The sequence below is a fragment of the Uranotaenia lowii genome, chromosome 3, assembly GCF_029784155.1.
Source record: "Uranotaenia lowii strain MFRU-FL chromosome 3, ASM2978415v1, whole genome shotgun sequence".
Taxonomy (NCBI): domain Eukaryota; kingdom Metazoa; phylum Arthropoda; class Insecta; order Diptera; family Culicidae; genus Uranotaenia; species Uranotaenia lowii.
In genome coordinates, this window is record NC_073693.1 from 10,592,946 (window position 1) to 10,664,498 (window position 71,553).

At 33.6% G+C, this 71,553-nt stretch overlaps 1 protein-coding gene across 1 annotated transcript; it reads right to left on the reverse strand.

Moving 5' to 3' along the window:
• Positions 1-7,614: 7,614 nt before the first annotated feature.
• LOC129751793 (uncharacterized peptidase C1-like protein F26E4.3) lies at positions 7,615-36,409 on the reverse strand. The gene is made up of 8 exons (XM_055747521.1): positions 35,747-36,409; positions 16,115-16,285; positions 15,870-16,044; positions 15,516-15,808; positions 15,266-15,449; positions 8,978-9,177; positions 8,697-8,854; positions 7,615-8,626 (listed from the first exon to the last, which is right to left on the reverse strand). The coding sequence occupies exons 2-8, from the start codon at positions 16,260-16,262 to the stop codon at positions 8,396-8,398; spliced, it is 1,389 nt and encodes a 462-aa protein (XP_055603496.1). The 5' UTR covers positions 16,263-16,285; positions 35,747-36,409; the 3' UTR covers positions 7,615-8,395.
• Between the last annotated feature and the right edge of the window lie 35,144 nt (positions 36,410-71,553).

Consider the following 71,553-nt stretch of genomic DNA (forward strand, 5'->3'; position numbering starts at 1 on the left):
AATGACAAAAATGACAAAAATGACAAAAATGACAAAAATGACAAAAATGACAAAAATGACAAAAATGACAAAAATGACAAAAATGACAAAAATGACAAAAATGACAAAAATGACAAAAATGACAAAAATGACAAAAATGACAAAAATGACAAAAATGACAAAAATGACAAAAATGACAAAAATGACAAAAATGACAAAAATGACAAAAATGACAAAAATGACAAAAATGACAAAAATGACAAAAATGACAAAAATGACAAAAATGACAAAAATGACAAAAATGACAAAAAAGACAAAAAAGACAAAGATGACAAAAATGACAAAATGACAAAATGACAAAAATGACAAAAATGACAAAAATGACAAAGATGACAAAAATGACAAAATGACAAAAATCCCGTTTGTCTTTTATGTCATTTTTGCTATTTTCCCATCTCGTTTGTCATTTTTGTCATTTTTGTCAGTTTTGTCATTTTTGTCATTTTTGTCATTTTTGTCTTTTTTGTCTTTTTTTTTCATTTTTGTCATTTTTGTCATTTTTGTCATTTTTGTCATTTTTGTCATTTTTATCATTTTTGTCATTTTTGTCATTTTTGTCATTTTTGTCATTTTTGTCATTTTTATCATTTTTGGTCATTTTTGTCATTTTTGTCTTTTTTGTCATTTTTGTCATTTTTGTCATTTTTGTCATTTTTGTCATTTTTGTCATTTTTGTCATTTTTGTCATTTTTGTCATTTTTGTCATTTTTGTCATTTTTATCATTTTTGTCATTTTTGTCATTTTTGTCATTTTTGTCTTTTTTGTCTTTTTTGTCATTTTTGTCATTTTTGTCATTTTTGTCATTTTTGTCATTTTTGTCATTTTTGTCATTTTTGTCATTTTTGTCATTTTTGTCATTTTTGTCATTTTTGTCATTTTTGTCATTTTTGACATTGTTGTAATTTTTTTTTCAAATTTTTACCATCAATTTTGAAATATCATCAGATTGACCCAGTTTATAATTTTTGTAGTTTTTGTTTAATTTATTATTTTGTTTTGGGTTTTAAATTTTTTCAACCACGTCAATGTTTTCATTTATGTCATTTAGGTTATTTTTGTCTTTTTTCAATATTTTTTCATTCTTTCAATTTTGTTATTTTCGAAGGTTTGGTAGATAATTTTATCAATTTTGTCAATTTGATATTTTTTTTACATATTTGCACTTCTGAAATGTTTGGTCTTATGTGAAAACTTTTTGCAAATTTTTCGAAAATTTTGTTTGTTTTTTTTTTGAAAATTAAGTGTTTTTACATCGGTTGTCTGTATGCACCTTTTCATAAGAAAATTTTTCCCAACAATTACATTAGGAGCTTGATCTCTTTTAACATATGCTAGTCCTTTTGAGCTTCCCAAATGTTCTAAACTCTTCTATGGAAGAGTTGGGGGCGCTACTGTTTGGTTTTAATCTTCCATCGGCTTCAACAAGTTACAGTTCGGATTGACTCCCATCGTTTACGCGATACCAAGATCTCATTTCTAGACCAAAATCACCCAGCATATTTCAATTAACACCGGGTAGTCGAAAATGGGTCTCAATTTTGTTTAACAGCAACAAAGTGCTGCCATCTACGACTTCAAACTGAAAAAATAGTGTTTGGCTGATTAAAATAATTAATAATTTTAAATAAGTAGACTGTTTTTTGGATTCATATTCAGCCTAAATTCTTCATCAGCCTAGAATTTTCATCATTTCTCATCATGTTAATGAAGAAATTAAGCAGTTTGATAAATAACTATAGCTCAAATGTCAATTTCCTTAGTGCTTGAGGAAGATAGCTTAAAGACCCCTATAAAACCTTTGAAATACTAGATAACACCTAAAATGCAGTTCGTTCTCTTTTACAGAATAAATTCCAAGAAATAGTTTTGATTTTTGTAGAAAACACAAGTGGTACAATTCTTATTTCGCACCTTCTTTTTTCCATATATTTGTTCCTCAACGCGAACTGCTTCATAGAAAAAAAGTAAACTCAGGCTTGATTTCTCCGTTGAATATTTTAAAGAAAAATGGAAGAAATTTTGACATATTTTATCAAGCAAAACACATTGTAGTTCTATTCTTGTTTCTCTCACTGTACATTGTTTGTTTATCAATTTGGGAGAAAAGTTAAACATTCGTAAAACAAATATGAAAATTCCCTATCTGTACCGAAATAATTACACAATTTTCAAATGGTTTTTATTTTCCTCATCTTACTATGACAAGTCAGACATGAACTCTTAGTTTATTTGTATGCAATAAATTGAGCGCAACATCCCATCCTCCAGACTCGGCAGCTTCACGAAAGCTCTTGAACAAGATCGTTACAGAATAAACAGCCACAAGCAGTGCGGAGTCAATTTCCACCGGTAAGTGGAGGTTCATTGTTTCTCGGTAGCTTGGAATGGATGGAAAATGCATTCTTTATTTTCTTGGTTCTGTGATTGCAGGCAGACTATCGGGTTCTGGCACTTGTTGCGAGTGATTCTTCCCCCCATTCAAAACGTGGCGGAGGCGAGGAAGGTTTCTTCTTTTGCAACCCCCTGTGTATTTTCCAGGCGTTTTATTTTCCTCGCCTCGCGAAAACAGCTAAGTCGGTGGGTGGAGGAAAACTACCACAATTCTATACTTGAACCTCACAATATTCGTGTTTATCCCGTCGTAGTTTCAGTTTCAATGTGGTTGCAATGCGGAAGAAAGCACCGGTTTGAGGTTAAGTGGTTGAAAAAGGATTGCTCCAGCTAGGGATGCACTTTTGTTTTAACCAACCAACCAACATTCACTTATTCAAAACCGGATCAGACAGTCAGTGTTGAGCAGTGTAGTGCACGGAAATACATTTTCTTGTTTCGGGTTTTGAGAACCCCAGCTGGGAGTTTCCTGTCACTCGCCAAATTGTTCCGATCGGATTCACAAGTTCTGTGCAAGAGTAACGAATCATGAACTGTTAATCCTGCAACAAAAACTGAGAAGGGACTTCTTATTTGCGATAATTTTTTTTTGTTATCAGCTCACTAAAAATAAAGAAAATCTGTTAAAAAAAATTTATGCATGGATAATAATAGAAGATTTTCGAGCGATACGGTCAAAATTTGGTCAATATCAACTTGACGTATTTCTTTCAATTTTGCATTAAAAAAACCTGAACACCCCTCATTTTGAAGGTGTGTGTGTGTAGAATGTTGCTCCTATTTTGATTTTGGAATTCACTCTTCAGTTGTCAAAATGTCGTCCAAGGAAGAAGAGCAGCGTAGCAAAATTTTGCTCGCGCATCGCGATAATCCGAGCTTCTCGCACGCAAAGCTGGAAAAATCGCTAAAAGTTGCCAAATCCACCGTTACAAATGTAATTAAAGTCTTTGGGGAACGTTTGTCGTCAGCCAGGAAGTCTGGCTCGGGGAGAAATCGAAAACCGGAAACCGCTGAGACGACAGAGAGAGCTGCCGGTAGTTTCAAGCGAAACCCTACCTAACCTCTCTCTCCGAGATGCCGCAAATAAGCTGGGTGTATCGTCTACGAGCCGGACTATCGACTTACAAGAAGGTAGTGACTCCAAATCGCGATGATAAACAAAATACGACGGCCAAAGCGCGATCCCGGAGGCTGTACACGACGATGCTGACGAAGTTTGACTGCGTGGTAATGGACGACGAAATCTACGTCAAAGCCGACTTCAAGCAGCTTCCGGGGCAGGAGTTTTATACGGCAAAAGGAAGGGGAAAGCAGATATTTTCAAGCACATGAAACTGTCAAAGTTCGCGAAGAAATATCTGGTTTGGCAAGCCATCTGTACCTGTGGCTTGAAAAGCAGCATTTTCATAGCTTCCGGGACTATCAACCAAGAAATTTACGTGAAAGAGTGTTTGAATAAACGTCTGCTGCCTTTCCTGAAGAAACACGGTTGTTCCGTACTGTTTTGAACTCGTAGATGAACTAGAAGCATTTCCGTGGGAGTAAAAAAACTGCGATATTTTTGAAGTTAAGGGAGACTTGATCCTCTATTGAAGGAGACTTGATCCTTTTATTCAGGAAGCCCTAATCCTTGGAAAGAAATCAAACCGATCCTCAATATAGAATGTCAATTGACTATTTTGGTCATGTTTGGTCTCATTTAACAGTTTATAACTGTTAGAGGAAGAAAATTCTATAACTTTGTCTCAACGCTAAATACAATGCATACTTGCAGGCGCTATTTTCTATAACTATGAGAAAATTAATAATATTAGCCCTTTTCTTCAGACAATTATTTGATAAATATTAGTTATTGGATAAATATTAGTAATTTCGTAATCAGCTATGAACACGATCCATTCAGAAGAAGAATATACCGTTTTTAACTCTAGGGATCAATTGTACTCATAAACAATATTTGAGAAAACTTTTTCTGAAAAATGTTTAGAGTTTTCCATTGCTTTGAAAATATGGTATTATTAAGTTCATATTACGCTCAAACGTTTGATATATTGGAACAAAAATTTTGATTATAATTTTTCCATGCAACGAACATTTTAAAGTGATCATAAACGATCTTCAAATCACATTTCGTGAAAGTTTTCAAACAAAGTTGAATTACTCAAACAATTATTTTGTTAAAAAATTTTGAGCTTTTAGCATAGTTGTTTTGTTCTATTTGGCACATTTTTCTAGAACATTTGATCTTTGTAGGACATTCCATTTTCGAGATATAGCTAAGGAATCAAGTATCCCCAGGGATCAAGTATCATCACTCTCCCCTACTAATTAAACTTGAAAAAGAAACTTAATTTGATTTTTTAAATAAACGATTTCACCGATTTACACGCGTTTTCCCTTGACCAAATTTTGACCGTATCACCCTTTATTTGCTACCACGTAGAAATCTTCAAAAACAAAAGTTGTTCCAGAGCCCTCGATGATTTTTTTTCGTGAATAGTGCGTTGGATAGGGAAAAGTCTCCTTTATAATGTGGCAAATTTTCAGAGACGCTTATTTTTTCTCCTTAAAGTTTTTTACTGACACCGTGTCCTATTTTATTAAATAGAAAATAAAATTTTTGAGAATCCTCTAAGGTTTTCTTACAAACGTCGCATATCGATTCATCTCAATTTAGATTTTGCTTTATATTTCTGGATTTAATCGATTTAATCGATCATTCTATCGTGTTTACGATTTCTATGAATCTCAATTCAGATATTCACTCAGACACGTCTTTCACTCACAAGAATAGATCAATGACTGACTTTGTTTTGTTTGTTTTGCCTAGTGTTGCCAAAATAACAAACATTGTCATAGAAAGTTATTTTATTTTATATATCTTCAGTGTTGCCGAGTAAAACTTTTATTTTATTTTATTTTTAATCAAATTTAATCTATTTTCTGCATATCTTTCATCTCATCCCTACACTTTCGTCTCTCTAAAGGAATATGTCCCACTTTTTCGTGGAATGTCGGCCGTCCCACTTTTTTCTCAAAATGTCCTGTTTGTTTCTGAGAAAATTATCCGGAAGTTTCACTGATTTTTAATGGTTTAAACTAAACCTAGCTTCTATTTAAACTCAATTTCAATTTAAAATCTTTCAGAAGTGTTGTTTTTTTTTTGATTATTTTCCTAAATTTAATACCTAGTATTTTTTTAACTTTTATATAACACGAGATTAGACGACTCATGCTTATCTTAGATTTCGGTTCAGTGATACTTTTTTTGAGCTCTTCAACCGATTATTTTCGTTTGATGAAATTATTTGTTAAATTGCTTCCAGATGATTAAAATTGCCAATTTTAAGCCGGAATCCTAAAATTATCACATAAAATTTGACACTACATTTTAAATTTTCTCAAATTTAAATTTAAGGAAAGAGTAAAAATCTGGATGAGATTAGGCCAGTTAGAATATTCTTTTTAGACGAACAATAAACATATGTTTAATTAGATGAAAGTTATTCTGTTTCGTTTGTATGAAGGAATTAACAAGTTTATTTCAAAAAGTTTATCCTACCTGGTAGATTATCAAAAATGGTTGTTGAAAATCATTCAGAAAATTGGTTCTTCTCTTTACAATTGCTCTCAACTACAACAATTGCGACTTCAGAGCATAAAGTAAACGGAGATGGAAGTTTTATTGAGTGTATTCAAGTTTTCAAACAAATTTTGATAAATCCAGTTTTTATAACTTGAGCTGAAAAACTTTGGTTGAAGGTGTAGTGTACAGTAATTTTTTTAATAAATTAGGAATAAAACTTTAACTTTTAACACTTGTGATGTTCTTAATTTAAATTTAGATCAACGATCATATTATTATCTTACAAAAATAAAAATTTATTTTTGACCTGAGGTACAGATATTCTACAAAAATCCAAACGTATTCGTCTTTCACTGTTTTAACTATTTTATTTCATAAATAACGTAACGCTTATTTCTGAAATAAATCTAACATGAGATAAGTTCTTGGACTGTTCTATCGGTTGAATCAAAACTGTTACTTCGCGTAACTTTTGATCGAGCCGACCTTATTTTCAAAAACTTTACTTAGGTATGTTTTATTTTCCAAAATCTTCCCACACTTTTAATATTATGCTAGGAATATATCCAGAGATAATGTGGTTTGATTGGTAAAAGTCGGGCGCAAATATTTTAGAAGCTTAAAATTTTCTTGTGATCTATCGTTAGAAGAATAATTGAACAAAAAATGTCATCATAGTATGAAGTCATGGAAGGTCAAAAGATGATGTAAAGTACACTTGCATCTTAATTCTATGAAGGGTACTGAACGTATTTGGCTTTTTTAATAAGGAGTTTTCAAAGTCTCTAAAATGTCCCGATTTTTCTGCTGTGTCCCGCTTTTTTTTTTGTTCGTGTAAAACTTCACTTTTTCGAAAGTATCTTGCAAGCCTATGATAATGATAAAAGGTTCAATTTATTTCATTTTTGAGACGGTGACAAATCGATCTCGGAACGGTTATTACCAAATAAGAAATATTTGAATTTGTTTTCCTAGAAATTTCTAATTCTAGCACATTCTCTAGCAGTCTCCTTTACATGAATCACCATTATCGACCAATTATAAATTCTGAACCATTTTTTTTTTCAATAACATTTTTTATAAGTTAACGTCATGAGTTCTGGCCCACAAAAATACTTTTAGTGCCAGAATGGTTCGTGATATTCAGATAAATAGCACTATCTTGTGCAGTAAGAAAAATAAAATAAATTTTTGGTTGTTTCATCAGTCAACTGTAAAATCCAAACGATTATCGCGTTCCAAAGGTTATAGGGCATGGCGACCGTGACCAGTCCTAAGCTTTCTATGTTTGTAGGTGAAAATTTGCTGTTGGTTTGGTGTTAACATTCTTAAAATTTTACAGTTTTTTTTTCAATTTAAAAATCTTGCTATGTTAAGTAAAACTTTCAATACCTACCTTAAAAGCAGCATATTATATGGACTAATGTTTTCGACCAACCGAAAATCCAACTTCAGCTTTTATTATTCCAGAATATATGTATAAATTTTACTTCTAACAGATGTCAGATCGCTTCTCTTCATATTCATAAAGGCCCAACTTCCTCAAAAATGTATCCATCTGCTTTTTCAAAAATTGAAAAATTATGTCAAGTTCGGTTTCTGAACACATTTTATTCTCTATATCGTCAATAAACATACAATAATTACAACAATGGCTCTGCTTTAACCTAACACATGTAGCGTTTTATTCATGGTTTTCTTGCAATAGTTTGCAATTAAATATCATATTCATTCATATGTCTAGGCTCTTTCTTTGTATACCTTTTATATTTCCACTGTTAATGTGTGTTTTTCACTTTGTTTTCTGTTCGAAATATGTTGTCAGAGACGTTGTGCAACATTCAACAAAAATTGAACCTATCTGAAATTTGGCACCATCGAAATTTTTGTTTTAACATAGATACATTTCCGTTTTTCCAAAACGACGTCGTACTACACTGATAAGGGTAACTTTAACTTAAACAATAAAGTGTTGTTTTTTAACCTAGAGTTTATCGATAAAACACCCCGCTGCTGAGGGGTTGTGTTTTTTTTTTAATTTGAGAGATTTGAACACTTTAAGATGTTTTGCATTGTCAGCGACTAGTGTTCCGGAGAAGTTGTCGAAAGTGTTTGTTTAAATTAAAATTGAACATTAAATCAGGCAGTTTACAAGTTCGAAACTATAGAAATTTTGCGCGCTGAGTAACTTTTACACCACAGGCAGATTCTTTTCCGGGGGTTTGGAGATGGGCTAGGCCACAGGCGGAGGATTCGTTGATTCCTGTAAGAGTGTCCCTCGGCCATTTGCATTGACCTCAAACCGTTCATCATTTTTTATTTTCGATTCCTAATGGTAATACTGTACAGTTCTTACAACTCTTTCCGGTTTTGGAATTTCAACCTGACCGCCGCCCGTAAGGTGGATATCTCCGGCTTGGATGAGGAACGTATCCGGTTCCGACGATCATTTCCTGCAACTCTCCGACTTGTCGCATGGGTTTGACCTGCTGATGAACGTATGGAAGCGATGCTAGGACGTAGCTTTCGATTTCACATTCGTTGGAACCACGCAGAATACGGAAGCGACCTTCTTCGCCCCACCATTTGCCCCAAGAATTAACGGCAACCTAAAAAAGAAAGCGCCTTTCGTTATGCAACGCTCTTTTCAAATTTTTTAACTACGTTCTCTCGACTTACCCAGTACTTGGTCACCTCGTAGCCATTTCGTTCCTCACCCCAGCCAATAATCCGGACAGAATGGTATCCAGCCCGTTGATCCGCCGACGTCGAGGCCGATGAATGACGATAGATGCCACTCTTGTAGGAGAAGAAGTCGCGGTGAACTCGCATGATAGCTGCACGTGCAAATTAAACGAATTTTAAACAAAAAGAGACACAAAGTTAAGCGCAAATTGGAATCAATTATCACCGATTAACTGGACAAAAAAATTAGAACTGAGAGGAGTCAATCTACAAACCTTGCACCGGACCGTGCTTCTTGATTTCGATCATGATGTCGGTTTCGTTGTTGAGGCTAAAGGCGGGTCCCATCTTGTACATGTTGGTGCGATCGACTTTGGTAGGCAGTTCGCAGTTTGCCGTTACCAGATCATCCGAAGGGCGGATCTTGCACACGTTCTGCGCCGAAATGTACGGGTAGCACTCCTCGTTGACGGTTCTGCAATTATAAGGAACGCATGTTTGGTTTTGACTAACAAAGTTGCAGGCTAATACTTGATGAATCGAAGTGCCGATTTTAAATAAAAGAAATAATACCTCATAAACCTAAGAAAAAATTGTTGATTCAAAATCTATCACCCTAGAACTTAAAAATCTTATATTTCAAATTTCAAATGACCGTTTTATATAACAGACTTTAAACTATTTCATAAAATCAGGATTAACTTTCAACATCGACAATCAGAATGTAGAAAAAAAAATTCAAAAAATTAAAAACAAGATATTTCAATTGAAAAAATATGGAATAATTTATGGAAAGTTTTTCTTGTTTTCTTTCTAAAATTTCAAAAAAAAAATAACTTTGAGGGAAAAAAATTAATTTAACAAGGCATAACACAAGGAAACAAAATTTAAATTTTTTTAAGAGTATAATTTGGGAGCGCTAGCTCAAGGATTTCAAGACTTCAGGATTGACTTTTGAAAGTTGGCGACAAATAATTATAAAACTTGAGCAAATATTTGACAAAAATGACAAAAATAACAAAAATGACAAAAATGACAAAAATGACAAAAATGACAAAAATGACAAAAATGACAAAAATGACAAAAATGACAAAAATGACAAAAATGACAAAAATGACAAAAATGACAAAAATGACAAAAATGACAAAAATGACAAAAATGACAAAAATGACAAAAATGACAAAAATGACAAAAATGACAAAAATGACAAAAATGACAAAAATGACAAAAATGACAAAAATGACAAAAATGACAAAAATGACAAAAATGACAAAAATGACAAAAATGACAAAAATGACAAAAATGACAAAAATGACAAAAATGACAAAAATGACAAAAATGACAAAAATGACAAAAATGACAAAAATGACAAAAATGACAAAAATGACAAAAATGACAAAAATGACAAAAATGACAAAAATGACAAAAATGACAAAAATGACAAAAATGACAAAAATGACAAAAATGACAAAAATGACAAAAATGACAAAAATGACAAAAATGACAAAAATGACAAAAATGACAAAAATGACAAAAATGACAAAAATGACAAAAATGACAAAAATGACAAAAATGACAAAAATGACAAAAATGACAAAAATGACAAAAATGACAAAAATGACAAAAATGACAAAAATGACAAAAATGACAAAAATGACAAAAATGACAAAAATGACAAAAATGACAAAAATGACAAAAATGACAAAAATGACAAAAATGACAAAAATGACAAAAATGACAAAAATGACAAAAATGACAAAAATGACAAAAATGACAAAAATGACAAAAATGACAAAAATGACAAAAATGACAAAAATGACAAAAATGACAAAAATGACAAAAATGACAAAAATGACAAAAATGACAAAAATGACAAAAATGACAAAAATGACAAAAATGACAAAAATGACAAAAATGACAAAAATGACAAAAATGACAAAAATGACAAAAATGACAAAAATGACAAAAATGACAAAAATGACAAAAATGACAAAAATGACAAAAATGACAAAAATGACAAAAATGACAAAAATGACAAAAATGACAAAAATGACAAAAATGACAAAAATGACAAAAATGACAAAAATGACAAAAATGACAAAAATGACAAAAATGACAAAAATGACAAAAATGACAAAAATGACAAAAATGACAAAAATGACAAAAATGACAAAAATGACAAAAATGACAAAAATGACAAAAATGACAAAAATGACAAAAATGACAAAAATGACAAAAATGACAAAAATGACAAAAATGACAAAAATGACAAAAATGACAAAAATGACAAAAATGACAAAAATGACAAAAATGACAAAAATGACAAAAATGACAAAAATGACAAAAATGACAAAAATGACAAAAATGACAAAAAAAACAAAAATGACAAAAATGACAAAAATGAAAAAATGGCAAAAATGACAAAAATGACAAAAATGACAAAAATGACAAAAAGGACAAAAATGACAAAAATGACAAAAATGACAAAAATGACAAAAATGACAAAAATGACAAAAATGACAAAAATGACAAAAATGACAAAAATGACAAAAATGACAAAAATGACAAAAATGACAAAAATGACAAAAATGACAAAAATGACAAAAATGACAAAAATGACAAAAATGACAAAAATGACAAAATAATTTAATTTTCATTTTCAAACCGCCACTTTTTTGATCGCGTTGCCGAATACCATATAAATCATTTTCACATCTTTGGACAAATTTCAAGACTTTTGGAAGAAAATTACTAAAGTTATAGCAAATTTAGTGAAGCAATTCCAAATTTTCCTTTTTACGGAAATAGGCTGTAACTTTGTTTTCAGACATTTAAGAATTTTTTTACTTTGTGGAGTGTTAGTTGGATAGTTGAACTAAACTATGTGAAAATTTCATGAAAATAAAATCAACTGAGAGAGAAATGGCAGCTTGTCAAAATTGGAAAAGAGTGCGCAGCTTCACGAGATTTCATTCTTTTTATTAACTCAACTGTATGTTCCACAGGGTTGAAAAATGGAACATAGATCTTACATATTACGTTTGAGAGCGAAATATTCGAACTCGGCTATAAAATTTGTTTATCAGACACAAAAAGATATATTCAGGCGCTAAAAGTTATAATAACAACTCAGATTATGAGAATTGCAATCGCAATACAGTAATCAATATCAAATTCAATTCGAATACCGAATATTGACCTTTTCAACTATTCGGCCAAACGAATATTCGGTCGAATGTTCTGATGAGTTTTTATAGAAATAACAAAGCCATTATCCATTTTTCTTTTATTTCTTTTTTAATAATGCTCCTTTTGTTTTTGAGTCGATTATTTTCAACCAGATGTATAATATATCGGATCTTCTTTAAGTAAGGGTCTCTTTTATTTTCAAAACTGCACCAATAGCTAGAAGGACATCAGCTTACTTTTCGCTTCTAGGACGTTTTTCACTGAAGAGATTGGGTGCTCCTATGAAATCTAGAACAAAACATGTCAAAAAAGCTATTTAAATTTGCCTACTTTATTTTGAATCAAAAGAATTTTGATTTTTAGCTAGATGTCTTCAAGATAATTGCCAAAGAGAACGGTGATCTTTAACCTCTCCTCAAGCATACCATACTTCCTACCACACGTACCCAAATGGCCGGGTCTGGACGATTTTATGGAAAATTTGTAAAAAAAAGCAAATCTGAACAAAATATTGGCATTATTTTCAAACAGACAAGAGGAAAAGAAAGAAAATTATTAAAATTTCATGTTTTCATCGAATCACATCAGCAGCGTTTAAATCGTTTCTAAGATTAAACAAAAATTGATGATTATTTTTGAATTTACTCTAAAAAATCGTTTTTGAACACAAAATCCAAAATATTGCAAAGAGAAATTCGAGTTTGTAAGATTAAGCAAATAATCTGAATAAATCCGTTTAAAACCCAGAAAGTTTACAAACAATATCTGGCCATCCTGGTCAGATTTGACTTATTTCGAATTAGGCAAGCCTAAATTTAAATTTACATTAAAAAAATACATGAAGGAAATCTGGAATAAACGATAATCAATGTGTAAAGCTATCTAAAGTGGAATATACACGGATACGCCTTAAATGTTCTACTGAAATCATAAATTTTGGATGATTTTGTACCTTTTTCAACATTCCTTTTGGATATTTTATAAATTATTTAACATCAGTTGAAAAATTTCACAAGTATGTTATTGTTTAAAATCTAATAAAACAAATATTCGACCTTTTCGGTCTATTTGGCCGAATACTTAGCTCAACTATTCGATGAGCCGAATATTCGGCTTATCGGTTTTTTGGAGGTATTCGACGCCGAATATTCGGCCGATCGAATATTCGGTACATGTCTAATTAAAATGGTAATTACAGTAATCGCTTGTTAACCGGACACTGTTTGGACCGAAGGATGCGTCCGACTGCCGAAAACCCCAGAGAAAGAATATATATTATAGAACACCATTTTCACGATTTTTTTTAGAGCTATCGTTCAAACGAATGTATTCAAATTTTTCGCATTACACAAAGCATTGTTGAAACAACATTTAGTAATTTTTTCGTTGAAAAATATTGGAAAATGAGCTGGTAACGGAGCACTTTCGAGGATGCCTTTTAGAAAACAGGATTTGCGATGGACACTGTATCTCAGCACAGAATCATCTGAAGTCAAAAAATCAGAGCAAAATATTTTTAATAGATGTTTAACGCCAACGATTTTATTTAATTAAAAAAAAAATTTTATGAAATTTTGGGGCTGTTTGAAGTAAAAACTACGATTTTTCACGAAAAAATACGCCGTTTTTTATCTGTAAAATCTCCCCAAAGTAAAAAAAAAGAAAATCGTTGGGGTTTGGCATTTTATATGCAGAAAATATGTTCCAAATTTGAAAAGAATCGGTGAAGTAGTTTTCAAATGACGATGTCCACCGACTTTAAAAATGTGCTTTCGAGAAAAACGCATTTGAAGTTTCTGCTCTAGAATTCTTGCAGTATTAGATAAGAGGAGATAAAGGCTTATAATTTCTACAGTTTTACTTCCCATGACTTGAAAATTTGACACAACATTCTTGAAATGTTTTACAATAAGAAAATAAAAAATAAAAAAAATCGATTTTTTGAAAGTGTTAGACCCTACTCCCCCCTTTAGAAGTCCAAGAGAATCTTAAAGTTTGCTTATTCGTTGTAATTTTCTCTACTCATGAAGTGAAGATGATGAATTCCGTAATGGTAGGGAAAATTAGAGGTTTCATCAAGCGCAAATCAAATACTTTGACTCATTTTAGTGGGTTGTGCCAACGTTCTTACTAACTGCCGTTACTAAGAACGTTATGTGTCGTGTCCTGTAATACGTCGTGTGTTATTTGTGTAGTTACAAAAACTTTGAAGCGACAAAAAAAATGGTTCTACTAGTTCATCAAGCTGACTAATAAGTACGCCTGACTTCATTTCTGCAAGAAAAAAAAACAACTGTACTCTGTACAAATAAACAAAATACGGTGGTCATATCGTGCACAAAATATTGGAATCGCTAGCTGGGAAATATTTTAAAATATAGGACAGCAAAACAAAATCTATCGTGGGCACCTGGCAGGTTTCCAGCCAAAAACTTTTCGTTGACAAGTGTCGCCTTAATGTTCCGGATTTGAACAAAGAGAAAAAAAGAGATAAATTAGAGGTTTAGCACTTGAGGTGGGTGACGATCTGTGAAAACTGCAAATCAGTCAGTGTTACATAAATATTGACAAAATAAATGGCTATTTAATATGCAAAAAAGATGCCTCCAAATAAACCATTTTTCCCAGAAAAACACTTTCATAGATCCTACAAAGTTGAAACATGCTATGTTTTGGTTGGATCTGGAATAGTGCAATTACTCGATCGACTAAAATTGTCATAACTTCGATCAAATTAAAAGTTTTGAGTAGCTTCTGGAAACCAAAAAAGTAATAAAAAAGCCTTGATTTGGAAAAAGATGGTTTGAAGTCGATGAACTTCTTCATTCGATGCTATCTAAAAAAAACACTTGACAGAACGTCAATTTGCACATGTAAACATTATATTAGGGCAGAGGCGAGCAATATGCGCATATTAAGGAAAATACTCAGTTTCTCCCATATTCCAATAGAAAGGAGTCTAAAAACTACATGCACATGAGCGGACATATGTTTGATATACGTTAGAGCAATTTTCATGATAAAATCTCTTTCAGTTTTTGTGAGAAAAATTTTATAGTTAAGGAAGTCAAAATATCCGATTTCTGAAACCGTCGGGCTAAATACGCATATTTGTATTTTTAGCTATAATTCAGTTCCATTTGCAATATTTTCGTCAAATTCAATTGAAGAAATTGGTGTTTAGAATACGTCAAAGCTAAAATTTTGGTGAAATTTTTAATATCAGTGGTTCTTTTGCATTAGACATAGTTAGGGATATAACCGTATTTCATGGTAATATTTTGTTTTTATCATATTTCTATCAGATTAGTATTAAGCTCTTATTTTTTCACTGTAAGGTTGTAATTTAAGCGTAGAATTTATGTTTCACTTACCCTACTTTCCGCACATAGTTCCAGGCCGTATCCAGATGACCACCGCTACAACCCTGGGTCCTCCTCACACAGGAAATAATCTGCTGCGGAGCCATCTGAACGATTTCACGTCCCTTCGACAGAATAGCGAACCGATCCGAAGCCACCGAAGCCGTCGACACCGCCCACGATGATCCACACCAACCTGTTTGTAATTGTTTTATACATGAGATCTTTGATTTTTCCTAAGATTTTGCACAGTAGGACTCACCTTGATCCCTCACATCCCCAATAAAACCGGGCCAGTAGGTGGTAGCGTCGAAGTGCGTCGGCAGATGTTCCTGTCCGTTGGTCAATCGGCTCATCGACTTAACCTTGAACTTCGGATAGAACGTTCCCAGTCGGAAGGTTTTACCCTCGTCGTACTTGTGTCCCCACCATTCGCTGTAGTTGCTGGCACGCCATCCGATCGATCGCTCCAGATGATCCAACTGTTTCAGCAGTGCGTTGTCCACTAGACAAACGTCATCACTACAGGATACGGTTCCATCTGATTGACATTTGCTGTAGGTGGGAGACTTATTAGAAAGTGTTATTAAGGATTGTTGAACCAGGGTTCTCCTACCAGGTGTTGCAGTTATCGACAACGGGTGGATCAAACGGCGTAAAGGTGTGTCCATTGTGGACACATGCCTCTTGTAGAGGATCCGGTGCTATCCCTAGACAGACTTCTTCGTAATCTGGACAGCAATCGCCATGTTCTCCACGTTGACAGAATTCGTCACAGTAACATAGCGTTGCTACAGTTCAAAAGATAGCGATGAGTAGGAATAAGGTTATTTTTCAATGTTTTTCCAAGTCAATACTCACTGGAGATTGGTTGTGAACATCCGTCCTGTCGACTGTTGCAACATTTATCGTATCGTCGAGACGCGCAGAAAGGTCCCGGATATTCCTGACGGATTCGGTTGGCTTCTGCTATGCTGAAAACCAGCAATACTATGGCTAGCTTATACATGTTGACTGGAAGAGGTATGGAATCTAGAACGAAAAAAAACAACCTCTTGTTAAACATACTTCGTCCGAAAGTCAAATCAAGTTTAATTGAAAAATCAAAAACTATTCAGCACTGACAGCAGGTGATCAAGGTCCATCGGCTCTGGCAAATGACAAAAATTATGACCAGGTTCGCAGAAGGAAAAAAAACCGAACTTCGGAAAACGATAAAAACACAATTAAGCTGATGAGCACAAAAATATAAAACCATATCATATGCGCTTGTGGTCTGTCAGGGTAAGCAAAAATGAGCAAAGAAAAAAAAACGTCATTGAATCGTGTCGCCACCACGCTTTCGTTCAATTCACAACATCGCGACGCTGCTGCTGTTGGTTTCCAATATCGAACTCAGCACCCATAAGTGAGTTTCTCTCAGGGAACTCACTGAATGGAGGGGAAATTTTCGGAACTCAATCAACAAACAACAACGGAACTCAATCTAAGCAAGCCCTTATGTTGCACATTTCCCTTATACAGTTTCCCTTCGTCGAGCGAAAGGGTGCCAACATTTCGCAAACATGTGCTTGGAAACAAACGGGCAACCAGCTGTCAAGCGGCATCCTAATAATAACAAGTGAGACGCTCAGTCTACAAAGTGCAGCACGGGAGAGAACAGAAAAATAAGTGATGGTGCGATCAACAATAAATTATACCTAAATCTGATAAACTGTGGCGTATAAAAACGACGATTTTAATCTCGGTTTTATGGGCCAGCAGCACATTGCCTTTGGTTGGACTTGAACTTGAACGATTTGTGTTTTGTAGACTGTCTTGTTGTCGATTGTGCGTCTGGAAACAGGAGGAAGTTGGAAATTATCGAAAGCAAATGATTGTTGTGTCTGGAAGTCTATTCCTTGAGCTATACATGGTTTGGTTGACAGAATTAACCTTCATCCACTCAAGATACAATTTTAATATGACACCTTTGAAATTTTGACGGCTTTCAACTTTTCAAGTGCATTCAATTAAAAAAAAATCGTACCCCTAACCAATCGATGAAATGAAATTACTTTTTTTATGGACGCTCCTAGAAAGCAGAGACATAAAATAGTTCCCAATGAGTTCTGCAATGTGAAATCGACAGACAAAACATCTAAAAAAGATACTTCGTAAAAAAAGCTGTAGATTACAAACTTCACTTATTGCATTCTTAACTGAAGATTATAAGTTTGCACATGTTAATTGTTTTCAAAATCAAGACCTAAAAAATAATGATTTTTTTTTAGAAAACTCGTACATTTCAACCAAGTCTATTAATCGTTAAAGTTGTATCAGTCACCGTAGAAAAATTTGAAGAAAAAAATATTGATGGGAAAACAACGTAGTTTTACACATTTTGACATCGTTATGTTCTTTAAATGAGGAACGAAGAATTTTTTTAAAATTTTTGCTATTTTCCAAACTTTTTGTCATTTTGTCTATCCGGATTATTTTTGCACCAGAAATTCAACTTGCACCTGGATTTTGAGTGATATTTTTACAAGAAATTTTTTAAAAAGAACCGAGAAAATGGCATATTAAGAAGAGAGGCTTTCATATCGGTTTTAGTGAAGTGATTACATGGGGGCTCCGATGCTGCACAAAAATATTGTTATCATAATTGGAGGTTCTACTTATTACATAAAGGAATTCATTCTCCATATTGAGATTTTTGCATTTACCTTGATTTTAATATCACGATTTTTTTTGCTTATATCACTATGTGAAAGTTGATCTGAATGACAGAACCTGAAATTAGCACAAAGAAATTTAATTTAAATTCCCAACTCCCAATGAAACCAAGAAACACAAGACGAAAGAATACAAATATTTGATAGGATTTGAAATTTGTTCAAATGTTCTCTGTTTCAATGAGCTATTCTCTGAAATCTAAATATGATGTTTTTAATCAAAGATTAGTTCAGAGTTGAAAATTGAATCTTTAAAAAAATTCAAAATTAATTAACTTTATCAATCAAACGTAGAGAAAAGTCAGCTTAAATTGACAAGACGATGAGAACAGGCGGATTGCTAACGAGATATTGTTGAATAAATTTATCATTAATGTTTTACTTTCATTACAGCAAAGAAGCTAAAGTGAAATAAGATTCTTTTAAGTGCAAGATCTTTGCGTTTTTAATCCAAAATATCCTAATGACTAGACTGTTATTCCCAGAAAGAATTCAACTGAAGCAGCTTCTAAATTGCCCTATAATGAGTTAGTTGTGCTAAACAGAAAACTAACGAGATTTTTATCTGCATTTTGATGCAAAATTTAAAATATCTGTAAATTATGGGCTGTGGAACTAAACACGAAGTTCGTTTGATGCTCAAATATGAACCTGTGAACTCAAAATATTAAAAACAAATCAAGTGTGTCTTTGATATCATATTTTTCGTATCCCGTTAAGTTTATTTTAATATTCACAATTTTTCTTGGGAATGTTTAACTTAGATTTTACATGAATCAACCATTTGAACCAAAATGAAGTTTTTCTGACTAGAGAAATTTGAATGGTTTTAAAAATTGACCTACTTTTTTGTTACATCGTAAGATATTTAGAGCCAAAGTTTCAGGAAATTGGTTATTGATATACAGTCAGTGACAAAAGTTAGCAATCATAAGAATTTTTCACTATTATTTTGGTTTTTGCTTTGTAAAATTGACGTTTTATGAAAGTATCTACACAGACTGAACCTTTTTGAGCCCTTGAAGGCTACTATGACATTTTTTTTTTGAAAAGCTAAGTGTGTTTAACCCATGTCATTTTTTATCGTTAAATTTAAGTGGGACAAAAGTAAGTAACTGTAGTGGAAAAAAAATTAAATTCATAAAAATTTAAATGGAAAACAGGAGGGTGCTGAATTGCTTGGCGCATGGCATCCTTCCAAATAAACGCAATTCAATCAATCAATCAAATGGAAAACAAGTCTAATCGTCATACTGAAAATAGTTTAAAACTATCAAATTTAGCATCTTTTTAAACTTCATGTAGCATTTTTAGAGCCGAGTCAAAAATCCTCACAAAAATAAAATTCTCAATAACAACATTGAACTAGAAAAAAAACAGTTAAGAAGACATGAGAATGTGCTTTATTGTCCAGAAACCTAGCTTAATAGGCATCGCAAAGCTATCATGCCCTAGAGGTGGTCAAATTCGATGCTAAAATTTGATAGTTTGAACTATTTTTTTAGTTTTGCCTATACGTTTTTACTTGTTTTACATTTGAATTTTGATTAATTTATTTCTTTTTTTCTCATACGGGTAATTACTTTCGTCATTAAACTTTCGCGATAAAAAAATCTTAGATTTCCATAATAATAAAAAAATGAGGTTAAATTATTTGCAGAGGACTCAATTGGTTATATTTTAAAACTGACCTCTTATATGTTGGAGATATCAAAACCAATATATATAGTTAACAATTTAAGCATCAATCTATGATATAAAGTTGTCGTGTAACGGTGTAAGTCTGAATTATCTTCAACAATGCTTGAACTGATGAAATTATTTTTTGAATATTCTGTATGCTTGAAGAGGCTTTTATCTAATAAAATAAACTAAGTTTGACATAAATTTTTCAGTTCGTATTCGTCCCAGGTCCCGGACAATTTTTTATAAAATCCTGGCAAAATCCGAGCATTGGAATTCAAAATTGATGATAAAAAACCAGAGCAATATCCGGGCAATATTTGTCAAAACCCAGAAATTACTCCACAAAAATCAAGAAAATAATTTAAAAATTTTTTTTTTAAATCAAAACTAATCGACAGAATTTGAATCGTTTTTAAGCTTTCAAAAACCTTTCATGATTATTTTCATAAAGCTTGCTCAAAAACATTTGTTTTGGAGGCAAAGATAAAAAAAAATTGCAACACAATTTGTTTTTTTTTGTTTGATTTGCCAAATAAAGCAAATAGATCCGGGAAAAATACGGGCATTTTTAAATGAAATCCCACTGTTCCCAAATTTTGTACCAAATATTCGGGCAAAACCAGAAAAACTAGACAATGTGGCAACCTTAGAATAAACACTTATTTGCATCAAATGTCGGCAAAAATATTTTTTTTAATTATTTTAATCGATTAAAAGTCATGCCATCCAATTTCCCTTCCATATTTTTTACACAGGCGCCCCGAGAAGAATGGCGCCAGAGCTAGCAAATCAAGGCTTGCTGACGCTTATTCTTTTGAGCGTCGCGAAGTTGCACAGTGGTCCAATTTCCAAAAAACCTGGCAAAAAGTATCGTTTCCTCATTTTTGCTTCTAAAACTAACTTAAATTTTTTAATAATCATATTTTCAACTAAAATAACATATTATTGCCTTATTTACCAAAAAAAAATCTTCTTTTAACGGAATTAATTGAACATTTTTAAGAGCTCAGTATGTGGTTCCAGTGTTAATATTTTCTAACAGTTTGCTGCAAAATTTTTCATTGCTTAAAAAGGTTTATTGAAGCTAAAATCTACTCAAATTTAGAACAAATAAAATTAAATCAAATCAGTTACATCAATTCCAGTTGAGGTGCTGAACATTTTTTCAATTTTCAATCAACTGTATTCTTTTTTAACAATCAAAATATGTAAGATTAGAGTTTCTAAACATATTCGCAAATATTTATCAAAAATTTGAAATAAACGTATGAAGGAGTTTATTTTTTCTAATATATTATTTTTTCTATGAAAGGTTGTTTTTTTTTAGCAAACATTTCATGTCAAAAGGAAAAAATATTCTACCTATATAGAATTTTCATATTCCACTCATTTATTTTATTGCTATATAACAAGAATTGTTTCTATTTATTTTAAATGTTCCAAAAAGTTTTCATGAACTTTGACCAGCAAATAGGTTCTATTAATCTATCAAAATCGGTAGAGTACCATCCGTAGAGAAACCGAGGTTTAACCGTGTTTGGCAAGTTATTTCTTATAACCCCGGAAAACTTATAAGTGAAAATAAACAAAAATTCATATTTTCATTGCCATAAAAGATTATATGTTTTTCAGGTTATTTTCGAGAAAACTGAATTTTAAGATCCAATTAGAAACTTATCTAATTCGTGATCTGAAAGATTCTGTCTATATTGAAGAAAAAGTACTTCTACTGTTTGGAACCGTTTTTCAAAAATGGCATAAATAAGCTGCCCATTTTGCAATATATCGTAGTTCAGAAATGTGGGAATGTATTCCACATAAAATTAGAGTGGAGATTTTTTTTAAAATCTCCAGTTGTTTTGTGAATAATTAGCACTTAAAAACTTTCAGCTTCATCTAAAAAACTAATTTTCATTCAAATAGGTGTAAAGTGTGCCTTGCGAAAATATAAAAATTAATGCAAAGCAGATACATTCATGATTTTATTATTTGTGCGTTATCCAAAGTAAGCAAATTTTTGTGAAATTTTTCAACAAAAATCAAATTTACTCTAGCTGAACTTCTAAACGAGTAAACTTATGATTATCATCTTCATGGTTTAGAGTAGCCTGAAAGTACCGAAACACGGTGAAATATATGGATAGGTTATACGGCAAAACCTCAGTAATTTAAGGGAAAAGTTCATGACATTTCATACACAAGCAAGTTTTGACATAAAGGGTTAATTCATTGAACTGAAACCCCTACTGCTTTTAAATTGACAGCGAGGAAGTTCAATCCAAAACAGGGAAAAAAAATTACGTTCAATTTGATCCTGATGTTTATCAAAGCTGAAACATTATAAGAAATGATAAATTGCACTCAAGGACATAAATAGCAGTTTCCATCACATCTAAAACGTCTACAAATTTCAACAAAGCCAAATAATCTAATCTAAAAGGCTACTGTCTAGGAAATTGATAAGTTCTTTAAATATTTTTAAGAAAGACCTGTTCTGCAGAACGCTACTGTGAAGGAACAGAGATTTCACAGTATAAAACACTAGCTGACAGTGTTCGGCATCGCTAACTGAAAAATTAACGCCGCTAGTTAAATCACTAGCTCATTCAAAGTTAGCGATCGCTAATTAAATACGCTAAATGTGCCGAAAAAGTTATCGCTTTTACCTTAAAGCGCTAATCGCTAACTCTTGATCACCATTATGCCCGAAGCGAATAACAAATTCTTCTTTTGTCACGACCTCCCCCCTTCGATTTTTCAAGGGGGAATAAATTAAGTTTTAAGTAATTCATTTAAAATTTGATAGCTTGATCGAATTTTCATACAATTATATAAGCAAAACCAAAACTGTCAAAGATGGGAATTTTATCACCTCTCTGTATTCTACAAATAAAAAAAATAATCGAATTCTCGAACAATTACAATAGCAAATGAACAGAATGTGGAAGATGGGAGCTATATTTTTTAATTTAAATTTTGATTGAAAATTTACTCGCTTCATCGGTTTTGTACAAAGAGATAGTATACAAATTTTTGTTGTTTTTGCATTATTTTACATTGTCCTCATTTAAAATCTTTAACCCGTTTTCCCCTTTTTCAAACTTGCAGGATCATTGTCAAACGTGAATATTTATACAATTTCTATAAGAACTTGAAACGAAGGCTACGACGAATTATTTACAACTTAACAATGTAAATTTATGTTATGGTGATTTTATCTTATTTTGATTTGAACTGATCTGTAAAATATTTAGAAAACTGCTTTGTGAAAAAATATCTCAACCATTTTAAAACAAATGCTGATTGAGTTTTATATTGTTTAACACCGTTTATTGTTATCATCTTCTGCAAATGTTGAGGAAAAAAGCGCTAAAAGAGAGAAAAAGGACACTAAATACTTCTTTCTTCTAACTCAAGTACGCATTCCTTCATTGAATCCAACTAAACAATCAGAATGATGCTCAAAGTCACCTTAACTTGATTAATGATAAGAAGTTTATTCTATCACTAAAAATTCGAGAGATTGTTACAAATATATTGGAGATAGCGGTATTCAATTAGTGGAACACAATTATAGCAGAACTTATTATTTCGCTAGATCAATCAAAACTTAGCGGCAAAATTAAACCGCTAATGCAAAGTTAGCGGACTAATTAGCGATTAGCGGATTAGCGCTTTTGTGCCGAACACTGCTAGCTGATCCCATACGAACTTCGTTTCGTTTTCAATTTAGAATATGTCATGAGCAGTTTGAATGAATGTCGATGTACAGGCATTTTCCAGCTGCAATTTCGAATGCATTTTTAGACAATAATTGCAAAAATGTTGATCACGTTATATGTACGTTCACTTTATCTGTCGTTTACTACTAAATTTGAAATCATGAATCAATTGACCGTGCCAAAACACCCCCGTTGATAAATTTTCGTTTCGATGCGATACAAACTCACGTAATTATTGCAAAGCAAATTTGAAAGTCAATAAAACCCCTTTTTGTCGTTTGATACAAATATTGAAATCGAAATTATTTGACAGTCCCAACCCCAATATTTAAACCGTGTATAAATTTCGACTCGATCGTTGCAGATGGCCTCTTTTCCGAACTTTGATCTCTGAAATCGATTGCCTTTCTTCAAAACTCGCGTGTTCAAATTTTCAAACCGATCCATTGCATAATAACGTCAATTTCGCAAAAAAAAAATAACAGTGAATAGTTAATATGGACGTTCTCTTTGGCCGACCCCTGACCCAATATTGGATAATTCGAATCAATTATTCGTCCTTAATAATTTCTATGTGCAAATTTTTATCTCAATCCGATGTATAATAACATCAATATCAAAACAAAAATTGAAAAATATTACCATATCGATGACCATGAAAAAAAAAACAGGACAGCAAAAAAGCAACACATTTCAGACTTCCTTAAAAAAAAAACATTTCAAAAAAGCAGGAAAAAATTACCAAAGTGTGAAACATTGTTAATAAAAAATGGCGGTCAATCAGTTGGAAGAACACTTTCCATCATTTCGAGCTCTAGAGATAACCCATATTGTTTTATACCTCAGCCTTTTCAAAGAAAATTATCAAAAAATGAAAAGTAGGTAAACATTGAATTTATTTTTAGAAATTAAAGACAAAAACAATAACATAGTGACAAAATATCAACAAAAAAAATCGGCATAACTATCCAGCTTCTTGCTTAAGTATATTCTCAGGTTGAAATGATGCAGCTAAAATGTTAGATTTCCTCTCTCTTTTTCATGTCTCTCTTAATTTGGAATTGTTTTTCTTATGCAAATGTGGTTTTTATCAAAAAGGAACAAAATTCAACAAAAATTTGGAAATTTGGCCCTTAAAAATAGGTAATTTATTTTTTTACTATCTGGATAAAAACTATATAGTGGTGATCCTATTTCTTAAAATAAAAAAATAACATGTTACAATTTCTAACTTCTGCCCATTACGAAGATCAAGGCTTTTTCTATTGAAACATATCGTCGTTTGTTGCAATGTAAAAAGATTTAAGCCAAAAAACTCGTTTCTTTGACTATTACTCTGGTCGGTATTTTGGACCACTAGGTTTCAATTTTGGACCACCCTTGGGACCTTCATATTTTGGACCACTCTTAAACTAAACATAACTTGAGCATATTGTTATTTGAATTTAAAGTTAAAAATCAACAATAAAATTGAAGCAATTTGGTATCCCCAATAATTCAAAGTTTTCTGTCTTCGAGGAGGAGTAAAAATTTTGAAAATATGACAATATTCTTTAGCAGTTATGATCTCATAACTTAGGCTGACATAACAAAAGGAAGCCAGCACTTGGCTATAGATAAATGTCGCATTATTTGGCAATAAATAAAGGTTCACGGAAAGGAAACAGCAAAAAAAAAAACATAATGAACACATTTGCCAAAAATGCTACAGCTGTGCAAATCAAATGAATCCATCCGCTTTGCTGAGCATCGAGTATCCATTTGAATTTCGTAGCAATTCACCTACCTCTTCTCTTAGACTGGTTGGCGGGGTCTCTCTCCTTCTGCTAAGTAGTAAATTGTTTAGGTGTGCACCGAAAATTCGGCAATAGGCCATAAACCTGCGAACCGCGAAATATTCGAAGAATTCGAAAAAACGATGGCAGGGAAGGAAAAAACAACCTAAAATTCTCTCGCTAAACAGCTGAATTGACGTGGATGCTGACTTGGCTGGGATGTCTACGTGCAGAATTCATGTGCGGTAGAATTGGAATTTGACTTTGAAACGCGCTCCCCAAACAAAGAAAGGTGAGTTCAGGTGCGCTAGGATGGCTTTGAAAAGTTTGTTTGAAAAATGACAAGTCTTCCAAAACTTTGGGAGCTAAACTGTGGTAACCTTGATAAATTTCTGCTTCAAGTAGCTAAGGTTTTCTTTGACGCGGTATGAAATCCGTTGTTGGACTTGGAATATTTTCACTCCAAAAACGTGTTGGAAAAATTTAAAATATCAAACCACAGAAAAAGCTTAATCTTATATATAAAAATGGAGGTGTTTTCTTTGTAACAACATCACGTATGAATGGTCGGTCGGAATGAAGTGAAATTTGGTATCCTAGGGTTTTTTGGGTCAGAGATGGTTTGTATAATAGTTCAAGGATCTCACTTTTTATGGAAGGTGGTCCCAATACAAATTCAACTTTATTTGTTACGATTTCCATAAGAATCTATTCGTGAGCACCGTGCAGTTAAGGACGTGTAGATGAACTTAAACATTTATTACGATTTATACTTTAGAAGGTAAAACGAAGTTTACCGGGTCAGCTAGTTTTTTATAAATAAAAAAAAATTAACATCGTTGAAAAAAACAGAAGTATTGAATTGTCACTCTAACATTTGCGGACAATAATTCCGTTTTGGGGATGTGAGCTCATAGTTTCGATTCAAGTAAGAGTGCTGATTCAACCGACAAAACAGACCTCTCGGACTAAGTGGTGGACTATTTTTAGGAGAAATTATTTCACACCTTCATCAACCACACCCGAGTCGCCAAAGCTCAAGATTGATTGATGGGTCCCCCCATTTCTTCGTATTGTTTCCCGCTAGATGAGCTAATCTGCCTCGAATCATTCACTCACTTATTCGCTTGATGTTCTTGAGCGACAAAAGAAGGTATCAAGCCAACAAATATTTATACCCACGAAAGCTCAAACAATTTTTGTCTGACCGCCATTTATGGCACATGTGTGAAATTCGTCACCGGGCTGCAGTTTTGCTACCGTTGCAATGATCAGACGCCATCGTCCAATCGTTAGTCGTCAGTAAACAGGTAAAATTTGCACTTTAGCGTGGCGACGAGGTGCAACATTCTTGGGGCTAAGTGTTCCATTATTGTTTACTGACGGTGGATGCGCGTGGGTTTTTTCCGTGTATCAAGCTGGAACGGTTAAAATTATAACCGACTTGGAACCACTCTCAAAGGTAAAATAGTATAAAAACCCTACTAGAAATAAATGATGATTTAAGAACATCCAAAACATTATGTCATACCACCTAAAATGTGTAATACGCATTAAGGGGCTTCAAAATTCTTCACCTTTTTGCAAAATGGTTCCACTTTCCGCTGACCGGTACTGTTTTGAATGTCGAACGACTAGGTCATTGAGCCGGGGGAGCGCAGTAGGTAAATACGAATACAGGCAAATATTTACGTCTGGAAACGTGTGACAAACCGATTGATTGTTGAGTGTGTGGGCTTTCGGTAAACATAATAATATCGTGAGTTCGGGAAGCCAATTTGCGCTTTCGCATACAGATTACAAAATGTGTTTGATTTTTAGCCAAACTTAAATAGAAGTTTCGAAAACATCGTCATTAGTGTTAACAAAAAATACTTTTAAAGCTTTGTATTATTTTCTGGAGCTTATTTCCAAAACATAAAAAGAGAGTTGCTCTACCGACTTTTGACAATCCTTTAAACCAAGATCTCTAAACAACATCTTTGCGATTTGGTTCGAAAAAAAAATCGAAATTCGAAAAAAAATCAACATATTCATTTGTTAATAACTTTTGAACAGATGAATGAAAATTAATGGAATTTTCAGTGATACTTAGTTATGTAATGTTTACATGTGCGAAATTTTATGACGATCAGTCATGTAGGTTTTGAGATTGCGTAACGTGAAAAGATTCAGTGACCACAATTGAAAAATCTAGGAAAGTCCCATTGAGAGACCCCAAAACAGCTGAAAATCAATAAGGCGACAAAAATTCATGTGGTAAATCGTTCTAGAAGTCCTAGAGGATCTAACAGTGAGCTAAACTTTTGATAAAATTAAAAATGATTAATTCTACAAAGGTATGGGAATTGAAAGGTTCAACAAAGCGCTATCCGAACCTTTCAATTGGAAAAGTATAGCCAACTTTCAGCAAAGATGGAAATTTTTTCTGTCTGATTCACATTCAAAAAAAAAAAAAAACAGACCAAACAGTAGGGATTAGAGAAAGATATGCAGAATATGAATCAAATTACATTAAAAATAAAATAAAATAAAAGTTGCATTCGTCAACACTGAAGATATATAAAATAGGATAAACGTCTATGGCAACGTTTGTTATTTTGGCAACACTAGGCAAAACAAACAAAACACTGCTGCTACGAAAAATTTATTTCGGATTCGGCCTCCGGTAGAAAGACGGATTGACACAGGGAGCACCGATTTTAAATGCTGCTGCTACGAACAAAATTGTTTCTGATTCGGCCACTGGAAGGAAAAGACGGAGTGGCTTTGAAAGCGCAGTTTTTTAAGGGGGGGGGGGGGGGGGGGGGGGTAGGGTTTAACACTTTCAAAAAATCGTTTTTTTTATTTTTTTTATTTTCTTATTGTTAAACATTTCAAGAATGTTGAGTCAAATTTTCAAGTCAATTGAAGCAAACTGTAGAAATTATAGGCCTTTATCTCCTCCTATCTAATACTGCAAGAAAGCAAGAGCAGAAACTTCAAACGCGTTTTTCTCGAAAGCACATTTTTAAAGTCCGTGGACATCGTCATTTGAAAACAACTTATCCGATTCTTTTCAAATTTGGAACATATTTTCTACATATAAAATATCAGACCCCAACGTTTTTCTTTTTTTTTTTTTACTTTGGGGAGATTTTACAGATAAAAAATGGCGGATTTTTTCGTGAGAAATCGTTGTTTTTACTTCAAACAGCCACAAAAATTTCATAAAAAAATTTTTAAGTTAAATAAAAACGTTCGGGTCTAGAAAAACATCTATTAAAAATATTTTGCTCTGTTTTTTTTACTTCAGATGATTCTGTGCTGAGATACAGTGTCCACCGCAAATCCTGTTTTCTAAAAGGCATCCTCGAAAGTGCTCCGTCACCGGCTCATTTTTCAATATTTTTCTAAAATATAACTAAATGTTCTTTTAACAATGCTTTGTATAATGCAAAAAATTTTAATACATTTGTTTGAACGATAGCTCTAGAAAAAAATCGTGAAAATGGTGTTTTTTTTACCCGTTAGACCCTTGTTTGTTTTGGTATGGCTTTCCGGTGGAAAAAGACAGAATTGGCTTATGAAGTTGATTTTTTAAATTTGCTGCTGATTCTTTGTTTTGAATTGGTGTTCCATAATTTTGGTGTTTTATTCTATTTCACCGTCTTCAATTTTTTTTTGTTTCATAAACTTTCGTTTTTTTTCTACTCTGATTCGTAACTATTAAGTTTTTTTCTATAACTTACTTTTTTCCGTATTTAATTTTTTTTGTTAGTTTAAAGTTAAAAAAATAAATCAAACATTTCACAAGGTTATTCTTTTACAATATTCCTACCCTTTTTAAGTTTTAGACGTGTTTATATATCTGTTAAATTTTCTTTTCTCAGACATTTTCATCAGCTTTTTTCGCCGTTTTTTGCATCCTGTTTTAATAATTTAAGTTTTTTTATGCTTTTCTCATTTTCCATATTTCTGGCTATTATTTTGTGATTTTGTTTCTTTTAATTTTTATTTTTATTTTAAATTTATAGTCAATCAAAGATATTGTTTTCTAACATCATTTTCGGGACTATCCATTGGATTTGTAGACGAGAATATTCACACCATGAAATTTATTCTTAGTCATTAAAGTTCATTAGTTTGAACAATTAATAACTTGAACATTCGCTGTTTTCTTGATAAATATTATCTCGTAATATAATACTAATTTTATTTTCATTTGCTTTCAAACTTTGCAAGCATTTTGAATTTGTTCTATTTTTTTTCTTTTATTAAAATGATTTTTTTTTTAATATGAACCCCTTTTTAATAGAAATCTTTCAATTTTTCAAAGCCTTAATAATTTTTGTTACATTTAGTCATATCAACTTCATCACCCATTCATTTCGCAATCTAAATACTCCAGAGTTTTTATTTTACATTTTGGTTATCGCCTCATAATTTTTCTTCTAATCTACTTGTTATAGCCAATTTTTTTTATATAAATTAAAACTCAATCAATAATTATTGTCAGCTCTTCGTCATAATCTTTAGTGTTAGTTTTCACTTTTTTTGTTAATTTGGAACTAAATTGTTTTATTTTAACAACCGTTTTCGTAGAACTTCATCCTTCCTGGTTTTGAAATCAATAAAATTTCACTGCGAAGAACAAATACAATTTTTCCTATTTATTTTGTTCCTGGAAAAGGCAGTTAAACGAGCTAGTAGACGAGACAAGAGAGCCTGGACAAACTCTCTAGCCGAAGAGGGAGAAAGAGCCGCCGCCAATGGAGATATTCGATTACCAGGGCTGTAGGAAGAAGCGACTCATGGGGGGGGGGGGGGGGGGTTTGGTCACTGATTTTTATCTATGATTTTTTGCCCAACAATTCACGAAAACAACCAAAATTAAAAGAAATTATATTTGTAACTACATATATGGATATTTATTTTCAAGTACTTAAAAGTTTTCGTATTAAATTGTAACTTTAGAAAATTGGTCCTAAACCTAAAAGGTGAGCTGAATTCGCTTTCATCGATGGTAAAATCAATGAACTTGTTAAAGAGTCTGGTAGATCAAATTTAGTTGATTTCGGCATAAAATAAGCTTTTTTAGGAGAGTTTTTCATTTCTTAAAAAAATTATTTTCTACTCAAATCAAATAAGCCCAATCTTCCAAACTATTTTTCAAATTCAAAGATTTTAACCTTTGATGAAAAGAAATTAAATTTTCCAAAAAAAAAGCGATTAAAATTATTAGATTTTCGAATCAAACTTTTTTGATGCAAACTTGAACGAAATCAATGATTTTAGTATGAAATTTGGCTTAAAAAAAATTGCCATACATTGCGGACCAAATACGAGGTTTCTCGTTTTTTCGCTTGGCGCTAGTATGCTAATGTTATGAATCTAATCTAAATCTACAAAATGTAACACAACACAGTATTTTATTCGTTGGTTTCTGAAACATAAAATGACACATTTTGATGTCCTTAATGTGTTAATAATGTTGAACAATACACTGGAAAATAGAGATTTTTTTTAGCAGATTGTTTAGGTCAATATTTTTTTTAACAGTAAATATTTTTCATAAAGAATCAATTCCATAATGAAAATCTTCTAGATGATTTTTTTTTTTCAAATTCGGGTTTTGATGATAAAACAGAAAACTCAAATTTTATCTTTTATTTATGATTTTCAGCTGAATTGTGTTCACAAACTAATTTTGTATAAAAATTTGAAATCTGAAAATTTAACCTTAAGGGGCCGTTCAAATATTACGTAACGCAATTTTCGATCATTGCGTAATACAAAAGTTTGTTCTTCACATCCTAGTCTACCATTTGGAGGGTGAGCTCCCTGATTTTCAGACATTATGCAATTTTGGGACACCCTAGTGTTTATGCTCTTCTTATTCTAACTTTAACGAGATAAGCTTTAAAAGCTGATTTCGACCTTCTTCAAGGCATAGTCCTTAAACTTTCAATACATCAGCAATTTATGGATAACATTTTATTCAAGCTTTAAATTTCCATTGATGATCAAATCTATGTTGAAAAGTTTGAAATGATTACCGTCAACTCATAACGAATTATCTTAACATAATTCTCTAAACTACCTTTACTAAGGTGGCCTTTAATCGTTTGTTAAAACTTTATAAATTCTTCCAAGTAAATTAAGTTGTTATGTGTTGTGACATTGTACGTTAGACTGAATAGATTTGGGGTCATTTTTGAATTTCTTAACCCCTGAAGTCTAAAAAGCTTTGTCTTGGTCCAAAACTCATCCTTTATTTTTTACAGGATTTTTTAAGTGAGTAAATTTGAACTTTAAGGTTTGCTAGGGAAAATTTAATATTTTGTAATAAAAAAAATAAATATCGTTACCACCTTATGTTCCAGTGAGAGATGTGTTGGGTGTGGTAGACCTAGACTATATGATCGAATTATACCTTTATCTTAAATCTTTCGATCTCCGCGTTTAAGTATCCCTTTCCTCTTTTTCTTTTTTATTTTTGTGTATCGTAGTTTTGAATAATGAACGATGAACTCAATACTTGAATCCTTAAAACAAATAAATGGACAACATTGTTAAAAATCTTTGTTAATTAAACTTAAGCAACTGTTGTACAAAAAACTAATAGTCTCCCGGCTCCGTTAAACTAAATGGTTTGAGCCGTTTCAAATAAATGAATTTAAAAAAAAAACTTCGTCCAAGACCGTAAATGCGTATCTTATTAGGAAAAAAGTTATTAGATGTTGAATGGTGGCATCTATAAATTGGCACAAAAACCATGAGCTGACTATTCTACAGAAGAAACAAAAATGATGTTGATTTTCCAGTTCAAACTAATGAATGTTCCCGTACAAATCTAAAAATTCAAATATACTCATGTAAAGGTTACTTAAAAATTCTGCAAAAAAACCATGGATAAGTTTTGAACCAATACAAAGCTTCTTAGGGTTTGAGAAATTCAAAAATGAACCCAAATCGACTCAGTCTAATAGTACATATCATGAACTGAAAAACTGCAGTTGTAAATTGATATCATCGTATTTAAAATTCTGATAAAGCCATCTAGAAGAGTGAATTATGTTTTCCAAGACATAATGGATTTCATCAAATATTGAAGAGAACCTCAAAATGACTCTAATCCATATTTTAATGAAAAAATTTCCACCACTTTACCATCCCTGCTGTGGACCACCGATAGACCACGCCATCCAATTTATTAGTCAAAACAAGCATTAACTCGAATCACGTTGCGCCTTACCAGTGTTTTTAAACGCCCATCATCATCATCATCATGATCATGATCAGCATCACGAGACCATTTCACGCATCGGCGACAGAAACGCATGGTTAGATGGCATGGGACCAGAGTAAAAATAAGAGCTTGAAATCACGCGACTTAAGAAGTAAAGCGATAAAAACCAAAACAAACCGCAACGAAAAGATGAAGCAAAAGTCGGTCGCTGCCCAAGAGATGAAATGAAAACAAACGAAAATCGTGAGTGACGTGAAATATTCCCGCACGACAAATTAGTACCCAGTTGGTGACGTTCTGTTCTGTTAATAATAGAACAGGGGTTTCAGTTTGTCAACGTCGTCGTCGTCGTCTCAACATCTTAGATGACGAGAGGTGAAAAAAAGGAAGTCTGAAGATTTGGGATGGATTTGCAATCTTTGGAAGACACATGTTTTACGCCACTTTTGGATCTGTTTTGAATCCTTTGTCAACACACCAAGTAACGAAATTTTACTGAAGAAAAAAAAATCAGTGTATAGGTCTGTGAATTTAAAAAGAAAACCATGTTTTTATTTGAAGCACTAAATGTTCTCTAAATAGTGCAGTCTGAATGAAAAAGCAATTTTGAGAAATTATGACAGATATACATAAAGCTGACTTAATAATAAAATTCTCAAAATTTGGATGGCATCCAAACGAGCCACCGAACAATTGTGATATGTTAGTTGTATTTCTATTTGATCAAAGATGATTCACGTTTTCCAAGAGTGATCTCCACAGATAATGATATTTCCGTATGCATGAATGGAATGGCTTGTGTGTTGTTTGCAAACTCTTGAAATTGCAATTTTCTTCGGCAAATAATTTGCCCCACTCGGCCATAAATTATCCTCTCTTATTTACTCTTGTGGAATAGCAAAATTCGAATCAAATGAGTTTATCAGCTATCCATCCGGGCCGTAATTATCACTCAATGGCTCGGTGACTGACTCAGTGGCTAAAAATAACGACCATGATGAAGTCCATCATCTGCCTGATTTGTATTGTTTCAAATCCACTTTCAGTTTTTCCCTGCTGTGTCCACCATGGAGCTCCCCATCTCTAACAAGATATCACCTTACACCTTAATACACCTTACCTCTCTGAAGTTTCTCAAAAACAACAATTTCAGAAAACGTGACTCAAGGTGCGCAGATCTAAACAAGGTAGGAATCCGCAAAACAAAATTTCCGATGCGTTTTTCTTCATATGTTCTTCATATGTTATTTTCAACCCTTCAAATTTTAAAAATATTTTATCTAGCGTTATCATAGATTACACCTCCCTCAACTTTATTACTGGCTTTTCAATTCCAAAAAAATCATTGAAATTATTTATGAAATCTACATTTCTCTGTTGTGAATGGTTATCATTTTTCCCTTAAAATATTTTTTGTCTTAATTGTTTAAGAACAATATTTGCTTTTCGTTTAAAAGAGTAAAAATCAGATTCATCGTACACGAATTGATCAGTTTCATATCAAGAAGCTGCAATCTACCGATTCCAATCTTACACGTTTTTAAAACAAGTTTTGAAAGTTTTAGATTGTCAGTATAATTGGGATATTGTTTGATAATATTTAGTACATTTACTTAATGTCCAACGTTTCGGCCATGATCTTGGCCATCATTAGAAAATTTCTAAAATTTACTGTTTGGAAACTATATTCAAATTTGAACGAGAAGCCAGAACGTTCACAATCTACATAAGTTAGACCGCTGCAAGCTTTCTATGGAAAGAAATGAATCATCCTAAAGGATAAAAATCCCGGAAAAAAAACTTGCTATGGAAAATTTCAAATTTATAAACTTTAACTCCTCCCAGAAGGGTTGGGGATGAATAAACCAACTGGTTTAAAATCCCAAAAAAAAAACTCCCACAACTTTCTTTGCATGTTTTTACAACCTAAAACATCTCCGTAAATATTGGATGTGATTTGTTCAGTTAGATTCAGCGTTGGATTTTGTATGAAAAAAAAAAAAACATCAATGAAAATAAACGAAATAATTATCACTAAATTTCCTGACGTTTTGAAAGGTGTAGCAAAGCACACCATCTCAGCTAATGTAAAATGAATATTTAACAACGTAGACAGTTCTCCACATGTCGTTTAAATTTTATTTATCTAGAGCTCCAAAAACCTCACATGTCAGTTGCATTTTTTGCGGACGCAAAGTTAGTAGAAGATAGCGGGGAAAACCATTTACTGGTACGAGGAAAAAGGAAAAACTTCCTTGATACTGTTCTCATTTCATATTGAGGGTTCCTTAATCCAAAAGCTTGTCCTTTTATTAATTTGTTTTGGTGTAATAAATTCGTTTGCTCTATCATGGTTGGCTTACCAGATACTTTTAGAAAAAGTATCAGCTGAAATAGTTCATCGAAAGTAATAAAATATGAATAATGAAATTTGTTTAAAAAATTTAATTACCAAGAAAACTTCCAACACTTCTAGAAGTGACAGCTGTCACATCTTTCAAAAACGTTGTAGTTCAGAAAATTTTAAATTCGAAATTTAAAGAAAGTTATTATATTTTTTGCCCGCTGCTTTCGATCATCTATCATATTTATTTAATTTAACTTGTTCATTCATTCATTGTTTGGTTGAAAATAGTTTTTTTCAGTTTTAAACTGTAAAAACACGAATTTTTCCATGTTTTGCTGCTTAAAACTAATATAATAGAGCCAAATTGAAAAAAATTATGCTAATATAAGGTTTTACATCAATTTTGACTAAATTGAAATAAAAATTAAAAATAAAAAAGTGACAAAAAAACCGTTCGATTTTGGCAACATAAAATTTACGGGCGTGTTGCCAAAATACAATTTTGGTTATGGGAATTATGGTATCAAAACCTTCAAAACGGGTTTAATTTAATTTGAAATTTTATATTCAGATCTGAATTTCGATGACCAAGTGAGAAAATTTTGAAAAAGTGTAGCAGAATTTTGGACTTGAGGTTGGGGTTTTCAGGTTTTTGCGTTAGTTTTTTAAGTCCAGCTTGTTACTCTTGATTAACCTTACTCTATTATCGTAATTTGGTTCTGAATTTGAAATTTTGAGTGTAGAGTAGAATATCTCGCTTGCTGTTTAGGATCCTCATGAGGGGGGGTGGGGACTAACCCCCAAGCCTCCCCTCCCCCCCGTTCTTACGGCCATGCTATGAGTTTAATCTTACAAACCACTCAATTTCAAAACCTTTTGGTCAAAAACTTCACAACCGGATGTGTTCCAATTTTGTTAATTCTAAAAGCCGTTCATCATCTTTCACTGCCACTGCTTTTCGTTTGATTTTCCAATTCACTGATAGTGTTTGATAAAACGAAAAATGTTTTCCTACCTATAGCAGATTTCACAGATTAAACGCCGTTTCTCGTTTTCCCGCAAACTTCGGTGGGACACCACTTTTATCCTGCTTGTCGAGACTCGTCAAAAATTCTTCAGGTCGAAGCAATTTGTCACTCGCACTTTTCTTATCTCGGTTTGAATAAGCGAGGAAAAAACACCATTCACCATGCACTTTTTCTTTTCGATTTTCGTTTTGCCTTCTTCTGCCCAACTTCCCAAGCAATAAGAGGGAAAACCAATTTCCCAACTCAAAACTATCAAAGGGATTTCTTAACGGATTTTTTTTTCTTTAAATTTTTGCACTTCCCAAAAGTTGTTCACATTTTTTCTTCTGATTTTGGGATTACGATTCCGATTTTCTTTTGCTCACACTTCAAAAACAGGGAAAAGTTGATAACGATTGGGAAAACCGTGTGATAGTTGTTTCGGCACTTTGAATTTTCGCGGCGCCCGATTTCCGATTCTTGTTCCCGGTCGTCGTCGTCGTCGCCTTTTGGGGGACACCAAAATTTTGCGTTCCGTTCGGTTTGCCGTTCGCGATAGGACTGAATCGGTTCGGTTTGCAATGTTGATCAAAATCCGTCCTAAGCCGGTATCTTTCGGTCGTCCGTCGTCGTCGGCTCGGCAAGTTTGTGGTTTGTTGTCGTTGGCTCGACTGAGAATTTGCACAACTCGCACCAACTGCTTATAGAGTTGGGGAAAGAACTCAGTCGGGCAGTGAGTGACCCCGATTAATTTGCGCGGTTTTCGTGAGCTACTATGCTGCTCAGAGCAGCTTGCTAGGAAACGTCGTTTCTTGGTCAGAAATCGAAAGAAAAATTATAACAATTATTGGGATGCAAATTTCCTAGAAAATGCCATGACTAAGAAGTCTTGCTCTGTTTGTTAGGTTTTTTTTATATTTTCAATTTCTTACTGAGATCGTCAGCGTTAGCTCATAAAATTTGAGTGCAAGCGCCCACTCACTGTTATTGAGTTACCGGTGAGGGGAGAAAGTGTGGATAGCTTAGCTCAGAACAATCGTCATCGAATCATCCCCCCATTCCGCCGTTCTCACTCGAGGAATTCACATCGGTCGGATGCGTGCTTCGGGTTTTATACTTCGATCGATGACGCAGTCCCTAGTTCGGTGGATTCATTCAAGTCAAGTGAATGGCGCGAATCGATGAGAAAAACCGACAACGATGACGCAGCCGTGTCGCCGCAAGGATACAAGATGCTGCGTGGGAAACGGAAGGAAGGAAGGAACTTTTTGACATGTGTTTGTTTCACTGCTTGCTAGATGATTGGAATGTGCTCTAGAATAAGTCATGGATAAGACGATGACTAAGTCAGATAAGAATATTTTGATCAGCGAGAGTTCTTCGGAAAACAAACTGAAGACGGTTTCGAATCGATCATTCATTCTGGAATGGTTTTCGAGTGGGTGCTCGCGATTCCTGGGAAAACAGTGATAAGGGAATAATTTTTCGCTGACTCGTGGATTATTTGCAGGGACACGTAATTCTGGGATGAGGTAACTGGGTCTATTTTTGAATGCGCATCAGACTCGGTTCAATAGCTTAATGAGAAATGAACAACAGCTGCTTAATTGAAAAAATACCAAATTTTTAAAAAACATGAAATTAGAAAAAAAATTATTAAATGAACAAAATTCTCAAAAAGACAAAAGAAACAAACAAATAAGAAACTTGACAAAATTGAAACCTAAGTCGAAGAAAAGGAAATTATAGAAAAAGTTAACGAAACTATAAAAAATAACAAAATTGAATTAATGGAGACACTGACAAAAGGCTCAAGAAGACGAAAATGATAAAAATTAAAAATAAATATTTGGCAAAATTGACAAACGAAACAAAAATGCCATACTGACAAAAAAGGTCACTTCCACCAAAATAATAAAAAAAAGTGGAAAGAAAAAGATTGTGAAAAATTATAAAAAAATACAAAACTTACAAAAATGACAAAAATGACAAAAATGACAAAAATGACAAAAATGACAAAAATGACAAAAATGACAAAAATGACAAAAATGACAAAAATGACAAAAATGACAAAAATGACAAAAATGACAAAAAATGACAAAAATGACAAAAATGACAAAAATGACAAAAATGACAAAAATGACAAAAATGACAAAAATGACAAAAATGACAAAAATGACAAAAATGACAAAAATGACAAAAATGACAAAAATGACAAAAATGACAAAAATGACAAAAATGACAAAAATGACAAAAATGACAAAAATGACAAAAATGACAAAAATGACAAAAATGACAAAAATGACAAAAATGACAAAAATGACAAAAATGACAAAAATGACAAAAATGACAAAAATGACAAAAATGACAAAAATGACAAAAATGACAAAAATGACAAAAATGACAAAAATGACAAAAATGACAAAAATGACAAAAATGACAAAAATGACAAAAATGACAAAAATGACAAAAATGACAAAAATGACAAAAATGACAAAAATGACAAAAATGACAAAAATGACAAAAATGACAATAATGACAAAAATGACAAAAATGACAAAAATGACAAAAATGACAAAAATGACAAAAATGACAAAAATGACAAAAATGACAAAAATGACAAAAATGACAAAAATGACAAAAATGACAAAAATGACAAAAATGACAAAAATGACAAAAATGACAAAAATGACAAAAATGACAAAAATGACAATAATGACAAAAATGACAAAAATGACAAAAATGACAAAAATGACAAAAATGACAAAAATGACAAAAATGACAAAAATGACAAAAATGACAAAAATGACAAAAATGACAAAAATGACAAAAATGACAAAAATGACAAAAATGACAAAAATGACAAAAATGACAAAAATGACAAAAATGACAAAAATGACAAAAATGACAAAAATGACAAAAATGACAAAAATGACAAAATGACAAAAATGACAAAAATGACAAAAATGACAAAAATGACAAAAATGACAAAAATGACAAAAATGACAAAAATGACAAAAATGACAAAAATGACAAAAATGACAAAAATGACAAAAATGACAAAAATGACAAAAATGACAAAAATGACAAAAATGACAAAAATGACAAAAATGACAAAAATGACAAAAATGACAAAAATGACAAAAATGACAAAAATGACAAAAATGACAAAAATGACAAAAATGACAAAAATGACAAAAATGACAAAAATGACAAAAATGACAAAAATGACAAAAATGACAAAAATGACAAAAATGACAAAAATGACAAAAATGACAAAAATGACAAAAATGACAAAAATGACAAAAATGACAAAAATGACAAAAATGACAAAAATGACAAAAATGACAAAAATGACAAAAATGACAAAAATGACAAAAATGACAAAAATGACAAAAATGACAAAAATGACAAAAATGACAAAAATGACAAAAATGACAAAAATGACAAAAATGACAAAAATGACAAAAATGACAAAAATGACAAAAATGACAAAAATGACAAAAATGACAAAAATGACAAAAATGACAAAAATGACAAAAATGACAAAAATGACAAAAATGACAAAAATGACAAAAATGACAAAAATGACAAAAATGACAAAAATGACAAAAATGACAAAAATGACAAAAATGACAAAAATGACAAAAATGACAAAAATGACAAAAATGACAAAAATGACAAAAATGACAAAAATGACAAAAATGACAAAAATGACAAAAATGACAAAAATGACAAAAATGACAAAAATGACAAAAATGACAAAAATGACAAAAATGACAAAAATGACAAAAATGACAAAAATGACAAAAATGACAAAAATGACAAAAATGACAAAAATGACAAAAATGACAAAAATGACAAAAATGACAAAAATGACAAAAATGACAAAAATGACAAAAATGACAAAAATGACAAAAATGACAAAAATGACAAAAATGACAAAAATGACAAAAATGACAAAAATGACAAAAATGACAAAAATGACAAAAATGACAAAAATGACAAAAATGACAAAAATGACAAAAATGACAAAAATGACAAAAATGACAAAAATGACAAAAATGACAAAAATGACAAAAATGACAAAAATGACAAAAATGACAAAAATGACAAAAATGACAAAAATGACAAAAATGACAAAAATGACAAAAATGACAAAAATGACAAAAATGACAAAAATGACAAAAATGACAAAAATGACAAAAATGACAAAAATGACAAAAATGACAAAAATGACAAAAATGACAAAAATGACAAAAATGACAAAAATGACAAAAATGACAAAAATGACAAAAATGACAAAAATGACAAAAATGACAAAAATGACAAAAATGACAAAAATGACAAAAATGACAAAAATGACAAAAATGACAAAAATGACAAAAATGACAAAAATGACAAAAATGACAAAAATGACAAAAATGACAAAAATGACAAAAATGACAAAAATGACAAAAATGACAAAAATGACAAAAATGACAAAAATGACAAAAATGACAAAAATGACAAAAATGACAAAAATGACAAAAATGACAAAAATGACAAAAATGACAAAAATGACAAAAATGACAAAAATGACAAAAATGACAAAAATGACAAAAATGACAAAAATGACAAAAATGACAAAAATGACAAAAATGACAAAAATGACAAAAATGACAAAAATGACAAAAATGACAAAAATGACAAAAATGACAAAAATGACAAAAATGACAAAAATGACAAAAATGACAAAAATGACAAAAATGACAAAAATGACAAAAATGACAAAAATGACAAAAATGACAAAAATGACAAAAATGACAAAAATGACAAAAATGACAAAAATGACAAAAATGACAAAAATGACAAAAATGACAAAAATGACAAAAATGACAAAAATGACAAAAATGACAAAAATGACAAAAATGACAAAAATGACAAAAATGACAAAAATGACGAAAATGACAAAAATGACGAAAATGACAAAAATGACAAAAATGACAAAAATGACAAAAATGACAAAAATGACAAAAATGACAAAAATGACAAAAATGACAAAAATGACAAAAATGACAAAAATGACAAAAATGACAAAAATGACAAAAATGACAGAAATGACAAAAATGACAAAAATGACAAAAATGACAAAAATGACAAAAATGACAAAAATGACAAAAATGACAAAAATGACAAAAATGACAAAAATGACAAAAATGACAAAAATGACAAAAATGACAAAAATGACAAAAATGACAAAAATGACAAAAATGACAAAAATGACAAAAATGACAAAAATGACAAAAATGGCAAAAATGCCAAAATGACAAAAATTACAAGAATGGCAAAAATTACACAACCTTGATAAATATTGTTCTTTTTGACACATTTTCATTTTGTTTTATTTTGTACTAGCTAACCCGGTAAACTTCGTTTTACCCGTTGCTTAATAAATCGTTGGAAAATGTTTGGAGTTCTTTAACTTCTTTGTAATCGCGAATCAGTTTTCATGAAAATCGTCTTCAAGTTGTTCGAGTTTTTTCCCGTTCCAAGTTGATTTTGTATAGGAGCCCCCTTCCTTAAAAAGTGAGATTCTTGAAACTATTATACAAACCATTTCTGACCCGAAAAACCCTCGGATACCAAATTTCACTTCATTCCGACCGACCATTCAAACGTGATGGTGTTACAAAGAAAACGCCTCCATTTTTATATATAAGAAGATGAGGAAAAGAGATAATTTTGTATGGGGACCCCCCTTCCATAAAAAGTGAGATTCTTGAAACTGTTATACAAACCATCTCTGGCCCGAAGATACCAAATTTCACTTCATTCCGACCGACCATTCAAACGTGATGGTGTTACAAAGAAAACGCCTCCATTTTTATATATAAGATTGTGATTTTGTTTTTCCGTGTATTTTTGAATTTTCCGTATTATAGATGTTTGTTGTTTCAGTAAGTTTACTCTGAACCTGAATCTTAGTTCAAGTTGTAGCCTGTTCTTATTTCAATAGATTCGTTTCACTAGCCAAGAGTTAAATCAATCGCTTCTATACCAATCGCGAAAAAAGCTATCTGCATTTTTTCCTGCAGAAAAATTCCACACGCGCCTGAGACTTATCTCTTGCATATTTTACACCTCTCGTCTTGCAATTCTCCACCAATTCGTGCAACCCATAGATATCAGCTCTCCTCCACGGAGATGAAGTCATTGCAAATTTACGAGCAAAAAAGCCATCAACGGAACAACCATCGGCGAAACAAGTTTAAACGCTCATAAGTAACGTGTGTCAATGATTTTTTACTACCATTTTGTATATTGTCTCTGATGCATTTTTACGCTCATTCCACGCCCCATGACACCATGAGTAGTCCAAAAAAAGGAACATGATTCCCAGTTTCATCGAAGAAGCTGCAAAAAATTGGCAACGATCAACAACAAATCGCATTTTAAGCTTGTTTACGCGAGTGTGTGATTGATTGGCCATCGGGATGCATCTTGACGTCGATGTTACTGCTGCTAACTGATGATGATAAAGAATGGAAGCCTTTTTTTTGGCCAAATCGAACGCGTTTTCGACAGATAATAAACGACTCAAGTAGCATCGTTTTTGCATTTTTTTTTTGTGTGTGTGTCTGGTTCCTCGAAAAATTGTAAATCATTGCGCGGGTGTTGATTTCGGAGAATTTCACTTAGCCGATTGCTGTAAAGGTGATCTCAGCATTTAACTGGAATCGATGCGATGCTTCTTTTTTTTTAAATTGAATGAGAAAGTGGTTATAAATTTGGGCAATGGGCAATAAAGATGCTTATGGCGTTAAATAATTGATTGGTATTCTTTGATTGAAAAATATAAAAGTAATGCATATGTGTTCGGAAAACCTTTAATGTTACATCATTATTCTCCATTTAAATAAAAATGGCAGCAAAACACAGACTTACGCCAATCTAGTACTTCACTTTTCTTTGTCGCACCAGCACTAAATTTTACTTGGGAAGTCCGAACTTCCGACTTCCGACTGACTTCCACCAAAGGAAAAAGAAATGAAATTTTACTTAACCCTTCATTTCATGATTTTTTATTTTTTATCGAAAAAAATCTCAATAGTGCGCAATGATGAGTACATGAAGGAAAAAATAATTAAAAAAATTTATTTTCACATATTTCGGTTATTTCAGGTATCAGAATGGGGGTAGGCTTAATAGCGGCACGTTATCCAAACATACGGGAAAATTGTGCCTAAACATAAATAATCATTGTTGCAAATTTGAAACAACATGAAATGGTTATACCTTTTTGTTCTTCACACAAGACAATTAGAAATATATGCTGACTCCTAATTTCTTTTGCACTAATCATAGCTTTATCATAAAAACTTCGTAAATCTAGATTTTTGGACACCGTAAGAGTTTAGAATTTAGCTGGGAGTAGTTATGTTTGTTGTAAATCCACCATGAGTGCACGGATTCACCGCTGTTTCTGCCTAAGTAAGTGCACATGCACATGCATTCTTCGATTTTAAGTTTGACAAATCTCCAATGCAGCGTACATCATACCCGGACCCCATGGCGTCGTATTAACTGTTATGCAGTGAATGTATTGCGTGTTTTGATGTAAGTATATTTTGGAAGAGAAAGTCAATCAGGTGGGCTAGTTTAATTATGGGTATTCCGGCATCCGTGTAAACACCTGGCCAGCTGGCAATTGATTGAACATTCTTATTAAATAGTCAGATATAGGATGAAATACATCTAACCTGTCAGTCTATGATTTTGAAAAGAACAGTATTTTTAACTCAAATTTGAAAATGATTTAATAATCTTAATTAAAAGCATTTCTCGTCGATTCATTTTTAGAAGCCGATCATAGTTTAGAAAAAACAATGAGCATTGTTTTTTTTTCAATCAAATCATTCATTGTGTCTCTATGAAAACAAGCACAACAATACTTCAAACCTCGGATATCGAATGTAGGTAGATATTTCTGAACCTTCAAATCGAAAAATAAAAAAATGTATTCGTTATTTATAATAAAATTTTAAAACTCTTTGGATCAAGCCCCGTACTTGAGTTTAATAATAAAGGATTAAGATAAGATGTTTGAAAATTTACAGTTTCAATACAGTGAAACTTAAAAATTACCTCATAAAAGTGAAAAAAAATCTTTTCATCAACAACTTGTTCGATATTTTTTCTTGATTGCAGTTCTTGGTGCAGTTTATTAGATCAAAAGAATAAAAAATTCAACATATTTTTATGAGTGTCTTATAAAAATTAAAAGGTAAATTTTGAGTCTATAATGTCAATTTTTTTCAAACTTTAAACTAACAGTTTTGAGGCACTTAGACCCTTTTGGCTTTATATAAAGCGTTTTAAACTGTTATTCCCAATGTAAGTTTTCCCGTTCAATATTTTGGAACTCTTGAAAATTTGTGTATGCTTCTTTACTAAATTATGAACATCTGACTTTTTTTTATATTAAAAATATGTATTTGTTATACCATCGGGCGTGGAAAAAAAATTAATAAAATGTGTATTACATACCTACGCTAAATCTTGAGTTAGTTTATATTTCGGAACCGTCCTAGTTTTCGATTTGATAAATTTTGAACTTTTAACAAAGTTTGCGGATTTTGATAACGATTTAATGCTAACATTTAATTTCTTTACCTCGGTGGCCCTCCTGAGCTGGGGGGGGGGGCAACCCCCCTCAACCCACCACCCTCCTCTTTATACGATCTTAACATGATAAAAAATCATTTGTAACGAGAACACTTTCACCAGGAAACAAACACACTGTTTAAACGTTGCAAGTTTCGGAAACACTCTATGGAACCCATATACTTAGCTAGGGTGCTACCGTTGCATGATGTTGCAAATTTGCAACAATAATTTAAATCCATTACATCAGAGAAAAAATAAAAAAAAATCCTCAATTTGTGTTTATTATGTGAATTACTTTAGTGAGAATACGAAAATATATTTTTTTAGTCGAAAAAAATTTTTCAATGTGAATTAGACTAGGCCAAAAATTTGAAAAATAAGGCTTTTTCCACATTCCATATTTTTCAGATTCAAGTTGGTCTTTTTTGTACCTATATACACTGAAAGTCATTTTTTTCTAATTGGACGTAATCTTGAAGTTAGAAATGCTATTTCCATCGAAAAAAAATTAGACTTTTATGCTAAATGCGAAATTTGGAACAGTTTTAATTTATTGTTGCAAATTTGTTACTTTATGGAACGAAGGGTTAAACCGATTAATCCATTTTACATAATTACCATATTGTGGGAATTTCATGAGATTTGCAGTGATTAAAATAATTTTAATGTACAGTGGAAGCCGCCATCTAGATTCAAGATAACGTCAGATATCGAAACTAGGGATCTACTTGTAGATCCTTTCCAACTGATTTCTGTATTGTGAATAAAAGTTTCATGCGATTTTCAGTGATTAAAAAGATTTCAAGATGGCGTCCGATAGCGAATTTTGACTTCTTCTCTTTTAGCCCTTTACACAATACCCTAATTTTAAGGGTTTCATGCGATTTTCAGACATTTATACAACATAAGGTTTAGCAAAAGCCGCCATCTTGGAATTCAAGAAGGAGACGGACAGTGAAATTCGACTTCTACTCGTCTAGCCCTTTCACTTAATAGCCATATTGTGGACGTTTCATGAGATTTTTAGTCATTTACAGCTTTAAAAATAAAAGCGGAAGCCACCATCTGTGACTAATGATGACGTCAAGAAACAATTTATTTCCTACTAGTTAGGCCCTTTGACTCAATTCTCATATTGTAGAGATATTCATACCACTTTCAATGATTGGATGTTTTTCAATGATTTGTATATATCTTTTTCAATTTTAACTCAAAACCAACTTGGAGCATACTTCTAAGTTTTGTGTTTTTTTGTAGTTTTAAAAGAGTATTCATTACTCATTCAAAACATCTAAAACAGTATGTCAAAAGCTTTTTTAGCGTTTTCAAAACTACCTGAAAACAAATGGTTGAAACAAGAATATAAGCATTTTGAATGACTATAATAAAACCGTCATGAAAACGAGCTGCACAAAAAGATGCCATAATAAAACCATAATAATACTTCCTAATGCGAGTTGGCTCATCTGTGTTACTTGGGATCGTAACTTACGATGACTTGTTGATAAAGCCTTAGCAACAACTGCGGAACGACCGTGCACCCAAGGTGGCTACCATACATACACACTAACAATATTTGTCTTAAACAGCATTATTTGAACTTGTGAAATGGTGTTTTTTTATTATGCGAAGAACAAGATATTTGTCACTTCCTCCTATCTAACGTGCTGTTTGTGAGAAAAACTCCATTAAAGGATAAAAAAAAATTTTTTTTTTTGTTTCTAGTCTTCAGTTTTGATGTGTTGCGATTGGATCAAAAATTCACGAAAATGAAGGAAATTTTTAAGGAACAGAATTTAAACCTGTTTTGCAGTAATTTGCAAATATTGAAGGAAATTAAAAAAAAAACCTGTCATTTGTGGTATCGTCTGGGTTTGCTTAGAATAGTCATGAGAAATTTCGGAAACAATATGGAATATTTCAGGAAGCTTTATGATGGGAGTGTGTTCTCTGGGTACGTTCAGATTAAAACCAGAATGCAGTTATGGGTTCCTTGAAAGACCATCCTCAAAGTAGGTTTGTGTTTTAGGAGAGGTTTTTGAGAAAAAAAAATCATTTAAATATTATCTCCCAAAGGTTTCGAATACAAAACACATACCGTATAAAAATTGTATCAAAGGAATTTAAACTGTTTATGTTTGTTCTAAAATTTTTATTTTCAAACGCTTTGAAAATAAAACTTATTTTTAAATTCGTTTTATTCTGCATTATGGATTCTGGTTGGTAAAATTGAACACTGCGATAATAATCTGTTAAGAAAAATTGATAATTTATCAAATTTATTATGAAGTCATTATAGCAAGAAAAAAGAAATTTCAAGAATTTTATTATTCAATAAGAATAATTGACTTTCCACCACATATGGCTGAACTGGACAGCAATTTCCCCAATCCCAATAGCACCCCCGATAGGCTAAGGTCCTTACGTGATTCTCCCTAAGACATTCTCCAAAACCACAGAATCCGGCTGTGGCTTTCGGATTCTAACCATATTGATGGCTGCCGTTCCTGTTGCTAGAACGATCTCAAATTACAAGCAATTTAAAAGATTGATTGCCATGGGGCACGGTCCATGTTCTACCGAAAATAACACCCCCATCCTTGGTTTTTCCACAGCAGCATCCCCAAACCTAGCCAATTTTGGGGGATCGGTAAGCTAGCTAGTGGGCAAAATTCTCCCGAACCCGGACCTCCGTGTTTTAGGCCCCCGTTTACGGCTCTGCCTCTATCAATCAAAGTTTTGCGCGCGCGTCCGGTCGATGAAAATTATTAGATTCGATGGGTGGTCTCCATTCACACGGAACGACCCAATCTGTTTCCCCGTAGCTATAAATGTATGTTTTGCTCGCCACCTTTTGACCACATCAATCGAAAATTCCTCTCATTTTCGGCGCAGTGGGTTAGTTGGTCTGGAAATTTTTTAACACCTTTATCGTATTTTTTGGATTGATTCTTATATTCTAACAAATATCAAAATCACCAATAAAAATCAAAATATTATTCCACCCACCCACCGCGTACCAAACCTATTCATTGATCCCCGATGAGCAAAATTTGATGATGATTGCATTTCGGGTGGGTTCAGTGGAAGGTTTCGGGCGCCAATTTCACGGCTTTACACGCGTCTTGTGTATTATTAGCATAACTAATGGTTATCTTTGGTCCGGCTGCGATGAACGAACTGATGGAAGCCGGCAAGTTGCGGAAATTGAGGAGAGAAAGGGTTAGGCAGCGAACGACGAGCGCGTTGACAAATTTGTGATTAATAAGTTAAACGAAGCGAGCGCTCTCGAAGTCTGGACTAATGCCCGGCTTACCCCTATATGTTTATCGATCGCCATTCGCCTGGATTAGCTGACTCAATTTCTACGAAATGCGGATCAAATAAGGATGGGAGCCTTTGATGAATAATTGTCTGATGTTTGATGTAGGCGATGTATGCTTGTCACCGTTAGGCTTCTTTGATGACTGCATTAAAAAATTGAAGAATATGGTACAACAGTCTTGAATTATAAAATTTTTAATGATACAATAATGATTTTTTTTAAATGGTCAACAGGCATAAAGCTTAAACAATTGAAAAAATGAAGCAGTTTTAAATGCGCGTTACTATTTCAAAAACATTTGTATGAACAAACCACTTCCTGAGAAACCAACATAGACAAAATTATAACATTTATAGACAAGTCATTTTTGTCATTTTTGTAATTTTTGTAATTTTTGTCATTTTTGTCATTTTTGTCATTTTTGTCATTTTTGTCATTTTTGCCAATTTTGTCATTTTTGTCATTTTTGTCATTTTTGTCATTTTTGTCATTTTTGTCATTTTTGTCATTTTTGTCATTTTTGTCATTTTTGTCATTTTTGTCATTTTTGTCATTTTTGTCATTTTTGTCATTTTTGTCATTTTTGTCATTTTTGTCATTTTTGTCGTTTTTGTCATTTTTGTCATTTTTGTCATTTTTGTCATTTTTGTCATTTTTGTCATTTTTGTCATTTTTGTCATTTTTGTCATTTTTGTCATTTTTGTCATTTTTGTCATTTTTGTCATTTTTGTCATTTTTGTCATTTTTGTCATTTTTGTCATTTTTGTCATTTTTGTCATTTTTGTCATTTTTGTCATTTTTGTCATTTTTGTCATTTTTGTCATTTTTGTCATTTTTGTCATTTTTGTCATTTTTGTCATTTTTGTCATTTTTGTCATTTTTGTCATTTTTGTCATTTTTGTCATTTTTGTCATTTTTGTCATTTTTGTCATTTTTGTCATTTTTGTCATTTTTGTCATTTTTGTCATTTTTGTCATTTTTGTCATTTTTGTCATTTTTGTCATTTTTGTCATTTTTGTCATTTTTGTCATTTTTGTCATTTTTGTCATTTTTGTCATTTTTTTTCCATTTGTATCATTTTTGTCATTTTTGTCATTTTTGTCACTTTTGCCATTTTTGTCATTTTTGTCATTTTTGTCATTTTTATCATTTTTGTCATTTTTGTCATTTTTGTCATTTTTGTCATTTTTGTCATTTTTGTCATTTTTGTCATTTTTGTCATTTTTGTCATTTTTGTCATTTTATTCTTTTTTGTCATTTTATTCTTTTTTGTCATTTTTGTCATTTTTGTCATTTTTGTCATTTTTGTCATTTTTGTCATTTTTGTCATTTTTGTCATTTTTGTCATTTTTGTCATTTTTGTCATTTTTGTCATTTTTGTCATTTTTGTCATTTTTGTCATTTTTGTCATTTTTGTCATTTTTGTCATTTTTGTCATTTTTGTCATTTTTGTCATTTTTGTCATTTTTGTCATTTTTGTCATTTTTGTCATTTTTGTCATTTTTGTTATTTTTGTCATTTTTGTCATTTTTGTCATTTTTGTCATTTTTGTCATTTTTGTCATTTTTGTCATTTTTGTCATTTTTGTCATTTTTGTCATTTTTGTCATTTTTGTCATTTTTGTCATTTTTGTCATTTTTGTCATTTTTGTCATTTTTGTCATTTTTGTCATTTTTGTCATTTTTGTCATTTTTGTCATTTTTGTCATTTTTGTCATTTTTGTCATTTTTGTCATTTTTGTCATTTTTGTCATTTTTGTCATTTTTGTCATTTTTGTCATTTTTGTCATTTTTGTCATTTTTGTCATTTTTGTCATTTTTGTCATTTTTGTCATTTTTGTCATTTTTATTAGTTTTTTCATTTTTGTCAATTTTGTCAATTTTGTCATTTTTGTCATTTTTGTCATTTTTGTCATTTTTGTCATTTTTGTCATTTTTGTCATTTTTGTCATTTTTGTCATTTTTGTCATTTTTGTCATTTTTGTCATTTTTGTCATTTTTGTCATTTTTGTCATTTTTGTCATTTTTGTCATTTTTGTCATTTTTGTCATTTTTGTCATTTTTGTCATTTTTGTCATTTTTGTCATTTTTGTCATTTTTGTCATTTTTGTCATTTTTGTCATTTTTGTCATTTTTGTCATTTTTGTCATTTTTGTCATTTTTGTCATTTTTGTCATTTTTGTCATTTTTGTCATTTTTGTCATTTTTGTCATTTTTGTCATTTTTGTCATTTTTGTCATTTTTGTCATTTTTGTCATTTTTGTCATTTTTGTCATTTTTGTCATTTTTGTCATTTTTGTCATTTTTGTCATTTTTGTCATTTTTGTCATTTTTGTCATTTTTGTCATTTTTGTCATTTTTGTCATTTTTGTCATTTTTGTCATTTTTGTCATTTTTGTCATTTTTGTCATTTTTGTCATTTTTGTCATTTTTGTCATTTTTGTCATTTTTGTCATTTTTGTCATTTTTGTCATTTTTGTCATTTTTGTCATTTTTGTCATTTTTGTCATTTTTGTCATTTTTGTCATTTTTGTCATTTTTGTCATTTTTGTCATTTTTGTCATTTTTGTCATTTTTGTCATTTTTGTCATTTTTGTCATTTTTGTCATTTTTGTCATTTTTGTCATTTTTGTCATTTTTGTCATTTTTGTCATTTTTGTCATTTTTGTCATTTTTGTCATTTTTGTCATTTTTGTCATTTTTGTCATTTTTGTCATTTTTGTCATTTTTGTCATTTTTGTCATTTTTGTCATTTTTGTCATTTTTGTCATTTTTGTCATTTTTGTCATTTTTGTCATTTTTGTCATTTTTGTCATTTTTGTCATTTTTGTCATTTTTGTCATTTTTGTCATTTTTGTCATTTTTGTCATTTTTGTCATTTTTGTCATTTTTGTCATTTTTGTCATTTTTGTCATTTTTGTCATTTTTGTCATTTTTGTCATTTTTGTCATTTTTGTCATTTTTGTCATTTTTGTCATTTTTGTCATTTTTGTCATTTTTGTCATTTTTGTCATTTTTGTCGTTTTTGTCATTTTTGTTATTTTTGTCATTTTTGTCATTTTTGTCATTTTTGTCATTTTTGTCATTTTTGTCATTTTTGTCATTTTTGTCATTTTTGTCATTTTTGTCATTTTTGTCATTTTTGTCATTTTTGTCATTTTTGTCATTTTTGTCATTTTTGTCATTTTTGTCATTTTTGTCATTTTTGTCATTTTTGTCATTTTTGTCATTTTTGTCATTTTTGTCATTTTTGTCATTTTTGTCATTTTTGTCATTTTTGTCATTTTTGTCATTTTTGTCATTTTTGTCATTTTTGTCATTTTTTTCATTTTTGTCATTTTTGTCATTTTTGTCATTTTTGTCATTTTTCTTATTTTCGTCATTTCTAACATTTTCGTCAATTTAATGAATTTGGCCAACTTTGTGGATTTTATCAATTTTGTAATTTTTTTTTTAATTTTGGCCTTTTTTTATCATTTTTTTAAATTTTTTCAAATTTGCCCATTTTAGTAAATTTTGTAATTTTTCTTAAATTTTTTTTTCTTAAGTTTTATACTTTGTTCAATTTGTAAATTTTACCAAATTTTTTAATTTTTGTCAATTTTTCATTATGCTATTTATGTAACTTTTGATGGTTTTGTAATTTTTTTCTATTTTCAATGCATTCAATGTCTTCTAATTTGTCATTTTCGTTTGTTACTATTGATTTTTCGATTTCAGATAATTTATGCGTTAGCACAGCGTGTTTGTTTAATTCGAAGTTTAAATTTACAAATAAAGCCTTCAACAAGTGGTCCTTCATTAGTTACTTCCTTAAAACAACAAGCTCGACTAAACGGGTATTTTCTCCCAGCCCAAAAATGACCGCGTGCCCTCAATTTCGAACCAGGTTCAAATCAGTGAAACGTGTTCGACAACCGGTGCCGGTTAATTTGCAAAACACTGCCACCTACACGCGTTTTAACCTGACTGACAGAGGAACTTTACTTGTTATTAGCGGAAGAAAGGCAAACAACAGAAAAACTACAAACAAACACCGAACCAATTCGTAGCCGCAAATATAAATGGCTTCTCTCACTTGTCATAACCTCCTCCACCATCTTTATTCGGGTTGAAAGGGGTTTGGAGAAGGGCAGAAAAACTGCCACCGGTCACTTAAAAAGAGACTCATTCATTCATTATATTGCCGTCAATTAGCATCGCAAAGCAAAAGAGCCGCCTTTTTTCCCCTGGCCGGCAGCAGCAGCAGCGAATGGCAACTTTTTCAAGTTCGCGTTTTGCGATTTTTGCTGACGATGCGGAGAAATGGACAATTTGTTTTCATTCCCGCTTCTGGTGATGTGTGGAACGATTTCTTCGCGATTCTTGGGCACGTGATTCCGGTCATGCTTGGCGTTTCAGTGTCTCTAAAGAAGGAAAATCTTCGAAAGATTCAAAAGATAACACAATCCTGGGGGAAAGATGCCGCGTAAAGGTCATTCATTAAGTGTGAGATAATCTCACATGTAATCTACCGGTGCGGTACAATTCTTGAGGTTGTCACTTTATTCAACAAATCTCTGTTTATTGGGGGCGCAGTTTCATTACCAAACAAGAGAAACGTCGTTCCGCTATTAGTTAGTATGGAGCTTTCTCACTCGTAGTTTTTTTTTATTTCTTTAATGATGTTTGGGCTTTTTCCACCAATCAATTTATTGCAGTTTTACGGATTTTAATTTTATTTCCAAATAAAATCCTGCCATTGACCCTCAAATAAAAAAGACAGTTATGCACATTAGTAATTAGCGCATTCCGAGATTTCAACAACCACCGGAATCATTCATCACGTTTCCTTATGACAGTTGAGATAACGCCCTGGAACAAATAGAACTCGAGGTGAGATGCCTAATCTGAGGCCTGATTAGAAACGCTATCACACATTCCGGTGAATAATCAAAACAAACGCCGGGCAAAACATTTCAGTACGAAAAACAATCCTGTAGATACTTCAAGATCGTCGCTTGTATCCACGGTGCCCTCGAAAATTAGCGTTGTTAGCAAGGAAAGTTGTTCTCTCATTAAGACACGACGCCATGATAAGATCCACTGTCAACGGGGTGGAACTAACCTGCTGCAAGTTTATTTCATTGATGAAATTGCTTCAGCCTTGTCCATATTGCAGTTAGCAAGGCTACTAACTCAGGAGAAAGGATCATAAAGTGCCACAAACTAGTAACACCATCCATCCGAAAACAATCAGAATCGATTTTGGACACATTTTCAGGCTACTTCATGTATCATGAACCGAAAGAAAAAGTTGTTGAGAGGAGAAATCCTCGTAGAGGACGACTGCACCTGCGGGATGTGGACCCATCAGACACGAGAAGTATGAATATTGCCAGATGTTCGAAAAAATAAGGAAGAGGAAAAGAAGAAGCAGCAATCCCAAGTCCAGATCGTGCAGATCTCTAAAGCAAGGGTAGTTCCCTAATCCCGATTGACTCAACTGATTGAATGTATGGCCAGGACAACTCTACTGAAGAGTCCAACATCCAAAAAGCGTTGGAAAGTCATCTGGGTTTAAAAGATGACACCCACAGAGATATCAGACTCAGTGGAGATCCTTTCCAAGACAAGACAAACTGGTCCTAAGCGGATCGAACAACATCGTCCAGACGATGAGTATACCCATTTAATGCATCCCAACAGTTTGAAGCTAAGAAAGAGCTCTAACAAGATGAAAGAGTCACCAAGCGACTCAATGCCTGGAACCCTTAATAAAAACTTGCTCGGTATCCCTTGATTAGGCAGGATCCAGATGTTCCCCTGAAAGTGAAGCACGAGAGGAGGTAATCGTGGTTAAATCAACTACGCTGAAATCGTCCTACAGATACAAACGAAAGATAAGGTTGTTGATTTGGGCTCATTTCGTTCAATTAATTCTTGTGATGAATCCCTCTTGCTAAAGGCGGAATAGTTTCCTTGGAAGATAACTCAATCAGAAATGCCTAGTGGTATTCTGCGGCAGTGATATTTTAGCACTGCATCTTCACAGTTTGCTACTCTGAGACCATGAGTGCGATGGAACGACTCATGAAATACTCCAAACATCCCTCCTACTCCCTTAATTCCACCTGGGGCTTCTGACCTTGGCTCTGACCTTTTACTGTCGTCAATCATTCCTTTAATGGTAGGAGGTGCATATAAGGCACTTCGCTGGCTTCGTTCACCACACCACCTACATCTGTCTCTGCTGTCGACAGTACGACCCTAGAAAGCCATCGTGCGACCACGACTATCGTTCGCTCCCTCTCTGCTAGAGACCAGTGACCTCTCCTCTAGCGACTTGAGGTCTGGGGTCTGCATCTTTTGGCTCGAGGCCCTCTCCTTTTTGCCCGTCCGGGTGCAGATTGAGAACAGCTTATCCTGGACACGCGCCTGTCACAGCACACGTCCGGGGCTTTACGAAACTTCTCGGATGATTCCCGGCAAAGACGCCATCGTACACCAACTCGAGTGACTTACCCGCCGATGACGTAAAGTCACTCTATCCGAGAATATTCCGCGGCGTGAATACTCATCCCCCTACGAGTTCGACTGCGGAGAAGGTATTGTCTTATCCTCACAGCTTCCACTGCATAAGGCGCGTTCTACTCGGATACTCCACGACGGTAACGGTGGAGATATACAAGAGATTACAAGAAGGAAATTTGACTTCAAACCATAACAGTCGGGTGTTTGCTGCCGTGTGCTGCCACCTTGGTTTCACACTATGATACTACATCAAGGGGTAGGCTGTGCTCATGAACTTATGCATCTCACCCTTTTCCTTTTCCTCTTTCTCAATTTTGGTCTTTCTCCATTATTATCTTTCTCCTTTTCCTCTATCGCCAACTTCAGACTTGTACGGAAGACTCCGATACGTGTGCCGGTTAGGTAACGCTTTCAAAGTAACTCGCGCCCGTCATAGCATCCACTCCCGCAGGATTTCTAACCACCAAGGCATGGCCGATTGAGAAACCAAGCTAGAATCCCGTCACGACCACTCCGAATGGTATCTCTGCTTCCTTTTGCTACAGGAAAGATCGTAGCTGAGTACGTGAGACCTTTTAAGTCACACCGCACGTATGAGTCCAGATTAGGGATATACCGCGCCCTAAGATCGCGTTGCTTTTGAATTGTAGTGTCATACGAGGCCCAAGACCTTCCGTTAGCTGGTCAAATTTGTTTGACTATCTCGCGCTCTCCGTTCATCATCTTTTCTGATTCTTATTAAATCGCGCATGATTTGCAATATTTTGTTGACTATAACACGCCACAACTGCTCGTCGCGACACATTCACAATATTTTCAGCGTTCATATTGATTCAGTTGTTGACGCCTTGAAATGAACCTGGGGCAGACAAAGATAGCATGTTCTGCAGATTCCTCCGTATCTACGCATTTCGGGCAATAAAGCGAGCTGATAAGCTTAAACCGATGAAGGTAATGCTTAAAGCACCCATGACCCGAAAGGAACTGCGTCAGGTAGAAGTTGACTTATCCATACTTCCGATTTACCCAGTCTGAAAGTCGCGGGATTAGCCGATGCGTCCATCTTGCATTGTTCATTGCTCCTGCCACTTGAGAAACGCTGCTCGTTGAATTTTACGCACTCCTTTAACAGCTCTTGCTTTGTAACATTATATATCCTCCACCAGATTTATGTCGATGGGAATCATGCCCGCGATGACAAAAGCTGCATCTGCTGATATGGTCCTGTAGGCACAGGAAACGTAATTTGGATCTGTTGCGCTCTACCTCTATCGTGGAGCTCCAGGCCGCTCCTCCGTATCGTAGTTTCGACAGTGCTACGCTCACAAGGAGACGTCTCTTGCTACTCTTTGCACTATGGCATTTCGGCATAATCCAGGCCAATGAATCTATGACTTTCGATGCACTTTAACAACAGTATATGACATGCGCACCAAAGCTTAAGCGATTGTCGACCATTACTCCAAGGTATTTCAGCTGCTGTTTCGAAGATGTCGTGTGCCCTCCAACAGTAATCTCCATGTGCGGCACTACTCTTTTATTGGTCACGAGCAGAACTTTGGTTCTATGTTGAGCAATCTGAAGCTGGACTCCCTCCATCCAGATGCCAACCCTTTCTGCGGACACCGTTGCAAGGTCTTCTACCTCCTCGATTGTTTCGCCGGTGATCATGAGCACAATATCGTCAGCAAATCCGACTATATGCACGCCTGCTGGTAGTGTCAGCGTTAACACCTCATTATACATGGCATTCCAAAGCACAGGTCCGAGTAGGGAACCCTGTGGAACACCCGCTGTGAGGGCAGTAGATCGTAACCCAGTTTCGGATTCGTACGTCAGGACTCGATTTTCGAAGAAGCTTCCTATTATCCTGCAGAGGGTATTGGGAACACGCATCCTGTGAAGTGCTTTGGCAATCGCTTCCCAGCTGGCATTGTTGAAGGCATTCTTAACGTCGATCGTCACAATGGCGCAGTGACGAACACCAAGCAGCTCGGCATAAAAAGAAGGTAAAGTCTTAGCTTTGTATACTTTACTGCAAGGTTCAGACGCATTCTACTCAGATGGTCCCCGACAAAGGAGTTTACCTACACCGGTCTCGGACTGGTGCTGGTTCCAACTCCACTGCAGAGCTGTCATGATCCGGGTGAACTCATCGCGCCAAGTATTGACATTCTCACACATCTTCCACACGTTGCAGTCGGCAGTCGTGTCGGGTCCACAGGCGGCTAGAATCTTAATGCGTACCCCTTCAAGCCTTGGACAGTTGAACACTACGTGTCCTGGTGTCTCAACTGTGTCACCGCAGGTTAGACAGAATGGCGAAGCCACATGTTCAAACCGATGGTGGTACTGTATGAAGCATCCGTGACTGTTAAAGAAAACCTCCTCTCCATGTTTCCGATCAATCGGAAATCCGACGTTAGGGATCAAGCAATGGGTCCACCGGCCGCATTCCGAGCTGTCCCACTGGTGCTGCCAGTTGGACATCGAGGCCTCTCTGGCAAGTTTTCGCACATCGAGCATGTGCCTGTGCTCGTAGCAGAAGATATCTTCCTCTAACAAGACCGAGATGAACGAGATGGACCCGCCACAACATCAGCTGCTACCGAAGACACTGTTCGGTATCCACTGATAACCCGCAGGTTCATCAGCTACTGCACGTTGCTGCTGCCACTCCGTAACAACAGAATGGACGAGGTCACGCTCGCCAGGACCCTCCTTCTGCTGCAGCAGATCGCTGAGTTATTCGACAAGGCTCGTAAAACTCATCCGTTCGGCGATCATCACCCCCAAGTACTTAATCGCATGCCTGGACTCGATTGCGCACGGTCCAGCTGCTATCGTCCCTGTTTGTGCTGATGTCGGGATTACAGCACCACCTCGGTCTTATGGTGAGCCAGTCGCAAGTTCTTGGGGGCGAATCCAACTTTGCACTTGCTACTGTGGTGAGTAGCTGGACTTCCTCTGTTGATGGGCCCGATGCCAGGAGAACCACGTCGTAGGCGAATCTTACAATCTCACTTCCGTGGGGATCCGCAGTATCAACAGTTCGTCGTAAACGATGTTCCACAATACCGGGCCAAGTACCGATCTTTGTTGAACCTCTGTCGAGACGCTCACTATATCTAATCCTCCGCTGGTCATACATATACTGTAGTTGTCGGTTACGGGTGTAACATATCGAAATATTCATATGAATGAGCGACGACGCAATCACTGTCCAACTGAGGCTGTTGAAGGCGTTTCTCACGTCAAGGGTGACTGACCACTGCGCAAAACCGGTCTTCTCTTCTTTTTTTCAACCTGGCTTCGTCTGCTCCTTCGATGATTAATCGAATAGCATCCACCGTGCTGCGGTTTTTCAGAAAACCAAACTGTTTATCGTAAAGGCTGTTCTCGCCCTCGGTGTGGAGCTGTATCATATCGGTTGAGATGCTGATCGGTCACCTGGTGGCTTTCCCGGTTTTGGTATGTGGACCAATCACTGCCGCTTCTACACATCTGGGAGACCCTCTCACCCTCGTACTGTTGCAGCTATGACAGAAACATTTCATGTTATTCCATGATTGCAGCCTTCCCTGCCACGTTCGGGATGCTATCCGGACCCATGCGCGGTCCTATGGGGGGGGTGATCGGGGTGATCACCCCCCCCCCCCCCCCAAGCGGCAAAAAACCGTTACAAAATACTCGCAAACGCTGGAATTTCTATAGAAACTTCGAACTTTTCCTAGTGGGTGTTCTTTCGAATTTTCAAAATTTTCCACTCCGTGGGGGTGATTGTTAAAATAAAAGAATTTATTAATTTGTTAAATTCTTAAAATTGGAAAAATTGGGTCCGCCAAACTAAAACAGCTGTAACTTGGAATTCCCTAGACCGATTTTCACCAAATTACTTTTGTTAAGGCACTTACAGTGTTTAATTAAATTTGCTGACCATTTTAATGTTTAGTTAAATTTCTTTCATACATTTTTTATACATTCATATCTATACAATTTTCTAAAAATATCACAAATTCTACTTCTAAAATTAGAGGTGATGAACAAAATCTGATAAAAATTGAGTTCAAGAATAAACCTCCAAAAGCAGTTTTTAAAACATAGGTTCCGAAAACATGCCTATGTATTAATTTTTCCCAGATGAGATTAAACCAGTGATAATAATATCCCGTCTTCACTCGACTGTTTTCTCGGGAACAGGGTAATCGCTCAAGATATTTTTCTAATTTTTTACCAACACGGCTGGAGTTCCAAATTCACACCTATTATATCACCGATACTGTAACTCATCAACACAATAATGATTAAAATTTTAAGTAGAAATCCAGCTTAATAATTTAAGTTGCAAATCCACCCTGAATCTGAAAGATCCGTTATTCCAATTGCAACTGATTAGGACTTTTCATAGAAAAATAGTATGAGCTTTAAGAAATGATTTTATTTTTTTTTTCATTTTAAATTGTACAATAAGTTTGAAAATATAGAGTACATGATAATAAACATATTGAGTGTATAAACCAAAAATACGATTTTTCACTTTTTTACTTAATCATTCGTTTCAAATTTGTAGCAATTTCTTTCGATTCAGTTCCAACAAATTTTAAAATCTATGAGAGCTTGAAATTTAAGAGAAAACAAATAAAAATAAAGTACCGAAAGCTGCATACCTAAGAATTTGATTTTAATGATTTTGTTTTTGAATTAAATTTATATTTAGAAATTGAAGAATCGAAACAAGAGTTTGCATTAATTCGTTTTTTCGAATCACGATTCAGCAATATAATTCAGAAATACAATAAAATATTCAGTTTTAAATTCACAGCAATTGTTAACACTTTCTCAAATGAATGTTTGGATTTCCAAAGATATTGTTGCTAAACGAGAATCACTAAAATTTTGGTGAGAGTTTTGCGGTGATATATAGATACTCAAGAAAAATATTGTAGATAACTTGAGAATTTTTTCATATTTCCTTTATAAAAATGTGTGTATTTTTTCATTTGTAAAATAGCATTTATATCGGAAGATTCTATTAAGAGTTCCAAAATTGATAATTTTTAAACTGCTGAATATACAAATGATGAAAATGATCTTTTTATCAACAATTGTTCGCAGTGAATATTAAAGATTCGCAGATTGTTTTATAAAGGGATGCATAAGTTGTTTAAAAGGATATCAAAATATGTATGTAGAGAAAAGTTTGTAAGACTTCTATAATTTCAAATTTTTTGAAATACAAACCTCAAATTTAGTTCAATGAAATTTGAAGGGAAGAAGAGAAGCAGTGTGCATCATGTTCGTGTAATATTGTTTTTTTTTTTAAAGAAGTGTATCTTATCAAGTTCATCTATTACTTTGATGATTAATCATTTAGATAAAAAAAATTGTTTGAATTATTACAAATTTTATGCTGATATGAAATTTTTTTTCAAGAACGCATTTTCAGCCTCTATTTTTATCAAAATGTTTAACTCCACATTCAAAAGGGTATTTATCAATTCACAAGTCCAGAGAAATCAAATTTTTTTTTATGAAAGGAACTTATGAGCTAATTTTGATTTTTGTTGGTGCCCGAAATTATTTTCAAATAGGTTAAAATTTTTTTAAGTAAATTCTGCACTTTTTTGACAAAACTTTTAAACATTACAATTAAAATTCGAAATATGGGTTAATACCACATTTTTATCCCCAAAGACGCAAGTAATTTTGACTTCTGTGGAAAGAAAATGAAGTTTTCTGTTTGTTTACTGTTCCCAATTCTGTAAAATAATAGACTTTTAACGAATGTTTAAAGAAGTAATAACCACATTGAATTTAAGATATTTCTCAAAGCAGAAACCAAATTGATTTTTAGACCTAAGCAATTTTTTTTGAATGGAATAAAATCTTTGTTTTTAAAAACTTTCCTAAGTAATGTTTGGAATACTTGTCTTTCCGATTTATTAAAAACTGTAGATTTCTCAGAATCAGTTTTTTTTTTCATGTTAACTTGTCAGTTCATCAGTTATCAATGATTGACTTCACTCAAAACTGATTCATTTAAAAAATTATAAACTTCATATCACCAAAAGGAAAGGTAATAAATAAAATCTAATTGAATATTCGAGTTCAGCGCACCAAAATCTACTAAATCAATCATTAGAACATAGACACCAAAATGCTATCTCTTGAATTATTTTGGTAAGACGTTTTTATTTGAAAAAAAAAAATCAAAAATTTTCAAATGTCCAAAACTAATCTTTTTTATCTTCATATTTATGAAGAGTTTAATCACCGTGATTCTATTTGTTAATTTAATTTATCGACCTTATCGGTGAAAATTAAAAGAACATAACTTAGAACATTTCAACATTATGAAAATTCTTGGCAAATAGGAAGTTAGAAGAAATGTATGGATATTCAAAATTAGAGATTAGAATCTTATAAGAAGCATTTTAATCACATCTCATCAATTCTTTCCTCATGGATCAAAAAAATAAACAATTAAATTAATATGGTTAATAATTGAAATTATTATCTATTATTCTGACCTGATCTGATTTTTTTTTAGAATTCAAGTTTAATTTTTTATCAAATCTGGTGTTGTATTTGATTTTTTTTTTCTTCTGGCTCAAATTATGGCTTTATTAAAATTTTAATTAGCATTTCGTTTCTGATTTTTTGAAAATACTTGATTTTTTAAAAATACAAAATAAGAACCAACATTTCGAATAATTTATTAAAGACTAACCAGAAATAAAATTGATTTGAAATTTTGATTTTGATTTATTTTGATTTGTATCAGTATTTTTTTTCGAGTATGTGTGATGATTCTGGGTTTGAATATGGTTTTGGAAATAAATTTGTCTATTTATTGTCCTCTATTTTGGCAAACCCCCCACCCATGGACGTGTCCTTCGCACGGGTTTGGTGTGCAGCAAATATTTAAGTCTCATTTGAAACTGTAAACTCCCCCCTCCCTCCCCCCACTTGCTCTCACCAAATGAACTTTTTTCCACCATATATTTAGATACGTTATTGACTGATTTTTGAAAATTTGGAAAATCACCCCCCCCCAAGAGCCAGCTCTAGGACCGCCCCTGTCCGGACCCGGAGCTTTATTCAACTGGAGGGTCGTAGCAATTTACCACTGTTCCTCCAGCAAAACCTGCTCCTCCTTACTTGTGCCCCAGTCATATTGGATAACAGTAACCTGATTTATTCGTGCTGTGGGAACAGCTTGTGATGATTTCGTGCAGTTTAATTGGGGACGTTTTCTTCGGCACCCAGGGGTTGTTGTTCGCGTCGCGCCTGAAACGTGCCTTTTTGCTCGCCTTAATTGCACTGCAGAGGGCCGACCTCGCGATTGTGTAGGTTCTCTCTCGTTGACGGGGTCCTCGAATTCTGCATAGCCCTTAGGCAGCTAGTATGCAGGTCCGCGATTTCGGTCGTCCACATGTGCGTGCGATTATCTGTGTGGTCGCACAATCATACCGCCTGGCAACACGGCCCTCCTCGGGCAGCCAGTCCATATCGAGCGTTACGAGTACCAGCCGCTTCCCCGACGCCGCTCCCGTACTACCAGGTAAGATGCCCCTCAAGCCCGGAAGGACAATCACCACAGGCGAGCCAAAGGCGGTTCTGCATAACGTATACCGTCTTAGCCGATTTAGGCTTAACATACTGAATAAATGATATGGAAAACTTAAGATTAACATTTAATACCCAGTACCGAGATGGGAATCAAACCAATGCTAACCACTCGACCACACAGTATCCTTGTCAGATTTTCCGCGGACAGGTTTTCTAAGTTCCGTTCCCACTTTTACACTTCGACAAAGTCGTTCCGGTGTTGTCTTCCAGAGGTGTGCTCCTGTTGTCGTACCACTTCTACCTGTCCACTATCGTTGAACGCATCCCTCCAGCGCTTCCTTGACCTCAACATCCGTGGCTATCTCGTCCAGGTTCTTAACCTTGACGGTAACCGGGGTAAGCGCACTGTACTCCACGCTTTTCGCCGTTGAGCCACGTTGGAGTTCGAGGATCATCTCGCTGGAACGTGTTCGCGGATTCTCCTGACATCCCTTCCTAAGCCCACTAGCCTATCGCTCGTCCTCATCTGACGAAGGACATCGTCGTAGGTACCTTTCGGAGCCTTCACCACCAACGCCTCCCTCTTGTCCCTGACCCGGTTGGGTTTGGGCTTGGGCTTGGACTTGAGTTTGGCTTTGGCCTTCGTGTTCGTTGGTCCCGAAGCACCACTTGGCATTTCCTTTTTTTTTTCCTTCGATCTCTTGTTCGCCCGGATCCTGCCGGACCTTAAGATGCCGGGCACGTTTTTTCAGGGCTCCTGGTCTCGTCTCACCTGGAGACCCTCTATTTCTCTTGCCATTTCCAACAAACTCCTTTTCGTCATCCGTCTGCCTGCAGACGCTGACCTTCTTTGGTCGAATGGTATCCACCCTCAGAGGGGTCACCACGTCTTCACGTGCATTCTTTCGGTACTCCGCCGCGGTGAGCAGGCTCACCTTAACGCACATCGCCATTACGTTGGCGAGTTTTCCCGGACCTCTTTGTGGATGTTAGACTTCTTTCTAACAAAATCCACAAGGTCATGCATGCCCACCATAGCCACCGCTAGCTCAGCAGGAGTCTCAGGGTCCTGAAGCTACGGGGAGCTTAGGAGTTCCTCGACTGTCTGCTGGACTTGAGCGAAGGGGTCTCCGCTCTCACCAATGTCTACAGGCATCCTCACCGGCTCGGCGAGTTGCCTAACCAGCGAGCGCCTTAATCCAGGTAAGTATACGGTCCACTGCGCCAGTGACCTGTTTGTCGTACTCGCAATTTGATCCATCCACTGCTGGAATAGATGCTGGATCCATACACTGCTTAGCACGGCAGAGACTGCAATACTGCGGGTTGTGTCCTGGTGCCCAACAGGCTACCGTTTGGAACTGACGTGACTTAACGACCCGTCAATTTGACCGGGCACATTTTGATGAGTTCAGCTGCGATGCCATCCTTCCCAGCCGACTTGTTGTTATTCAGCTGGGGAATGGCTTCCTTAACTTCACTCATCGTTGGGGGTGGCTCCTCTACGTCGTTGGCTACGCTGGCGATGTACCTTCCCCCACCGTCTAGCTCTCCTGTATGTGCGCCGTTCATTTGTTCATCGAAGTGCTGCTTCCACCTGTTAATCACCTCATGATTATTCGTGAAGATGCCTCCGTTCTTATTCCGGCACATTTCGGCTTACGGCACGAAGCATTTGCAGGATGCGTTGAGTTCCTGATGGAATTTTTGTGTTCCTAGGAACGATAGAACTGCCTACCGGCAGCTTACCAGTGACTACGATAATCGCGATAGTTGAGTCAGTGCCTTCGAGAAGACCTTTGATGTGATCATTTGCACATAAATCCGTACATATCAGGCACTTGGCTGGCTTCGTACACCACACCACCTTCACCTGTCTCGTCTGTCGACACCACGACCTTTGAAAACCATATGACCAAACTCCGTACAAGCAACGGTAGTACCTTATTGGCTGCTAGAAGAAGGTAATCCGATACATTGACCATCTCATTCCAATTCACTCAACTTGAGACATTTTATTGGTTACGCTTACTGGCAGCTGAACAAGCACCACTCATGTTCCGCTGTTGAGAGGAATGACTCAGAGTCGAATTGGGGCTTCACCACTACGGATTCCACCTAGGAAGACTAACGCATTATGCCGTTATCCTTTATGTGTCACTTCATTGAGATTGTTGACCTTTACGATACGACCACTACACTCACAAATTAGACTCTACTTCAATAATAAAATTCCTTGCAGGTAGAATTATAGGTATAAGATTCTATGCCGGACCGGCATTAACAAGCTATCTAATAACTGGCATTGTCTTCCCAGCGCATATGCATATGTCTGAAGAATTTTTTTCCAAGTTTCTGAATTTTTGAGTTAATTTATTGCATTTCAAGTGAACATGTGCTTTGAATCAATGAGTAAGAATGAAGCTTATGAAGAAATGACTTTTACCAAACAATGAACCCGTTTAAATATGCGCATATCTATATATTGCTTGTTAGGTAATTATGCTCATAGCTCTCTTGAACAGAAGCCAGTTTTTATTATGAGCCTTTTTTTAATTTTAACGCCAAGTAAGTAATATGCTAAAATTTAATTTAATTTGAACAGCATCGACAATTTATTTCTATATTCCGATCAAAACAAACCTTCCTGAGAATTGCATGCATCGAATACTCAAAATAAATAAATTGCATGCTTCGCTTCGCTCGACACACACAAATTTGATCACACCGTGACAATGTTTGGCCGTACGAATTTGAAAATAATCTTCTGGGCATTTGCATACTATAAGTACTGCCAACCACCAAAGCGCTTTCGCTTTCACTTAGCCGTTTTCTGGAGGGTCGCGCGAAATCGCCAGTTATTTTGCATCAAGTCGTGCGGGGCCGCGTGCCAAGCTAAGCCAAGCCAAACCAAACCATCAGCCAATAGCGTTTTCCTTCCTTTTGCCGGAGATCCGACCGGTCATAAAGATACCGGAGGCGGTACCAGCTGTAAGTATCTGGGTATGGGGACCTCAAATCGCATTGCCGCCGATGAAGTTGAAGTACGTACGATCGTCTAGCTAGCTAGCGTTAAGATACCTACCTACTTGGCTTATTAGCTGAAGCACCGCGTGGCGCCACCAACGAATGAACGAATAGGCCATCAATCGTCCGATGCGGCCAGAGGCCGTGGACCGCATCAACTGCTTCTCAATTACTTCAATCCATCGCCGGTGAAGATTTGTGATTACCTTCTTCTTCTCTTATGGTCCAACATGTTCGCGTGTAGGTCTCTCGTGACGCGACGCCACCTCCTGCAGAAGCGTAAACAGTTCATTTCCCGCTGGAAATGAGCTGTTTCGATAGCGATCATGACAGATTTGACACGTTGACAGATTTAACTGATGAGAACCGTTCGCACTTGGTCACTTGTCATGGTTCTGCCATCATCTTGCATACACAAGCACATGTTTACGACTCCAGGATGTTTGGCAAATATGTCTGATGATCAGAGTTTGACACAAAGTGGAACATTTGATCTGCCGTAAATTTGCTTCTATCAAATTCTAGCGAACCAACTGAGGCATTCCGAAAGCAACCGATCCGGGTACCTACACGCTACAGCAAAGAAAATTGATCCCGTCTTGTTTGCCAAAGTTGTTCAATAAAACAGTAAACTGTCCTGGGTGGAGCAAACAACGCGATGGGAGCAGCAGCCAGCAATTTCGTAAACCTGAAATTTTATCATAAATCTCTATCGATCGCCAACGGGCAACGGCGTTGAGTCAAACAAATACACGAAAATAAGAAGCAAAAAAAATCAAACTTAATCCAGCCTCCGGATAGCATCCGGCACTTTACAAACTAGATTTATGGGTCCGAAAATAATGATAGGTAACTACAAAAGTTTGAAACTAACAAAAAAAAGTGTATACAAGGTGCACATCAAACGTCCACTTCGGTAGGTCGGATTACATCGCAGAAGAAGTTTTGGTGAGGAAAATAGTGAAGGCTTCGTAAGACTTTTAATTTTGTTGATGGTTGATAATGGTTTCATTTTTATAGTCAGCATTCATTGGTGATTGCGCATGGGCTTTGAAAATTCTTTAAAACGTTACCAGGAAAATATCGCTATTCAATTGAGCCTCTTAATACTTATAGGGTGTTCCATTATGTATAAGCTTGGTTTAAAATAATGTTGCCAGAATTTATTCCACACGTTTCTGGAGCAATTTTATCTAATAACCTGGCGAAATCTGGACATTTTTTTTTATATATTCAACCGAAAATACGCGCAATATACGGGCAAATTTGGTCAAAACAACGTATTTATTCAGTAAAAATCATGAAAAAAACACTTGAAATATTCTATTTTTCATCAAATCACATCAGCAGATTTAAAATCGAATTCAAGGCTTCCAGAACATAAATCATGATTATTTTGATAAAATCCATTTCGAACGTAAAAATTAAAAACTATAACTAAATTTGAGTTTTCAGTTAAATTTTTAATATAGACAAAGATGACAAAAATGACAAAAATGACAAAAATGACAAAAATGACAAAAATGACAAAAATGACAAAAATGACAAAAATGACAAAAATGACAAAAATGACAAAAATGACAAAAATGACAAAAATGACAAAAATGACAAAAATGACAAAAATGACAAAAATGACAAAAATGACAAAAATGACAAAAATGACAAAAATGACAAAAATGACAAAAATGACAAAAATGACAAAAATGACAAAAATGACAAAAATGACAAAAATGACAAAAATGACAAAAATGACAAAAATGACAAAAATGACAAAAATGACAAAAATGACAAAAATGACAAAAATGACAAAAATGACAAAAATGACAAAAATGACAAAAATGACAAAAATGACAAAAATGACAAAAATGACAAAAATGACAAAAATGACAAAAATGACAAAAATGACAAAAATGACAAAAATGACAAAAAATGACAAAAATGACAAAAATGACAAAAATGACAAAAATGACAAAAATGACAAAAATGACAAAAATGACAAAAATGACAAAAATGACAAAAATGACAAAAATGACAAAAATGACAAAAATGACAAAAATGACAAAAATGACAAAAATGACAAAAATGACAAAAATGACAAAAATGACAAAAATGACAAAAATGACAAAAATGACAAAAATGACAAAAATGACAAAAATGACAAAAATGACGAAAATGACAAAAATGACAAAAATGACAAAAATGACAAAAATGACAAAAATGACAAAAATGACAAAAATGACAAAAATGACAAAAATGACAAAAATGACAAAAATGACAAAAATGACAAAAATGACAAAAATGACAAAAATGACAAAAATGACAAAAATGACAAAAATGACAAAAATGACAAAAATGACAAAAATGACAAAAATGACAAAAATGACAAAAATGACAAAAATGACAAAAATGACAAAAATGACAAAAATGACAAAAATGACAAAAATGACAAAAATGACAAAAATGACAAAAATGACAAAAATGACAAAAATGACAAAAATGACAAAAATGACAAAAATGACAAAAATGACAAAAATGACAAAAATGACAAAAATGACAAAAATGACAAAAATGACAAAAATGACAAAAATGACAAAAATGACAAAAATGACAAAAATGACAAAAATGACAAAAATGACAAAAATGACAAAAATGACAAAAATGACAAAAATGACAAAAATGACAAAAATGACAAAAATGACAAAAATGACAAAAATGACAAAAATGACAAAAATGACAAAAATGACAAAAATGACAAAAATGACAAAAATGACAAAAATGACAAAAATGACAAAAATGACAAAAATGACAAAAATGACAAAAATGACAAAAATGACAAAAATGACAAAAATGACAAAAATGACAAAAATGACAAAAATGACAAAAATGACAAAAATGACAAAAATGACAAAAATGACAAAAATGACAAAAATGACAAAAATGACAAAAATGACAAAAATGACAAAAATGACAAAAATGACAAAAATGACAAAAATGACAAAAATGACAAAAATGACAAAAATGACAAAAATGACAAAAATGACAAAAATGACAAAAATGACAAAAATGACAAAAATGACAAAAATGACAAAAATGACAAAAATGACAAAAATAACAAAAATGACAAAAATGACAAAAATGACAAAAATGACAAAAATGGCAAAAATGACAAAAATGACAAAAATGACAAAAATGACAAAAATGACAAAAATGACAAAAATGACAAAAAATGACAAAAAATGACAAAAATGACAAAAATGACAAAAATGACAAAAATGACAAAAATGACAAAAATGACAAAAATGACAAAAATGACAAAAATGACAAAAATGACAAAAATGACAAAAATGACAAAAATGACAAAAATGACAAAAATGACAAAAATGACAAAAATGATAAAAATGACAAAAGTGACAAAAATGTCAAAAATGACAAAAATGACAAAAATGACAAAAATGACAAAAATGACAAAAATGACAAAAATGACAAAAATGACAAAAATGACAAAAATGACCAAAATGACAAAAATGACAAAAATGGCAAAAATGGCAAAAATGACAAAAATGACAAAAATGACAAAAATGACAAAAATGACAAAAATGACAAAAATGACAAAAATGACAAAAATGACAAAAATGACGAAAATGACAAAAATGACAAAAATGACAAAATTGACAAAAATGACAAAAATGACAAAAATGACAAAAATGACAAAAATGACAAAAATGACAAAAATGACAAAAATGACAAAAATGACAAAAATGACAAAAATGACAAAAATGACAAAAATGACAAAAATGACAAAAATGACAAAAATGACAAAAATGACAAAAATGACAAAAATGACAAAAATGACAAGAATGACAAATATGACAAAATTTACAAAAATTAAATTTTCTTCGGTCAACTAAAGCTTGAAAAATCTGAACTTCTTTTAAAGGGGCCAATTGATGACTTGTTCCCAATTGTCTCAATATTGAATGAAAATCTGCTTTGCAGATACACATCGTTCAGCTTGTTGGCGCCGCCGGTTTTAAGAACAAGTTCACCTGTACGGAACCTATCCGGGAATGAGGAAGGCTTTTTATGAAGATTGAAGTCCTTTCCGGCTCATAAGAGACTTATGGATACAAGGGTCTTCTTGTATAAGCTGCTTTCACCCGATCTGCGCAAAAGTTACAAACATCAATAGATCGTTAATCATGTTTAACGAATGGATCGTAAATATCTGGCTACCGAATCAGTGGAACGATAGAAGTAAACGAAAGAAAGTTTGCATTTAACCATTTATCATCGATTGTTTTGAAGCTCTCAGCGGATTAATGTTTACAACTTATTTTCAAAATAATTAAATTGAATGATTTTTTAAGCTCACTTTTAGTCAAGAAATATCCAAATTTTTTCATAATGAATGGTAAGGATTTACAAGTGAAGCAAATTTCAATAGATGAAGCAGTGGAAATTTTGAACATGCTTCCGAGCTAACGATTTGGTCACGTTTATGGTGGCAGCTTGCACAACCGCAGACCATTCACGGTTCAAAGAAAGTCAGGTTAGCTGTTCACATCCTCCCTGAACTAGGCAGAACATCTGAATGGCTTAAGCCGGTCATGGAGAGAAAAAGAGTGCAAAAAAAACTCATCCATTCACCGCGGGGGCAATAAATTTTCAATCAATTTCACTTTTCACCTATTGGTGCGAGCCTGATCTCGATGATTTGACCTTTGAGCATATGCTTCTTGACACTGCACTGTACCGGAATAGCTGGATTAGACCAAGAAGAGGAGTGACTTAACTTTGCGTTTTTTTTTAGCTTGAGACAGAAAATCTCATGAAAAACAACCGCAGACATTTGCTTTTTTAGAGCGCCTTCCTTAGATGATGATTGCTAGTTCCATAATAATTTTAAAAAAATTCTTTTAAATATTAACGTGTCAATTTAGTTTGAGGAATAATAAAACAATAAAATAAACTTAGACCTTGTAAGGAAATTTTTTTTTCTTAAGATCAGGTTTTATTTTTCTGAAGTCTTTCATTTATGAACGACACTTTTTCGTGAAAGAAATCTCACCAACCAGGGAGATCCACGAAGATCGATTGTTAAAAGTTTTGACTTAAGAGACCGGTGTGGAATGTTTTGCTTACACAGTATTACCTCAGTATGGAGGTTTTTTCCCCTCTCATTTGCAAATTTGGCATCGCGTGTAAACAAATCCCAAGTACCCCCGGGCCGGATATTCAATACGGATGCCCGAAGATCGAGTTTTGCCATTCAGAATCGCGCAAATAAACAGCAAATCCAAACCAGACAACTGGCAAATGATCAGCCTCTTTTAATGGACCATTAACCTCGCGTGTCTAGACAACAGCACAGTGGCAACAAAAATGAAAGTGATGGCTTTCGTTTGAGAACCAATTTAACGATGGGTGAAATTTGAAACATTTGTTAATCGATTGGTAAGAATTGTTTATAACAATATAAAAAATAAATTACAATTAGTAATGTAATTAAAATTTTTAAACCCAATGTCCAAAAAACGGTCCTTCAACAGCTGTAACTTGCTATTTTCTGGGCCGAATTACACCAAAAGCTTTGGTTGAATTTCTTAGAATATTGAGTTTGAATTTATTGACTACTTATTAAAGTTAAGATAAAATAAGCTTTAACAACTTCACGTCAATCATTTATTTTATTTATTTTACGTAAATCAAATTCATTTAAAAAAAACGCTATAACATCAATATAGTTTGGAACACTTTGACTATGTCCAACATTTGGAACACACTGAAAAAAGTGTTCCTGACTATGGACATAGCGATTTTAAAGTTTTTACTTGAAAAACATGAAAGATGATAATTAGACTATTAATCTAATTACAAAAATCATTGTAATCGACAATCCGACAAAAATTTTCAAAAAAAATCGGTTGAAAAGCTCAGCTTATATCTTCAATTTCTAAAACTTTCAAGAACGATGCTAAGAATCCCGTTCAATTTGGACATATTTTGAAACAAACCGGTATTTACTTAAAATGATGAGAGTAAGACAACTAAATTGTATGTCAAATTAAAATTAAGATGAAACGGAACATTATCATTTTTTTTGTAATTGTGATAAGTCGAAAATAAAGTTACAAACAGTCAAAACCAAACGGTATGTTAACATTAGGTACACATGCCGAATTAGGAACACCCGCCCTACGTTAGCGGGCCAAGATTCATTTTTTCTTCAATATTAAAAGAAATCAATAAATTGATTTTCAGCGATTTCAGTCACGAAAAAATCATAAAACGAATTTTATTTCTTCATCCGACGTTTCGGCATTTATTATGCCTTTTTCAAGGAGTCTATTGATATAACATGATTAATGATGTGTTTTAAAAGGTGTTACAATATATGGTGTACTTACTGAAATTTCTCGTTTTAATTGTCCAAAAAGTTTTTTGAATCTGCTAAACTGTCTAGGGGAGGAGCGGGCTATATGCGCCTATTAAGCAGAACACTGATTTAATCAAATATCACATCGAATATGTGTACAAAAACTATATACACGTGTGCAGGCATCTGTTTTCTATACATTGGAGTAATTTTTATGTTAAAATTTTCTTCTGTTTCCATGAAAATGATTTTATTATAAGTGTTGTCTAAAATGCCGAACCTCAAACCGTGCGGGCTAAATGCGCCTATTTATGTTTTGAACATAATTTCTGTTTTTTGGGCAATATTCCCGTA

What these genes read in the sequence shown, in the direction of transcription:
- LOC129751793 (XM_055747521.1), bottom strand. Translation starts at nt 16,262, where the DNA reads ATGTATAAGCTAGCCATAGTATTGCTGGTTTTCAGCATAGCAGAAGCC. An exon ending in TGGGGATGTGAGGGATCAAG is followed by an intron (nt 15,450 to 15,515) that starts GTGAGTCCTACT and finishes AATTACAAACAG; the next exon opens with GTTGGTGTGGATCATCGTGG. An exon ending in ACGAGGTGACCAAGTACTGG is followed by an intron (nt 8,627 to 8,696) that starts GTAAGTCGAGAG and finishes TTTCTTTTTTAG; the next exon opens with GTTGCCGTTAATTCTTGGGG.